The sequence below is a fragment of the Tympanuchus pallidicinctus genome, unplaced genomic scaffold (assembly GCF_026119805.1).
Source record: "Tympanuchus pallidicinctus isolate F22 unplaced genomic scaffold, pur_lepc_1.0 scaffold5, whole genome shotgun sequence".
In the NCBI taxonomy this organism is placed as follows: Eukaryota; Metazoa; Chordata; class Aves; order Galliformes; family Phasianidae; genus Tympanuchus; species Tympanuchus pallidicinctus.
In genome coordinates this window covers 9,609,338-9,670,837 of record NW_026294769.1, presented here as the reverse complement: position 1 = coordinate 9,670,837, position 61,500 = coordinate 9,609,338, and the positions used below count along the sequence as shown (strand labels likewise).

At 41.6% G+C, this 61,500-nt stretch overlaps 1 protein-coding gene across 2 annotated transcripts; it reads right to left on the bottom strand.

The window, feature by feature from the left end:
- Positions 1-3,863: 3,863 nt before the first annotated feature.
- VWC2 (von Willebrand factor C domain containing 2) lies at positions 3,864-57,528 on the bottom strand. Of its 2 annotated transcripts, XM_052703549.1 has the most exons (4): positions 57,418-57,528; positions 56,065-56,846; positions 49,002-49,131; positions 3,864-4,843 (listed from the first exon to the last, which is right to left on the bottom strand). In XM_052703549.1, the coding sequence occupies exons 2-4, from the start codon at positions 56,776-56,778 to the stop codon at positions 4,692-4,694; spliced, it is 996 nt and encodes a 331-aa protein (XP_052559509.1). In that variant the 5' UTR covers positions 56,779-56,846; positions 57,418-57,528; the 3' UTR covers positions 3,864-4,691. The 2 variants fall into 2 exon arrangements, with proteins under 2 accessions (XP_052559509.1, XP_052559508.1); XM_052703548.1 differs by lacking the exon at positions 57,418-57,528 and having other exon boundaries at positions 56,065-56,911.
- Positions 57,529-61,500: the final 3,972 nt, after the last annotated feature.

Sequence of the window (61,500 nt, the reverse complement as noted above, 5' to 3'; positions counted from 1 at the left end):
AATTGTTTTCCAAAGTGAGGGAACCTTTCATCATATCTTTTAATTTGTACTGAGGAGCTTAAGAGCTTAATAAAATTTCTTTTCAGCATGGCTTTCAATTTTCAGTGTTGTCCAGAAGGACCAGCTAGAGCACACTACTCAGGGATTTGAACATCTTCATGGACAGAGACTCTGCAACCTGTCAGGGCAATCTCTTCCAATAATCAGTCTCCTTTTACACTAAGATTTTTTGTTATCATTTCCAAATGTAATTTCGTAGATTTCAGTTTATGTCTGAATACATTTCCCATTTACTTTCCTTAAGATATGCTTTGAAAATATCCCTGTAAAACACCTTTAGGACACCGTAGATCTGTTTTTCCTTTTATTAACATTCCTGCTGTAACACTCAATTTCTCTGTCTCATATCTCACATCTTTCCTTCTTATCCCATTTTCCCTTTAAAATCTTGCATAAGTATTTAGGTGAATAGCCGCCCTTCCCTCTTGAGTTTTAAATGAGTATCAATATTACTGTTGCACACTAACTGCAATTTTATAATTATCCAAACCCATCTAGAATATTATCTCTTCAGGCACCTACTTAAACAGGTTTGAAGCCAAATTAATGTACAGTACACTCCTACAGAAATGGACAAAGCCAAACCAAGAATTAATTTGGCATTACTTCAATTGGGAAATAAGCAGAAGCAATAGAAGCAGAAGCAGAAATCTCATACTCATGTCAATGCATCTACATATAAACATCTGAGAAGAATATAGATTTTTCAAGGAACAGACTTCAAATACAAAATTATTAATGAGCTATCACTGTATCCCAAAATATGGCTTTCGTAGACACAACTACCTACAAAGTTGAAAAACTCCTCATGTAGGATACATATATAGGTGACTCTGAAAGTAATGCACCCTATTTATTTCCACTGAGGTAACAACAGATAAAAAGAGCACAGTAAAACTATTTGATGGAGCTAATGCTCAGCTGCAAAACAGTTTTTCAACAGTCACCACCATTAGCTAAGCATTTTCGCCAGTGATGAGGCCTGAATGCCTCACCAGTGGAGGTGACCCACTGCTTCACAACTGCTATCATGGCATTGTTGGTTGCCCATGTGGTTCATCTTTCATCAGCCTGAACGGATAGAAGTCAGAAGGTGCAAAGTTCAGACTATATTTGGTGTGGTAGGACAGTTCAGCCAAGATAGGCAATGTGCTCCATGTGCTTCAAACTGGTATGGGGCCTGGCATTATCATCTTGCAAGAGAGAAGTTGTCATCTTCTCTGGCCTGACTGGAAGTGTAAGCCTTCAGTTTAGTCAGTATCACAATGTAGTAGTCTGTGTTGATGCTTCCACTGGGTTCCAGAAAATCCAGAAGGATCATCCTTTTCTTATCACAAAGTAGAATGCACATCACTGTACCTGCTGAGGGCTGCATCTTGAACTTATTTTTCTATGGGGAAGTCACATGGTTGTCACACCGTGGACTGGCATTTTGATTCAAGCTCATGGTGGTGACCCCATCTCATCACCTGCGGTGCGATGCAGGACACTGTCACCTTCAGCCTTGTACTGGTTCAGTTGGTCCTTATAAACTTGCAGATGGTGTTCATTCTCTTCCTCTGTGAGCATTCATTTGTGAGATTCCAGTGTTGCCACCATCACTTCCAGCGTATTGAAGATGATACTCAGTTTAGTGCAGAGTTACCTGGTCATAATCTACTGGTCGGTGAGGATGAGCTGATTGAGATGTTCTTCATTTTGCAGTGACTGTCCAGAATGTGGCTTGTCTTTTATGTCACTGTCACCACTGCTGAAATACACCATTCACCACCTCACTGTGCTTGCAGTGTTTGATCTCTGAAAACATTCAGCAAGCATTAACAAATGTCAGTGGGCACCATCAGTTCTGTATGGAGGAATTCAATGACACCCCTTCGCTTCATCCACACTTCCAGCCAAAGAGATATTCCACACCATACAACACCACACTTAGCAATAAAACAGAGCCAGAGCAATATTTAGGTACATTACTTGTTTTTTGTTCAAGAACTGGCTAGGAATCAATCTGCCTATGAGAGGTGGTGAGTGATTGCCTTTTCATCATCACTTGTTTTTTCACTTTTTTTTTTTCCTCCTCCCGTTTTCATTCTCTCACTTTTGCTCTTCCTTTTCTCTTCTGTGTCTCACTGGGAACAGAATGGCGTGAGGTGGGTGGGTAAATGAGCTGCTGTATGGTGCTGCCTTGCCTCCTGGGATAACAACAAATACCTGTACTCCCTGGTTCCACAGCTGGGTGAGGCTGCTGACATCTGCCCATCCTCAGGAATAGCCAAAAAGCTCTCATCGTAATAACACTAGAGGACAAAGCTGGACACGGCCAGTGACCTTGGCATGAAGAAGGTCCAAAGATTATCCACTTCTATCTCACTATGTTAAAAAAATAAAGAAATTGCATCTTAGCAGACTTGAAGATTATATCTCAAACAGAAAGATTATATCTCAAAATATAGTCTTCAAGAAATAATTCATAGAGCTGTCTGTCAAGATGAATTTGTTCAGGACAATCTATATCAAATGGGAACGGACCAACCTATTGCTAAACTAAAGATTACACGAATATGTTGGTGCCAGGACTGAAAGATGAAAAATATCATTTGGAAAAAAAAGAAAAGCAATAAAAAATAGCTATAAAAGTTACACTAGGAAGACACAGTAAAATAGCCTTTAACCTTGTCATCAGTACTTCAAGAAAGAAAACTTCCCAGACGAACATAAATTCAAGCCCAAAGAAAGACGATAAAGCTTAACAAAAGCTTCAGTGAAGCGGAAGCTACAAACGAGAGACAAAACACATTCTCTCCTCTTCCAAGAAACAAAATAAATCTTCAGTCTGTATCATTCTTCACAGCCAGCAGCTGAGTTAGTGACAAGCCAGTTGTAATACTTCTAGCATCCCTGCTAGGAATTCAGGCAACTGGAGAACAGCGGTCTCCATGCAGTGTTTACATACATGCATATCCACTTCAGGGAAAGCTATTTACTGGATTTTTGAGTGATTTAAGCTATTCAAATCAATAATGTCTTCCCCTCTCACACTGCTCTGTGAGTAGGCCATGTCTGACTGTCACATGACTGTCTGTGCAAGAGATGGTTTCTTCATTTCTATCACTCCTCTTTTCCCATTCAAGACAAAATAAGTCCCAGAAATAGACAGACACAAACTCAAAGTACAGACTGGAAGAGAGAACTGCGATTGACTGAAGTCACAAGCAAAACTTCCGTGGCCTTCATCAGTACCAGAAAACCACACTTTATATGGATCCAAACCTGGAAACCAGGTTACTGCATGGCAATAAGTAGCAAGGAGTAAAAGGGAATCAAGCAATGTTATTCATTTTCTGATATTTATTCATCACTTTTTTTTTTTTTTTTTTAAGGAAAAGCTTAAAGTAAGCCCTTGTTTGTGTGTGTTCTCTTGAGCCACTGACTTAGCAGATATTCAAAGCAGATGCAATCCAGGAGTTGGAGATAAGCTAAATTAAAACCAACATGGATCTAAACAAAGGCTGTAAGCGTTGGAAGCAGGGAGATGTGATTCACTCCGTGTGTGTCCAGAGTCAGCTTCTGTGCTATAAATCCTTTGATGGATTCGAAGAGCTGGCTCAAAACATTTCTCGTCAACACACAGTTACACAACCTGTGCAGGCAGCCAGACAGATTGAGATGAATCAAAAAGCTGAACAAGCACCAGCAAGGCAGAAACAGCAAGGTCTAGGGGATGGTTCTCTCTTGCCCAAGGATGTGTGTGTGCAGCCACAGCCCATCCACACGTCTCCACATCTACTGCACGTTACATTGATGATGCCACTCACTGACTTACCCTATTTCCACCAGCTCAGCAGTGCTGTATTGTTGATGTCACAGAGGCATTTGCCCTGCTGTAATATCTTATGTCTGAACTTTGTATTATGAACTGATTTGGTCTAATTAAGGTTTTATAAAAACAGATAAGAGAGACCAGTTTTGTATTAGTGCTTCAAGTGATCTCAGCTGTGGACCAGCAGACCTATACCAGTGCAGCTAAGAAAAGGAGCTGACTCACTTTTATATTACAGCACTACTCTTAAGTGCATAAGTGAGCACATTCTCTGAAAGCATACTGGACTACATTTTTTTCCAACAGCAAGGATGTCAAAGTTTTATCATATAGTGACTCCTTCCTGGCCAATAAACTGAAAGTAAGCAAATAGAAAAAAAGTAGCAAACACAAGAACCCAAAGAAAACTCTACTATGATAAAACTAGAATAGAAGTGTAATGTTTAGTTATGTGCATGTACACAACAGGACAGGCAATGATACAGTACTTTAATCTGTACTGTCTATATAAAACATTTATTTTTAAGCTCTATGTTAGTATAGAAATACATAGAATATTTTATAGAGTGTATTTTAGTGTACTCACTGTGAAAATAACACATTTATTAAGACAAGTATTCTTATGTCCAAACTTTATTTAAATATATGCACTGCTTTGCCTTGCAGAATTACGTGACTGTGAAAAACAAAGTATCCATAGTCAATTTGCTCCTCACCAGAATCTTCTCATTGCGATTTCCCTGGGTCATCCACAGTGCTCACTGCTGTGAGATAGTTTATAAAAACCATGAGAGTTCTTGGACTGGTAGATTTCCTATATTTGTTTGCATTCATGTCTAGTGCACATAGCTTGTCGTTCAATTCTCCACGTGCCTTCTTCATAAGTGCAGTGACATATAGTGCATTCGTCAGTCTTCACCTCTCGGCCTGCAGGAATGACAGTGGTTTCTGCAAAGCAGTTTGGACCTAAAGAAAGGAAAGAGTTTGTTACGTGATACCCACAGCACACCATAATCCAACACAATTCAGTTTTAGTCTCGAGGACTGAAAATCTAACACAAAGTCAGTAACACTGGGCACAGTTAACAAACAGGATCGTTGTACGCATCACATAAAAGAGGCAAAGAGGAAAGGAGCCTTGCCTTCTAAACAGGATTCTGATTTTCTTCTGGTTTCAGCAAGGGCTGCCCTGCCCTCTGCAAGTGAAGTGAGATACATCCCTTGTGTGAACACAGCTATGACAGGCACAGACTGGTCAGAATGCCAAAAAAAGATTTAAGCAAGAGAAAAACCTGGTCATCGATGATGAAAAAATGCTACTAGGGAGCAGATTATAAATGTGATCAATTCTCCATTGGAAGCACACAGTGCATTTTGTGTAGTAGTCAAAGTATCAGATTAGTTTATTTTTCATTTCATGGGAAATCCCAGGACGTAGAAGTACCAGCCTCTTCTGAATAAAGTCTCTTTTCATGGTTCATGGACAGAATGAAGTATTCCATTTTATGTAAGTCAGCAAGTGTACAAACGTCCTTTTTGTTGTACATTGAAATGACTTCATTTCCAAGGAGGAGGCAGGAGAACGAGCCACCAGCACTAAGTTCACAGCACTAATCTGATCCTTTCAGAAGGTGACATCCTCACATCTCTCCACTGCAGAAGGCTGCGCATGCTGCATTATCTACAGCTCCGTTAAAAAGAAGTATCTATTTCTGCCTTGAATATCCACACACGTTTGTAAAGCAGCACTAAACCCTACCAATCACCTCCTGTTATTTATGTTCTCAGCACGACTGGGCCCGCTATTCACTGAGAGCACAGAACTGCTGGGGCACAGCCTGGTTACCCTGCAGCATTGCGTGCCACCACCCACCAGGTAGAATGTGCAGCGTGGAGCAGCGTGCTTCCATCCCTTCTGATACTGTGGTGCAGCTGAAATTCTGATGGAAAGCTCTGGCAGTCAACTGCCAGCCTGTCTGCCACGCCAGTAAATAAATCACAGGTGAAGTTTAATCTTCCACCCGCAGAACTCTGCTGTAGGAACTAAGCCACACACTTTTATTAAAGCATTTTCTCTGAAAACCGGAGGTCGGTGCTAGCTCCGCATTTTAAACCACAACTCAAATAGTTCACAGATCAAATGTAATAGTTGTATCTCTGGTTCAGACAGTGCATTCATGCACTGATATAGCAGCCAACAAGCAGTTGGCTGGCTTACATCCAGCTTCTTGTCCACCAGGACCCCCAAGTCTTTCTCCACACATCTCATGTAAAGTTATCTGCATTACTACCCTAGAGTGCTTTTGTGTTTGCCCATCCCTCAGCCTGTCCCTACAGCACACTAAGCAGGAGAGAGGACCCGACCAGTGCAGAAGGATGAGCTGCTGGATACCTCTGCACATGGGGCACTATCATGCTCACAGCTGAGATAAAGCAATTACTGACTATGCCATTCTCCATGGAATTTTGAGAGATTTCCACTGTAAGCTGCATAGCTCTATATCAGTCAAATACACTATTCTTCTGGGCATACTAAGCTTTCATCCCAAGATGGGTCCATCCTCACCTTAGTGAGATACCTGAGTGTTTTACATGCCAGCTCATAATAGCTTTTTGGTATAGAAAGCTGCATGACAAAGAGTTAAAATATTAAAAGTAGAATCCACTTTCCATGAAGAAATTCTCCATGAGACCTGCAAGACCACTTGAAATTCAACCACTATTTAAAAAGCATGAGAAAAACACGTGATGACAATCCCATGTACAAGATTTAATTCATTCTGGAAAAATCGATGCTACAGGCTATACTTGATTATAAAAACCAGACAGAGAACAAAGTAAAAGCTGTGCAACATATGTAATGTAATTCACTAGAATTCAGAGTGCAAATGCTTCCATTCACTATAGCAGTACTTCAGTGCTATGCGTGACTAATCTTACTTAAATCAGAAAGTTATTAAATGTAAAGAGAACAAGTTCATCCTAAACTGTTAAACTATTTAATATGGGGGAAATGCTTCTGTTGAGAAACCTACAGAATGGCGACATCTCAAGCCATCTGCTTCAGAAGGCTGCCAACAAAACCAAATGACACCAGCAAAGCATGTTGTCAAGCAAGTCTCATGCAACCATTATATGGAAAATCCTGATCCTGCATTTGCATCCCTCATTACTGTAACTGCAAATGTTACCTAAAACTGGCAGTAGTCAACTCACATCCCTGCCTTATCTTTTTCTTTGTGTGTGTACAACATCCTGGGTAATGCGACAGGTAAGGTCACCAATGAAGAGGCTGAACTGACTGTATTACAGCAACACCCCACAGTAAATGCCAGTACAATACGGTTTCAACACTGGAAACAGTTCCCCAGCTCTCCTTTCATTGTTTCTTCAGATCCTAAGACCTCTTCTCCCACCCCAGCCTCTTCTGTCCCTGTGTTATGGGGAATGCAGTGGAGTGTGGGGAGATGCCCATCATGGGTATTGTGCTAATGAACCAGTAACTGATACTATTCTTCCTCCTTGGAGGGGAAACTGAGAAATTAAGGATTTTAATGGGTAGTGGGACAAGAAGGTCGAGTGGGCATAGGAAGGGTGGTTTTAGACCAGAAAGTGCCATTTCCTCACTCTCCTTTAGGAGGAAAACAGAAAGTGGTGTCTCCTCCAAACTCAGAGTGGATACGCTGCCTGAAAGGCATGGCATTTGCTGGAACTTCTCCTTTACTTAAAATTGTGAAGTTCATATAGATTTAGTGGGATTTCCAGCTTCCTGTCACAAAGGGCAGGATATTTTGTGAGTCCTTAAATAGTTCTCCAAATTACCTCACTTCGCACATGAGAAGCATTTCAAAGTAAGAGGTGGGGGGCTGCTCTAATGCCAAAGTGTTGGTGGATTTTCTGGCTGGATGTTACTGGTGTACAGTAAGTTGCAGAGTGCAGCTCCTCTCTGTTGCCTACAAAGCAGGCTGCCTGCTTTCTGCCGACCTGCAAGGACACCACTGCAGTGACATCTTGTGTCTGTGCATCCTACAGCAGCAGTGTGTTCTTGGAGCCTATTTCATCTACTGCACAAACATCCTGGGCCACATCCCTAATTGAGTATGTTCATGTAGCTCTAAGGAAGGTTGTGGTGCTGCACATCTTTGCATTGAATTAAGATCTTACCGTATCACTCTTAAACCTGGCAGAAAATTCAATATGACCTATTGTACCAATTCCAAGCACAGTTTGAAATCTACCACGACATCATTTGTTTTCCTAAAGCATGTCCTGACGCTGTCAGACTCTGAGCCATACCATACTGGTATCTGTGGAGATTCCTTTTCCAGGGCTAAAGCACTGCTACTGCTGCTGTCTCAGCAATGCCTCAAAGCAGCAAACTGACTGCAACCCCTGCGTTGTCACACTGAGCACCAGATTGGAGTGCTTGAAATGTTCGAAACAGTGAATCACAGCTTCCAAAACTGCATTTGTGCTGGGATGTAATCAATCAGGAGAGCCTATCTGGTGGTTAATTTATAACCAGAGTCTCATTTCATACATATTTTTAAAATTTTATAACTGTTATCCAGGTAAATGCAACAACTGCACTCTTCTCCCCCACCCCCCCTCCCCCAAATTCCTTATGATGATACTTTGCAAAGCTTCCGGTGACTTATGTTTTATGCTTTGGTGTTGATAAATGCAACAATTCAATTAAAATGCAAATTCTATTATCTCAAAAGAGAACAGCTGATACCAATTATCAGCAGAGAATGCCCAAGCCACTCACCTACAGAAGCAACAGTATCTGTAACCTTGACAACCTTGCCAGAGACTCTCTGAAGCTTCTCCTCCTCCTCCCCTTCCACCAAACCGCAGCTGCTCTCTCTAGAGTTGTATCTATTTGCTCTGCAGCCCGCCCCTGATTTTGCATAGGCACATGTTCCTATTAGTTCATAGATACAAGTCATACAAAGTAACCCGGTAAATCATGTTCTAATCAACTGTTTTCGTCAGGTATTAGACCAAATTATGGACAAAGAAATCTGTTCAACTGCAAGTTAATTTGTTTGCCTGGAGAATAAGTCATGGCAAATTTTAGCCAATTAGAACTGCAGTGACAACCTCTGCAATATAATATTCTGATGTAAGACTGCTCTGGGCTTTGGTTTCATACAAACTGTCTAATAGCTGACCTTCCAGTAGCTCCTCACAGCAGTCAAACAGGTCACTTCTAAGGTATCTGATAGCATACCTGTCTACATTGACAGCTACACGACAGTCATCACTGTGGTATTACAGCACTTTCTAAATGACATAACTTCAGCATTTAGCATAGCTCCTCTCTTCCCTTCCCTTCCCATTTAACAAAGAGATTTCCAACAGTTAGTACATGAAAGACATATTCTATGCTTGTCCTGGAAGCTTAAGAAGCACACTGTACCTGCAACAGCCAAAAGGTGCAGAGGGAAGTGCATGGGAACAGAGCAAACATGCAGCAACAGTTCCTACCGTACTGTCCCAGTTTCAAGAACTCTGAATCAGAGGAACTGTAAATGGCTCCTGTGTGCCCCGTAGTCATTCATACAGTACATTCATACTTCTCTACAATTAGCCTCTCCAAAACCCTGGTGAACACATAAAAACTTCTAGTGCACTTGGTGGCAAGGAGATCCACAGCTCTTGTGTGCAGCATAAAGGAGGTTTTTTTTTGCCTTCTGCCTTCCACTTGCTACATAAATTTGGTTCCCCAAACAGCTCTAGAGGCAGAGGCAACAACAGCCATTCCCCATTTGCTGTGTCATTCCAGTAGCCCGCTACTGCATTCCCCACCTCCCCCATTACCACACCTGCAGACCGAGGAGGCCAGCTCTGTAATCGCAGCCCCTGCTGATTACTTCAAGTCCTTTGGGCTCTGTGGAGCAGCCATGCACACGATGAGCAAGCTGCAGAAACACCGCAAACACCACAGACTTGTGCTGTGCCACAGTGATTCTCTGCGGTGCTTCCTGTCTCCCTCTTGTGTCCTGACATTTGACTGTGTGTTGTGACTACTGATGGACTACTGATGGCATTTTCACGAAATTCTTGATTTTATATCAGATGGAATACCTACAGAAATAAATGTTTATCAGAATTATGGAAAGGCTTTGGTTGGAAAGGGCCTTAAAGCCCACCCAGCCCCAACTCGTGCCAAGGGCAGGGCTGCAACCCACCATCTCAGCAGTCCAGGGCCCCATCCAACCTGGCCTTGAGTGCCTCCGGGAATGGGGAACCCACAGCTTCTCTGGGTAGCCTGTCCAGCTCCAGCACCTCAGCACCCTCCGAGTAAAGGCATATAATCTAGATTTCCCCTCTTCTAGTTTAAAACCATTGCTCCTGTTGCCTTTTGTTGTTACAGAAAACTTTCCTTTTCCAGCAAATTACTTGGCAGTCTTCCACATACTTCTACAACATTTGATAACTCCAGGAACAAGACAGAGAAGTCTTCCCCTCGTGGTTCAGATCCTTCATCCTGGCTTGGTCATTCCTCAGGCTTCTATGTGATCTGCTGCAGGCACAGAGGGACTGGCGGCACACAGGCCTGGAAACAGGAGCAGACAAGCTTCCTTCCTCCACTCCTCGCTGCACAGCTGGGACCCAGTATGTCTCAGCACAAAGTTGACTTTTATTCAGCTGCATCCCAGCTGGAAGCCACACTTGGGGTCTAAGATCTGAGGAGCAAACCAAGGGTACAAGCTGACCATGCCTGCCTCCCAGCACAGCGCTGACACAGCCAGGTTTGAATGCAGGCTGTGCCTCCCTCATTCCTCTCTCATCTAATCGCGTTCTCTGAAGATGGTATCTGCACGTACTTTGTGCCCTTCCAATCTCTAATCTCTTCTAAGGGTCCGTATCTCTCTGACTTGATTTTGTTTCCCTCTCATGTGGATATATATAATACATTTATCTCCTACCGAATGCCAGCCTGTAAGATAAAGCACAAAAAGCAGCTGGCAAAAGCAGTCTGTGAGGAGTGCAGCAGAGTCTCATTCCCTCACAACAATAAGTTCATCACCCTGCTGCTGCTGACGCGCCAACAGCTCCCAGCCCAGTGCAACCTTTTGCTCCCCTCGGTACCTTTTGATGCTGCTGAGCCAAATCCAAAACAGAGTTTTCAATTACAGAAGAAGGATTTGGGTAGACCCAATTTTAAGAGCAATTTAGGACCCTGAGGAGCCATGAACTGTTTCCGTATCTTATCAATGCCTTAAGATACTGGCAGCCAGAGAACCATGGCAAATATCTTAATAGACTCAGTAAATGTGTATGTATGACAGGGAGAATAAAAATAAAGGTATTCATCCATTTGTGGTTTCACCTAGCTGCAGCAGGAAATAATGTGCTGTCTTTCATAAAAGCAGTGTTCTGTTCACGCTAGACAGAGCCTTTGTGCTTTTAAGAATAATAAACTCCCTTCCCTTTTTAGGGTCATGTTTTGTTATATGCACGGCAAACTGACAGATTGCAAGAAAATACGCCAAAGGCAAAACAATTAAAAACAGGGTTTTGCCATGTTCTTCAGAAGAGTGGGTGTAAACAGCATCTGCTGCCATGGGACAACAGAAGATGCTCAATGAAGTTCTTGTAACAAAATGGGCTGATCACATCCTCAATGGCATGGCTGTCACAGCAGGGATATCACAGCCAGGCACCTGCTATAATTTGCGCATTTGTATGTGTGCATGTGTTGCACATCTTAATACAAAAGATAAAAAAGCCACAATCTAATTCAGGCTTGGGTTTTTATACCCTGCTTATGAGACTCTCAAACCCTGATTACAATTATGTTCTATTTTCCTTTTAATTTGTCGTACATAACAGTTCTATTGATTAATGTTTTCGTCTGTTTCCCATCCTAAAAATATGACAAGTGTCCAAAAATTTGATGGACCAGCAAGTAATCTCAGCCCCTGTGACAACGCCTGACAGCACTGACCCTTCCCAAGTCCAATTCTCACCACCGTGCACTTTGTGGTAACATGATCACCTGTGAAACAACCATGCAAAACGCTGTGTATCACAACCAGGGCTGCACAATTACTCCTTCACAAACAGAAATGGCTTGCAAGAAGGGAACAGTGTGTAATCATGTCTACATGGATCTTTATGTGTATTTGGAGAAGAGAAATTTAGATATCGGCTTTTTGTGTACAGAACAAAAAGCAGCTCAGGCACATCGAACACTCCACAATCAAATACTGCACGAGGCAAACAGAAAGCCTCGGAGCATAAAAGGGTTCAATTAAATATGAGGCTTGAGTGCCACAAAAATAAACTGCATCAAACAACTTCCTTTATCCCTGAAAATATGGGAAGGACTCGAATACTCTACTTACAATGGTTTTCAGAAGTCTTACGGCTCATAAAAGAATATTGTGTTCCACCCAGAAACGGCACCAATTAGACATGAGCTGAGCATTGTGTCTATCTCTCAGCAAATTGTATCAACACTTTGAGACAGCAAGCAGCACATCAGTTTTGCACATAGCTTTCTTGCAGCTCCACCACCACCCAGGTGGCAGGAAAATGAGAGACAGGCTGTAATGCTTTGGGAAGAGTCACGTTAGAGACCTTTGACAAGGAAAGACTCACAGAAGGGCTGCCGGGAGCATGAAGTTAACAGGGTGAATCCTTCCCCCTTCAGCTGTTTTTTCACCCAGTGATTGCTGGGCCTAGTGAGGTTCAGTGCCTGATGAATGATCACACACCTCTTGGCCCCAACCTCTCTTAGCCTCACCAGGACACATCAGCCTGTTCTTCAGATTCAGAAAGCTGCATGAAATGCCTCTGCTGAGAGATCCTGAGCAAGTTATCCTAAAAAACTACTGGGCAAATTAGAACAAGCTTTGCACTTTCAAACGCATGCGCTAAGGGCCAGTAATTTAACGCATCAGAGCACTGCTAACATAGGAACTAAAAGCATTCTAATTTGAAAAACCACTGCTGCACTGGCTGCCATACAGTCCATCAGCCAGGCTGGTTAGGTCAACAAGAGGTGTGCAGTAACACACAGGGTTGGACAGATCTGGAAAAACGCACAAAGTGCAGCATGCTAATGCGTGTTCAAGAATTCTTACGGAAAAAAATGCCTTAAGACTTCAGCTACATTGAAAGCTAAAGTGGTACTCAAGTTATACTAACACAGCTTTGGCAGTCAAGTGGAATAAAAATCTGTGTTTTTCTAGTTACTTCAGACCATTGGAAAGTGAGAATAGGTACAGAAGGTTATCAGTGGCTACCGATTGCTACAAGTCGTTCAATCAAAACAACAACAAAACAGTACTGGCCAAGTGTCAGCCATTTTTTAACCTTATTTTAGAATGAATACACTGCACCATGTTAAATCAGGAATCGTTCTTCTTAATGAAAACTACTTATAAATAAACACTAGAGCCACTCAGTTCCAGGAAGACTGTTTCATCAGACAGTAATTAACTACTTTCCCAACTAAACAGTCCTCTTGCAAAATTAGGTGATAAGGGTTTGGTTTGGCAGTTTTGTTATTCTTGCTTTCCCAGGGGCTTGCCTACACATACAGATTCCTAGGCCCTCATCCAGTTTCCTTGGCAATGGCTTTCTCTGGTTGTACTTGTAGAGATAGAGCTAACAAGGCTCTCTAGTTCATCTACTGAAGTGACACAAACTAAACTAGAAGAGGCAGCTGTACTGGAGGATCACAGTTTGGTGTCGCAGATGCTACTTGCAGTGTAATCTTACACAGCAGTGCTGTGAAAAACATGGTTAAGAACAGACACAGAGATTTGGAGTTCAGACTCTTAAAGGGAGTAAAGTTTGTGCACTGACAGAAATAAATGGTTTGGAGTATCAGAAGTGTTAACTTCATACCAAGATGGTCGTCTTCTAGAAATTTCTAGAACATATGTACAGAGTTGTGCTCATTACCCATTTCCTCTGAGTTCAGTGACAAAAGGTGAGCGTTCAACAAAAGGTGGCTGCAGTGCACAGATATCATCCCTCAGTTGCAGTTCGTTGTATGATGAAGCACCATCTTAGTCTGTGGTGATCTCTGAAAAAAGGCTTCTGTGACCAGAGCAGGAGTTGCAAAACAGATTCCCTCCTCAAACAACAGTCATATTGAGTTCGTATAATGAATTCTAACAACATCCTTTGCATGCACTTTTGCCTTTATTCACTAAAATAATAAGCTGTATTTCCAAGACTGGAAAAACAAGTTTACTTCATTGGAGACAGAAAAGAAAATGAAAAGCCTCTTTGCTTATTAGTCCTAATGAATTACCACTATTCTGAGGTACGAAAATTTCCAAGGTGTACAGTTGTAATTGCTGGTCATTTTAAGTTGCTGCAACATTACATGAATATATGTGAAACCAACAGAGATGTAAAGTTTTCTCAAGATGAAATTCTTTATGAAATTTAAGATGCGCCTACCCAAGTTACTCCACAACTGAGAAAATCACAGTATTATGGATAAAAGACAGGTTATTCTATGCTTTCTATGCTACAAAATCAATAACACTACCCTTTCTTCCACTTGAATGATTTTTCCCTGGTGGTTATGAAACACAGAACTAAGACAGCCTACTTTGGAAAGACTGCATTTTGTACTTGTTCTAGAAGAGAAAAAACGAGGGGCAGAACAAAAGCAGTGCTGTGAAAGAACAACCTTCTTCTCAGTGGTGCCCCTCCACAGCTCTGTACCCATGGGGCCTTGATGATGCCTGTGGAAACTCTGGCCTGAGTCCCTTCTTCAGGGAGCAAAGCACAAATTTAAGGCTCAGTTCTTGACAAGGTTTTAAGATTTTGCCTACAGAGAGCTACTTAGAAATGCAACCAACAGCTAAATAAATCTAAATATATTAAGTTGCAACTTAATCCACCATTGTATTGTAGAAGACGATTCCCTCATGTTTCCATTTCAATCACAATTCATTAATCAATAACTATTCAAAAGAGATGCTTTAGAGTAAGAAGAGAGGGAAACCAGAAGACAGTTGATTCACTGTGAGGCAAAACAGTCAGAAGTAGCATTGGAAAAAAAACAAATTAGTGAGAACACAAGCTGTAAGGAAAAAGGCAGTTTTTAAAAGATCATCTATGCTTACATGGAAAGACGGGTGATTTGAAGCAAGAGACATGAATTATGAAAAATTCAGGAACTGGTTTTGTTAATACTGAAATTGTCTCTGGGAGTTACACAAATCCTTTCATCCTAGATGAGTACTGCAGCACAGATATTGCATATCATTTAAAGGTGCAGACATAGAAGGTTATGCACTAGCTAAAATAAATTTTCTACATAATATTGCTCTACTTCTTCATTTTTGGTGTCAGAGTTCAGTGCTGATTTTTACATGTGCATAATTAAGACTGTCATTTGACACTGTAGCACTCTTCAGCTGTCTTAGTACACACTTTTCTTCTCCATTACACAGGCCTGAAACTGGAAGGAAAGCAGCAAAGGAGTGAATCCTCTTAGAGTAGCCACGTCCGTGTACAGGAATGTATTTATGTAGTTATGGGTTAGGGTCTTGTGAAAGAAACTTAATATGAGGATAAGCCATTCCCACTGCAAATTTTTAAGAGATAACAATGGATCTATTTTATGTATTTAGCCACCAACTCTAACATCACCGGGAGGGCTGTTTTGGCTAGAATGAGGCAACAGTTGAGAGGAGTCAGATAGTAGGATACAGACATAACTTCAAAAGAAATCAAGGCTCATGCAGCAGTTGCAAGACTACAGTCTAAGCAACAGAAATTCATACATGAAAGTGATGAAGTGGGAAGCAACATGATATTTTCTGTCACTGGCTGAACATTTTACATATCCTATCACTAAGCCATAAGCAGACACTACCAACATTACATAATCTACTGTTCATAGAAGCAGTCACTTCAAGCTCCAGAAAAGATGCTCTTGAAAAAGTAGCAAATCAGGCCTTATTGAAGTAACAGACCAGAAAACTGCGTTGGCTAAAAACAAACTGCCCACCAGACAGCAGGCCCCAAAGCTGGTCAAGCTGGCAGAGGGTTAAGCTGGTCTGCTTCCAAGACTTCTCTTACTTTTTTTCCCCAGCACATCAGACTTCTGGAGCAATTATTGAAGCACAAAAGCCAGTCTTTGTGTTTACAGTAATAGAATTATTGTAAACTTATTCTTAAACATTTCCACACGTTATGTGTTTCTTCTTGTAAAATTATCTCCAAAGGCAAGTATTAGGGAAGAAAAAATTCTGGAGGAAAAACAGCTGGCACTTTTATGTTTATCTGAAAGCCATGTTTGTTTTCTTCTAGGCAAAACTGGAGCCTTAGGAACTCATAAATGATTCCCAAGACACTTTGAACTGATTTTCACAAAACTCAGATTATTGCACCAGAAAAAGAGTAGTAAATAAAATGAAAGTGGCAAAACTAGAAATTACACTTTATTTTCCTACTGAAGTTACTACTCCTAAATACCCTATAAGCAGCAATTAAAAGCTCAATTTATGATTACAATGATAGTCACTCCATTTGTCTTTAGGGCATTCTTCCACTCTGTGGTAATAAAAATGATCCTTCCTCACCTATAGTACACACAACATTTGCAGGAGGATGGCCAGGAAAAATGTTGTGGATAGTAAGTTATTAGTTTACAGAACCCCCCTGGAAGACAAAACTAAATTAAAAGCTGGAGCTCTTCATTACAGAGTGGATCAAATTTAAAGTATGTGAGATTACGAGATGTAGAAGGGAAATGTTTCCCAGAAAAGAAGCAGTGTCCTGTCGAAAGGGGAATAAATATCAATCCAAGGGAAATAAACCAGCAGCTTCTCTGAGTCATTTCCTTTTGCACTGTGATTTATTCCTGTCTTGTGCACGGACTGACCTTGCAAATATTCCTTTTGCACTTGATACCAGAAACTTTAGTAGCACAGTATGTGCTTAAAAGTCTACACACACTAATGAATTAGTAATTTCTTCTCTAATCCTTTGTTCCAACTACGTGTGCAGTTTATGCATGTACCACTGAAATTGGTGTATTTAAGTGTATAAAAGGACGGTTTGGTGAGGAATCTTCACAGAGTATAAAGCTTGGGGTATGTTCTTGAGAGAGAAAGGAGAAGTGGTCAGAAGAGGAGGAGTTATAAGAGGAATCTCATTTCCACCAGGAAATGAATAAGAACCACTGCGGTCCTTTTCAGCCCAGGCTATTCTATGATTCTATGATCTGTTCACTTTCTTAAGCACAAGAATAAAAATTATTTTTCATACATTTCTCCTCTTGTATTTTGAAAAAGGAAAAATAACCTATATTCTTTAGAAGAAAGTAAGTTTCCCTTAAAATTGCAGTACAGAGGCACTAGCCAATTTCTAACAAGCATTCAATATATGCTCACTGTCTAAAATCCATGTGGAAATAATGTTTCTTTATTATTATTTCACAGACTAACAAGGGATCATTTTATTTCTAAGCAGCAATCACAAGAAAAAAGGGAATAATTTTTAAGGAAAGCCTTGACCATAGTGCTGTGAACAAGATCACTTAAAATAAGTTAAGGCACTTTGGGATGGAATTAGATGTAATTTGTAAGATATCAGGCAAATTGCATGGAGTAAAGAACCAAAGAGTCTTCCCTCGAGTTTGAGTGTGGGTTGATTTCTACTTTATTAGGAACACTGCTTTGGGTGCCCACACTAAGAGCAGGGCAAAATAATCCAGTTGCAAAGATAAGATTCTCTGAGGGAATCATATGCAAACAGAAGCAACTCATCTTCAGAACGCCTGTCATAAACTGTACACTTAAATGCATCTTCAGCTAATTCTGCAAACACCGTAACTGCCAAACAATACTGGGATAAAGTCAAAATACCCGACCATAGTTGAATAATCAGATTGACAAATTTGGATTCCAAGCTTTAAGCCTTCCGGGCATGTTGTCATTTTCCCTGGGCACAAAGTCTTAGGAAATAAAGCAACTCTACACCTGTAATTATGAGATTCATATTTTAGCTAATTATGCTGTATTTATTCATACTAAATAAAACTATGTTGACAAGTAATGATTGAACATAGATACTGATAAGTCACAAAGGCTAACTCTTAAAATGTCAGATATAGTGGAAGGTAGCAAGAGAAACTTTGCTTTCCATCTCTTTAGTACTTCCTCTTCTCAGCCTTTCCATCTTTTTAAAGCACAGCTTTTAAAAGCTGCAGTCACTTATTTTTCCCCAATAACTAATCTATAACAAGTTCTTCCTGCAGAAGACGTTGCTTCTAAAAGAACATTTCTAACAAAGGATTCTGGTTAAAAGCAAGGTTCCACTTCAAGGCAGCTAAAAAGTAAGAAAAAATGTCTAAAGGAAAGGGCTAGCCTGCCTACCCATCTTTGACAGCATTCAATTCCTATTACAGACAGACATCCTAAGCCTCGTTTTTTTATTTGTTTTCTATTAATCAGAAGATTTTAAGAGAAGCTCCCGGCCTCACCCCTAGGTGTTTATTTTCTCTTTTGAGATGTTCCTGTGCCCTGTGTTTGGTTTTCAAGTGTTAGCTACAGAAAAGGATAGCCAAATTGAAAGAAGGCATTTAGCCACCTAGATCTAGTAGAATAGTGTGCACTTTGGCCATGTGGCAAGAGAAGGAATGAGGAGTGGTGGAAAAGAAAAATTTGGAAAAGAAGAAATGTGAAAAAATAGAAAGAGTAAAGAAGTCAAACAATCCTCCTCGTCCTTCAAAAGAAATATGGAGTCCTTCTTTCCTATCATTTTGAAACACAAAGAAATTTTCCATGTCCTAGTGGTATTTATATTTTCCAGAAAGCCACCTCCTTTAATGATTAAAAAAATACCTGGGACACTATTTGGGAAATCTGGGAGCAAAAGCGCACACATCCATTAAGAATGCATCCCAAATGCAGCTGGCACAGCAAAGCAAGTATTGGTTTTGCCTTTGGAGCCCCCGTTACTCATTCTAGGGAAGAGAGAAGGTTGACCTCCCCTCGGGGTCTTACCCAAGGCCCTTTTGGGATGCATTGGCCACCAATGTTTGCAGCTCAGTCTGAAGGATCAACCAGGAGCAAGGGCTGCAGTGTTCCTAAGCTGAAACCTGCATGTCTGTATGGTCCCAAACTAGGCCCAAGGCACTGGAAACACTTCAAAAGAGTTTATCTAATATAAATCAAACACACTGAGGAACACCCTTTCTTCCTCCAGGTATCAGAGAGTGCATGAGCACCTCACATCAAAGCAAGCTTTCTCAAGCCCACCTCAATGTCAGGGTTGTTTGCATCACAGTCCTCAGTGCCACCATGCTTTCGTTAATTGCTGGCTAAACAAATCCCCTGATCACCATGTGCACACAAGAAACACAATCTGGTATTCAATTTTTCTGTCTTCTAATATGCATGTTTTGTAAAATAAAACGAACATGATTGAACAGCTCTAAGCTATCATTGCATTTGGCCTCCTCTCTCCACCTCTTCTGACTCGCTCTGATCCTCTTCCTTGTCAGATCACCTCTCTCACCCTCAGCCCCTCCTGATTTCTGACACAGCTGTCGGAGCCCATCTGTTGTACAGCAACAGAGCCTTGAGATACTTGTGAAGTGAAAGACCTGATCAGCAAGCTGGGACATACTTCACCTGTTTTTCCCTTTCTTATATCCGAAACTGCCACAAACTGCAAAGGTATTACAGAACTGTTGCAAAACTGTCTAAAGGAGATAAGGATTGCTCTCTTGTGCAGAAAAATACTTCAGAACATACTAATTAGTAAGTTATGGATAGGAAGAACCCCACATATTTTCCGGATTTCTGGCTTGGAAAAGTTTACTCACCTAGTGAAGAATTTAGAGTTTTTTACTTAAAAAAAAAAAAAAAAAAAAAAAGCAAGTTTTCAAGGCTATTACCATTTCAGATATTTAAAGACAGAAGGTTTATGTAGCCAAATATTCGCTTTTAATGTACAAAGTAACGATGCACAAGCAGAAGACCTAGGTACGTGAGCAAAATCAATTCCTTCCCCTTGCTGTGAGTTTGTATGAGAGACCAGGGACATCAGCTTTATGCCTTGAGTCTGTAAAATGGGAACAATCACTGTGGACTGGATGGGGAGTAGAATCTCTCAGAGGTGAAACAAGAGCACATAGCAGCAGGGAGCTCTGCAGCTTCCCGCAGCAGGTGGCCAGCAGAATGGACACCCTGTGCTGAGCAGCTCTATCTTTTAGCAGAACCAAATAAACCTGATAAGCCTGCTTTGTTTTCTGAAAGTGGGGCAGTTGTACCAGGACTAATTTTTGGGGGATAAGGCCTTGAGATGACACTGCACTATCAGTTTTTTCTTCAAGCAAATACCAACTGCTGCTGCAAAGCTGCAGTCCAGAGGAGCTGCCATCTGACCACTTTTGTCACAAAACCTCAACTCTGCAGGGGATTATTAAATCTATTAGATACCCCACCACAAGTTTACATCTGTGAGGGGAGGCAGATTCACTAACCCATAAAAGACAGGAAAAAAAAGTGCAAGTGGTGCTAATTGCAGAACCTAAAATTATTTCACCCAAGCATTAATTCTTTCAGAAAAGGATCATTTTCATTAATTTGCAATAAAGCAAGTTCATTGTTAGAGCAGTATTTCCATTTTCTTCTGGCCAAAACCACATAAGTGAATGAATGAAGCCACTGGCAGCCTTGCATTTCAGACCACCAAAAGCCAATATGAACACAAAACTGGGATTATTAAATATTCAAAGCCCTGTACCACCCAAAGCTCTACAGGCAACTGTTGTTTGACACAAAGAAGAAAATGCAACTGCCCCATCTTTAATGGCATAAATAATCAAAATGACTGTTATTAAACATCATTCTATACTCAATATTCTTGTTGCAATTTCACTAACAGGACTTTGTAGCATTTGAACAACTTAGTATGCTTGTGAGTATAAGACTAGAAAAGGTATTTTAAAACATCAGCATCAAACATGACCTGATATGCTGAGGAAATTTTTTCTAGGTATGGTTTATACATGTTGAAAATATACAAGAATATACTGAAGAACCAATGCCTCTCTGCATTGCCTCAGCTCGCTTTGTATGCCTCTCAAATAAGTCTGGATTTTAATGTCTGCTGTCATACAAGACCTTTTGAAACTCTTACACAGCATGGCTTTATACTGTAAATCCCAAGGGTCTGAGAGATGGGGAAACCATCATATTATGCTGAATCTGTATTCCCCAGTGGTCTAAGCTTCCAGAGATCCCTCCAAGGGCGTGTTATTTTCTGTGTAGGATTTTACTTTTCTGCTATAACAGTAGGAAGACTGAAACCTTTTGCTCTGTGATCCATTAATGATAGCTGTAGCTTACATACTGCTGTGCAGTGCGTTGTGCCCAAAGGATACAGTTCTTTGATCATCCAGGCCACAGCATGGATCCCATGCAAATAGGAATGCATATTGCTGCTCAACACAGATACAATGATTTCTATTTGTATTTGAAACTTGCATTTTCAAATCAGTTCTGCATATATCGGCCATGAACATATCTATTGTAAAACAGCTAAGAAGCATAGGGTCATTCAATTTACACAACACTACTTCTACATAGGCTTTGCATAGCTGAGAATACACTGGACTCACATTCAAATGTGCCACTCAGAAGAAAGAACATCATCACACACGAAGCCCAGGTCAATAGAAAGATCAGTCCTGATTAATACATGTATCTTCTCTGGCTGTTTCTGTGCTACATCTAAATACAGGGGATTCCTAAAATCTCATTTGTTCAAAGTGACAAAGAAACTGTATCAAAGTAGAGGGTTGTATGAACATGCTTAGCAGCCTTCACTGCATGTGAAAAAATGAGTTAGATCCACGGCTGTTATACACCAGATTACCTCTGCTGACTTCCAAATATCACAGAAAGGCCAGGGTTGGAAGGGAGCTCAAGGATCATGAATCTCCAACCCCCCTGCCACATGCAGGGGCCACCAACCTCCCACATTTAATACTAGACCAGGCAGCCCAGGGCCACATCCAAGCTGGCCTCGAACACTCCAGGGAGGGGCTTCCCCAACCTCTCTGGGCAGCCTGTTCCAGCACCTCACCACTCTCTTTGTAAAGAGAGATTCAAAAATAGGAACTTGAACAACATGTATTATTTCAGCCCTGCTGAAAATGTGGACTAATTCTATACTGCTACACAGATAAATATATGAACGTATATATAGGCTAGAATTTAAGTGTTTCCTTTTTGAAGGCAGGCCTAAACTTTTAGCATACAAACAGCAACTTTGTAAATGGAAAAGAAGTGAAGACTTCAGTCTGATAGGGACAAATCTGCCAGCTGGAAAGGTGCCTACTTGTACAAGAAATAAGTATTTCTCATCAATCACAGGCACACAAAAGGGCACAGTGGGAAATGTGTGATGCAGAGACACTTGTTTTGTGTTAGGAGATAATTTGGAAGAACAATCGGATCAGGCTTTGAAATGGATCAGCATGAAACATGTGATGACCAGGTCGGTGGTTGAAAAGACTTCTGAAAACACTTTGAAAACATTGCTGGAACGTCTTCTGAAGCAGACTGAAACATAAGTCTCCAGCAAAAACAGCTGAAAGCTCCTCAGGGACTTACATGCACCAGAAGCATCCTGCAGTCCACCCCAGTGACTACTGCTTCTGAAAGAAAGAGCAAGGCTTGAGATCACAGTAAGTGCCTTTCCAAGCACAGCTGGAGGGATCTGAACTACATGTGGAAATGTGCACAGCCCCCACAAAGGTGCCCCAGGGGAAAGGGGGAGGCAGTGACAGAGAGTACACACAGAGCAGCTTTTGCATCTCCACCATCTTTAACTCTGCCCAGAAGAAACGCAAGGGACAAGCACTGGGTGCCAGGAGCCTGCAAAGCCCTGAGAGCTAAGCCCTCAGACACTACGGTCCGTCTTAAGAAACTAGGGCAGTTCTATCCACAGCAGATGCAGATATAAGTTGCAGAGAGTTCTTCTAGAGTCTATAGCGGACAAACTTCTATCATGTATGTATGTTGCCTGGGATGTTTGTCTCACTAGCACCTATTTCAAGCTGGTAAACCTCTACAGCCCTAGCTTAATTATCAGAACAACTTACAGTAAGAAACAAACTTTTCCTTTCTTTCTGAAGCTCTTACAAAATCATTCCCTCCTTCTCATCAGAGTTTTATACTGTGTATAGAAACTACATTAAACAGTACTAGATTCTACAAAGATGGGTAGAAGCTTAGGGTAAAAAGTAGTCACTCAGGACCTCATATCTGGACATGCTGGACTAGATGGGCATTTGAATTTCAGTTCCTGCTAGCTCAGGAGATGATGCAAGTAGGCACAGATGCCAAGCAGTTCTAGCAGTTGACAAATACATAAGAATGGGCTGCTAGAAGGATGAAGAGACAAATACTGGAGGATCACAGAATCACAGAATTGTAGGGGTTGGAAGGGACCTCCAGTTCAGTTCTACTGATCTGGATGTGTAATTAAATATATTGGACAAGGACATTTTAAAAGCACCTAAACGACTGTTCTTGGCTTTATGAATTTCGCCTATCCCGCTCAAGACATGGAAGTTGTCCATTTGTCCAATTGCTTTCAGAAGAACACAAAAGGCAGAGAGTCTGCACTCCAGGTATTTATGCATCTTTTCAGTGTGAAACGTCAGCTTCTAAGGCTCTATGCTGGATGGTGCTCTCACAACAGACGCGTACACAAAACCACACACTGAAGTTCTTCACAGTGGAAAAATGCTGTTCTGAATGCTAGCATACCTACATCTCATGTTCTTTTGTTTGCCACAAGAGTACCTTTCAAGATGGTCACTGAGATGAAAGCTGAATGTCACTGTCAGTTTTGTTGGAACTTGGGTTACTGCAGGTGCACAGGTGTTGGAAAATCCTCTCGTCATTAAAAAACAAACCAAACAAACAAAAAAAAAAAGCAAAAAAACAAATGACACCTTTCTGAAATGGATCACGTTACCATTTTTCCAAACAAATATGATGGACCAAGCAATGCAAACCACAGAAGAGGCAAATTTCAGCTACTGTCACAGGACATATTGTCATGGAATATTCTACAAGTTGCCATGTCTTCATGCACACAGCTATTCTAGCTCCTGGCAAAACTTTGAATTGTTGTACAGTATCAATGAATAAGGATGCTGATATTACCTCCTGAATTTACAGTTTTTTAAATGACAAACCACTTGTACAAGACTGCTGAGAGGTGTGTTGCAACTGAGCAATCTCAAAAGATGGGGCGTAAGTTGCGCAGATATTTTATGATCCAAAATGATCACTCAGCTATTGGATCAGGAGTTCCAACAGAAAACAAATGTTCAGAGCTCCACAGAAAGTGCTCTACAAAGATCTCAAGAAACTAATTTAGATCAATTTATAATGCTTCAAACATAAACAACTGGACATAAGCGAGTCTCTGACACTCGTCTTGGACCTTTTCTTACACTGCTGGTAATGAATGAGACAAAAAAAAAAAAAAAAAAGCTATTTTCTTTAATTTTATTTAGAAGAGCAGTGCAGTACAAGGCCTACTAAGAACTTTCCAAGACCATATATTGAAGTTACTGATAATATAAATCTGATTCAAATAATCAGTGCTGTTAACATTAAATTTACAGAATACATCCAGTTATCAGCTCTACATGAAAGTGCAGAACTTCTCTGAACTTGCAACATGTTAAAAGGAGTCATTTTTTTAAATGACTTAAGACACAGGATGGAGCAAAAGCATTCATATAGAGCATATAGCTGCAGGTTACGGAGAAAAGAAACAGAAGAAAAACAACCTCATCAGCATTTACTGAAAGCTCACGAACACGTGGGTCAATGAAAACAATCCCAACCAATCTAGCAGTAGAGAGACTCTAAGGAATAATTTTTTCAAGCCTCTGGTTAATTTCTTTGCTTCTGGCAAAGTACTGATAATCCAACTTCTCAAATCACCTTTCCATCACAAGCAAATGACTTTGCTTGTTCTTCCATCTTCACAAAGCAGATTGAAGCCGACAATACCAGTGCTAAATGCCTACACACATGGCATTCTGCGGGGGCTCAGTAATGACAGAACTTATCCAGTGCAAAAAAAAAATTCAGAACATGCAACACAATTTAAATACAGATTAACAATTTGTTAATGTATGGGCTGAAAGTTTGCATAGCACTGAGGTCTTTTTGATGTGACACCTGATAAATGCACTTGTAGGCAAAGAAAGCTGGGAGCTCAAAATATTTGGATAGATGTTTGTTGATGAATATATTCCTTTTTATGTGTGTGAATGCACACAGTGCTTGTACTGCTCTCTCTCAGAAACGTCAGGAATTCATATGCCACCTCCACATCCCTAAAATCACATAACTTACCAATTAACACTTCCCGTTGCTGAACTAACATGTGCCAAAGCAAAAACTGACTCTTTACCACACAAAAATTGCCTCACCCAACACAGAGGAAAAGAAAAGTGTCAGCTGGAAATACCCACAGCAAGCTTTTGCTGCCAGGATCAGTAAATTATGGATGGATAGCTATATATAATATATATATATATACACATAATATATAATAAAAGGAAGACGAAAAATTCAGTGGATTCCAAAGAAGGCTCCATGGCATTTCAAATTCATTATCCATAAAGATGGTGCTCTATAAATTAGAGATAAAACATATGTATGCAGCTAAAATATTACAGTATACTAGGAAACAGAACAAACAGAACATTGTCAGTGAAAGTAATTTCTTTTACATAATTGCCAAGATCACGGTGTTGTGTATAGTGCTTCTTTAGGAGGAATGGAGAAAATTCCTAACACACATATGCAACAGACATACATGCACACTAGCTGTCCATTAATGAGGTGGAGAAGAGGAACACCAAACTCCCTGGAAAGGTTGCTTCAGGCCACCAGCTCTTCACAGTTCACTGCAGTCAATACTGCAGGAGAGCCCAGCTCTGCCGCAGGCACCTTTCCTCAGTGCAAGCTTAGTGCTTAGTCTGGTAGTGAATGGTATTGGTTCATCTTGGATGAAAACCCACAGAAAGGAAAAGCAGAAGAAAATCTTTACTCTGCAAGATGAAATTTAAGGTTGTAGGCCTTATTATGGCTTGGTTTTGGTTTGCTTGTTTTGTTTGTTCAGAAAAGCCCAAGAAAACAGGAGTTTCAGGACCTTCACAGAATAACTTAAATGTGTGCAGAAGCGCAGACTACATTTTCTCCTGCTTGGGAATGTTGGCTACCTCCACACAGACTATGTCATGCTGGAAGAAAACCAACTACATCTGAGTGAATAACAGGAGGACAATTTAGACAAACCTGTTTTTACCTCTTTAGCCCCTTCTGTAAAGCATCTGCCAACAAGAGAAAAAAAATGGCCTTCTGACAGCTGTTTCAAGGAGCAGCAAATCCTTCAGAGTCATGACAGCATCTCATATGTTTGGCTCAAATTTCCTTGTGCTGTTCTGGCAGGCAGCTGGGATGAGAGGGGAGTCTGCTTACAGCAACCAATGGAGTTGTCTGTTCCTCAGATCTCAAGAAAAGAAATAAACTGGTTCAGAGCACTGTTAGCATTGGGTGTGTGCTTATGGACAGCCACTACAGAAGAGATGATGTCTTAAGTGACATAGACCCAGCATCACTACCATTCTCCAAAAACTACTAGTCGACTCTATGGTCATCTTACACTAATTATGAAGCGTACAGTTTAATTCCCTTATCTCCTTTTAAGGCAAACATCACAAAAAAATGTACTCTAATAATCAAATTGAAGAAAATAAAGAGTAATGCAACTGTGATCACAGTCTCTGTAGTGAAACACCAGTTTGTGGTTACTCACGTCTGAAAGACTGAGAATTATTTACTAATGTTTAAACCACTTCAACTATGATTTTCACACAGCAATACCACTCAAAGACAGCTTCAAATAAAGAAATAATTATTCACAGGCTTCCAATTTTAAGTAATGCTTCCTGTTGCAATAATAAAGTATGATTAAAGTGTGGCTGGCCAATGGAGTTTCACAGTTCTTATTTCTTACAGCAGCTTTTACCAAGTTTTAAAGTTGAAATCATTAATTCAAACCCTTAAAAAGTCGACATGGTATGTTTACTACCAAGTATTAAAAATAATTGGGTCATTATCATTAAAGCTCCTTAACTGACTCCAACTTGAAAGTGCTTGGAATGGTTGAAATACAATGTTTAAGATGAACATGTTTTTAATCCCATTTTTAATTTTATGTGATCTAAACAACCAAAACATCAAAGACTGCACACTTTTTAACAGATTTTTCACTTTAATCACATCCAAATTTCCTTTTCATTTTCCCTTTTGTCCCTCTCCATTCAGTGTTCCTATTTAAGTTATATTAAACACGCAGCAAAGAAAGATGTGAAATCCTAAACCTGCTCCTGAAGGCACAACCCCTGCAGAGGTAGCCCCCTTTCATTCACTCAGGCCACTCCATTACCTTTTCCAATAATCATTAGCTTCATAGCACAGACAAATGACTCAACATATTCTCTAATTATCAGTAATCTAAAGATGACTTCCATTCACAGAGAAAGTGACAAACAACTCTAGTGTGACGGTTCTCCTAGCTTCATATGCTGTGAGTGGAAAAAAACATCACTCATATTACAAAGGATGCTGAATATGAATACAGAGGCCAACAGACAGAGCAGTGATGTTCTCTGCTCAAACAGTATGTTGCTGTTGAGCTTTTGGAGGACAAGAACTGCAAGGAAGCCTCCCGCCCACTTAGTCAGTGTCCTCTAGTAGTGCTACGGTGGTAGGATAGGAATGGCACGTCCAAAGACGGCAGTGGAGAGGTGTTTACTTCAGATTCATGCTCACAGAGCTGGCAATTAAGATTTTAAGTGCTTTAGTAATTAATAGTTGATGGTTGGGCTTGATGATCTTAAAGCTCTTTTCCAACCTAAGTGATTCTGACTCCATCATCAGTTTGGTCCTGCTGACTTCCACCTGATGCTAGCAAAATTTCAGTTGACTGAAGTACCAGTTGGCTTGATACCACACCTGACCATCATACTGTGACGTGCTAATATATATCCATTAAATCACCAGGAGTTTTACAGATGACACGCTTCCTCAAGTGCGTGAAGCCTCCCAGCACTGCATCCGTGTCCCGCTCAGCACAGCTAGCCAGACTGGGTCAGCCCTAGCTCAGCAATGGATTCCTTATTTCCTGCACCTGGCAAGCGGGCACCACGGGTGAGACTGGCTTCCTTCCCTGAAACACAGCCATGCTAATTTTCACTGTGGCCTGCTTTTTATCAGCTCAGCAGCACCAGCAATCAAGCCAGGAAAAATGCTAGGTGCTGAATGTGCTCACCTTGGGCACTGTCCATTATTCTGCTTCCCAAAATCCTTACAACCCCTTCTTCGCTTTCTTTTAGTTCTCAAATATGTGGTTTCTACCTCCTGGGTGAGCAGAAGACTGGAAAGTGTAGAAAACTGCAAGCCAAAGATAGGGAACTGAGAGGTTTGAACATCTTGGAGAAGACTGCGCAGCACCAGAGGGAACCTGAAGCCTTGATCAAAGTTTGCAGGAACTTCTCCATTAAACCCAGTTGTTAGCAGATAAGACAACAGCTCAGTACTGGCTTAAACCTATAGGTTTTGAAAGAGACCTTCTGAATATTGGAAATGTTCAGCACTACGGAATATTGCGTTACGGAGCACTTTCGTACTGCAAGTTGCTATCTGCACAGACTTATTTCATCCTCTTCCTTCTCTCACTCTTTTTACATTTGCATAATTATTTACTTAAGATATGAGCAGCTGTCTGATATTTTACTTCACAGTTAATTTTCTATGCTACCGTATGGTTCAAAATAGGCACAAAACAAAATAACACAGCTTTGTCTTTTCTGGAAAGGGAGTGTAATACACAATGCCATGAGTTACCTCACTTTTTTCCCCATAGTGAAATGCAACTGCTGATATTGAGTATCAAGAGGAGACTGTGTCCTAGATCAGGATCCAGCTGGAGTGCTGTTGTACTGTCTTGCTGGTTTTGTCTACATTTTTTCTTTGCTTTCCTTTTTCTCCAGAGATAACTTCACAAGACAGCCCATCCTTATTTCAATGCGTTAGGACTGCATAATCACAGACTGTGAAACAGAACTAAATCAGACTTGATAATTCGAGACTCTAGCATTGTATCTACATGTCTATATACAGGCAAGGAACTCTTTCCTTTCTTGCAGTTGTGCAGCAAATTCTGTAAGACCATGACAGTGGCAATTTGATTTCTCCAGTAATTTGTAATTTCTTAAAGAAGAAGTCCACAATAAATAATTATAATTGTACACACAACTCAACACCTGCTCTATGTTGAAAACACTAAAAATAGGCAATGACCCAAGTCTAACCCAGCTACAGTTCAAACCAGTGAGTCAGATAATTAACAATTAAGGTTATATAAAAAGAGAAAACAACCCAAGAGACACTTCAGCTTCATTTGGATGTAAATCCTCATAAAACAATAACTTTTATACCCTTTTTTTTCATCTCTTAAAAAAAAAAATCAACAGACAGCAATACTGATGGCACTAATATATCCTGTGTATATGTATTATTAATAAATATGTGAGACTAAGTGCCTGGTTTACTTAAACGTTTACACCTTCTTTATTGTTCTAATGTAAACAATTAAAGAAATTCAAGCCAAGGTCACATAAGCAAACTTATTAAACTAAAGTAACCATTTTAATGAATAACAATTACATTTAAACGTGTCCTGAAGATTCCTTGCTTCATTAACTGGTCAAGCCTCTAGATTAATGTTTGATGATATCCTTTATTTTCTTCAGTACTTTCAAACTTCACGTTGGTGCAAGATCACTAATACACTGTCCTGAATTGCACCATTCATTAATAATAAACCCAATTGGGAATTTTCCTTCTGTGCTTGACGTGTTTGTCAGTGGTAGCCAAATCCCCTAGTTTTGTGGCTGTAAGAGGTGACACGTCAGGGTGAGAAAACCACAGTATGTACAAGAGATGCAAAGGATAGTTGAGAAATTCAAGATTTGGGGACTGATACTGAGAACTTCATTCACAAAAATAGCAACACACATCTAACGACAAATAGATATTTTGACTGTAAACTTGTAAGATTCGGGCTTTACTTCTTACTCTTCTTTTACTAAATCATTACTACCTAACCTACTCCCAGGCTTTCAGTGTCTTTACTGCTAACTGACAAGAGAAACAAACTTTTGTGACCATATGGTTTGAAGGAAGCACTGAGGAGTCATGATACATCACCTGATCTAGGCAACTCATTCCGAAGCCCTCACACATAAACATAACCCAAATGCAGCTGGGAGAGAATTCTTTTACCCAAACACTGAGTCCATTACCACTGTCCAAACTTCACATTTTCACTTTGCAATCCTCAAAATTTCTTTAAAATGAAAGAGGAAGAAAAAGTAAATAAGTCCCCAAGCCTCATACTTTTTTTTTCCCCAGCTGACATCAACTTTCTTCAAACAAACTGAGCACCATAGCTTTTCCTCAAATAACAGAGCACAGAGAGAAGACTGACATATGTGGGCGGCCCTATGGCTATTCTCTGAATTTGTCATGCGCAGGATGCTTGACTTAGACACAAAAAGCCCATGAGTGCATAAAACACACTGCAGAATTTGAGTATGATACATGAAGTTTTACTGCACAGGTAGGACTGCATTTTAGAGCCTTCTCTTCTCCTTCCTTCACTCTTCCAAAAAGGAAGAATATCCATGTGGCTTCTGTACTTACAAAAGACAAATTGGTATCTTTACAGACTTCAGGACTGAACAGATTATGCCAACGTGGAAAAACATCATCGTGTCTGCACACCCTGCAAAAACAACTTAAATTTGAGTGTTTCACTTCTAAGTTCCTTAAATCCCTCTGCTGCTCACAATTAGTTTCAAATTCATGAAAAATCTATTATGACTAAAGGCAAAAACTAATTGAAAATATATTTGTAGCAATGAATTTTCATCTAATAGCTCTATTTCTGGAATACTCAAGTGGACCTGGATTACAGATTACTGATTACAGATCTGTACCATCAAATTCTTTTTTTTTTTTTTAAATAAACACGTAGCTGTGCTAAGGCCCCACTCTGTTTCATACATTTTAGATAAATTTTTCCAGCCAAAGCAACAGATCCATGCTGTGATGGAAGTCACCATCAGATGCGCATAAAATCTCAATAAGTACATCAATAAAATGGCCACTTAGCCTATCTGAGGAAGATACTTTTAAGACACTGACAGATGATTTTGTTGATGATGATTGAAACAGTGAGCTGGATGTGTGCTCATACAGTGGAGCATGCAGCAGGCAATTTGTTCTGCTCTCCCCTGTAGGGTTATAGCCAGTCAAGAAGGCACAGGGGCTCTGCACGATACATAGCCACCACTGCTCTGCTTTCCACACCTCACAGTCTCTAACTCCTGTCATGTGCCTGGGTACATTCTCTCCCCTTACACACAGAAAATATATCAGACTACAAGTGAGAATATCTCTTTCCTACCTCAGTATTGCCACACAACATTTTTCTTCAGTGTGTCATGACCTGTTTCTCCCTCTGTTGATTCCTTCTCCACTCTTTCTTCCTTTTCATTCTTCTCTTTTTTTTCCCCACATTCCTGTAACTTCCACTTGTTTATTTTTTTTTCCCCTCTCTAAATCATTAATTCCTAAACCTAGGCTTTTTATTGAATAATTTCATATTTCAATGATTATATTAGAAATGTACTCCCATGGTCATTCCAGATCAGAAGAAATATTTTCACAGTGTCTACAAGTTTGTTGACACCGTACATAGACAATGACAAGGACTAGACAAGGACTAGCACCCTCTGGAAAACTCTCTGCAACTGCTGTTTTATTCTTTCATGAAATTAGTCTAGACAGAAAGGGGGGGAAAAACAAGCTTTTCCTTTGAGATCCCTCTTCTTCATTACAGTATTAAAAATATAAACCAGAATGTAGCCAGGCAGAAGCCTGGGATACAGTAATATTTGATTTTATAGTTATAGCACATGCAATCTTAACTATTGTTTACCACAGCCTCTGGTAACAGATCATAGCAGTGGAAAAACAGCCAGTAACAGAAATCAAGCTACAAACCTGATACCTGCAGACCTATCTCAGACCTGCCAGCGGTCTCAAAGATCACAGAGAAAATACAAAGACTGCACACCTGTTTCTGGTTAAACAAAAAAAAACCTGGATTTTTATCAGTTTGATGGTCACCTTTTACATAGCACTGTTTTGTCAAGAGCCACTAAAGAAAGAGCTTAGCAGCAGGTAAAGTACTTGTGGCTTTGACCAAACTCAGAGATTTATCTACAATATTTTACAGTAAGAATTATATTCTTTTCAAGAGCTGAAATAGGATTACAAAGCATGGAAATTGAAATCTTAAAATATATATCTGTATTGTTGCATATGACTGAGCAGCTTCATTAATAATGATGTCCCAGAACATTTCTGTTTTGCATATGAAGTCGGTGGAAGTTTAAATGTATCGCATGTAATCCATATTAATTTTGGCAGACATTTTGAATGGATACTCTAAGAAAAATGGAAGAAGTCAGTGATTTGCATGCTGTTATCTAACTTGAAAGTTAACACGTTTCCTTTTTCATCCACATCCTGTACGTTCATGACCATGGACACCGTACTTCCTCTAACCGTTTCCCTCTCCTCTTCCATGTGTTACAAAGGCACTGTGAGCCTGCACTACCTTTGAGATTGTGAGCTGACCTCATACTGTAATCATGAAGCTCCACATGAAGACCTCAAATAGACAAGGCCAGCTGCACAATGCTACACGATACAAGCCTTGCTGAAAACACCTAGTATTTTTGTGCTATCAGAAGAATGTAAAAAACTTGAAAACTTCAACATACTGCTTGTCCTCTGAGACAATACAGTAAGTACAAAAGCAGTGATGAAAATGAGAATCAAGACAGTAGAGCAGCAGCAGCAGAAGCTTTCTCCGTACAGCTGGAGGTGTAATCTCAAGTCTGTTTCGTGACCCAGATCCTGGGCTACCTTAGCAATGTAGCTGTCAGCAGACACCTTTCAGTTCAGCCAAAAAGTCAGAGCTAAATAAATATCATGCTAACTACGTTTGTGCACATGAGCTGCAGGAAACTTGTGTGCCTTAAGCGCAGTAGCCAGATGGGATAATTAGACTCAGACAGATCATTGACCTTCCTAATAAAAACACCCCAGAAATGGAAGTTGACTGAATAAATCTGTGTCATGTTAAGATACTGCCAAATAATCCACGGAAATCCATCTATACTGACTCACAGCATCTCAGCAGGTACACCTTGCAAGAGCTTCAACACATGGTTTTGGGTTCTTTTCAGTATTTCTTGAATTTTCTCTATGGAAAATAGCAGTGGGAGTTCACTGCTGCAAACTACTCAGCTGTCTTTCTATGAAAATGTTGAAAGCACATATACATGCATTTATGCTAAGCTATTCTCTCTTTAATTATCACTGCGGCTGGTTTGTCACAGTAAAACAATTTTGGGAAAGTAAAGGCTTTGAGACAGCACAAAATGCAAATGTCATCATTTCACCTTTTATAAATGGAAGGCATGACATCCATTTAAATCATGCTATTTTATCTTTAATCATAAAGGCAAATATAATCTATTAATCTTCTGTTTGAAAATAAGTTCATTATTTCACAATTACAAAGGCCACATGAGACACCACAGACTCTCTGAAATCAAGTGGAGCTTTCCTTCCTTTCTGCGCTGTCTATTTTTCCTTCCTCAGTGTGTATCTCAATGTTCAGACACACACTGACGAAGAATCACGTTCACAGGAGACTACTCCGTTATTTTCCAGGCATTTTCTTGTCATATAATTCATTTCCTAGCCAATATATCCTAAAACAGAAAGGATTAGACAGAGTTCCAATTATTGCTAAGCACAATCTGTTATGAACAAAGCACGTATCACAAACCCAAAGACAAGCAACTCTGGAAGAAGTTCACAGGCAGAAGATAACAGCAACTCCTCAAGAGTCCCATCCCTCTCAAGAAGATTAGAGCTGGCTCACTGAGCTGCAGAGACTGGTTGTCTCTGTTCCTCCTGTACCCCTGAGGCCTGGCATTCTTGGGGAACCAATAATTTAGATTATTTTCACACAGAGGGTGGTGACGCACTGGAACAGGTTGCCCAAGGAGGTTGTGGATGCCCCATCCCTGGAGGCATTCAAGGCCAGGCTGGATGTGGCTCTGGGCAGCTTGGTCTGGTGGTTGGTGACCCTGCACGTAGCAGGGGGTTGAAACTAGATGATCACTGTGGTCCTTTTTAACCCAGGCCATTCTATGATTCTATGATTATCCAGAAGCTTTCTAAGTGCACATTACATATCCCAATACACACAGCTCCACTTGGCCGTTCACCAGGCATTCCTGCATGAACAGATCCATCTTGTTATTTGAGATTTGTGTCTATACAAGTGACTTCCACAAGGAAGACTGCACATCAAAAACCAGTCCTTATTTTAACAAAATACACATTTTCAAAAAATCAAAATAAAACCCCCTAAACATTCTGGTAATTTCAACTCATACCAAGCTCTGACTTTGAAATACCATTATTTTTTGGTTGGGATATTCCAAAGTGATAGAAGTGACCGGTGCCAAAGTTACAGTCAGGGCTTTGGTAAGGCAGTTTTATGTCTTCTACTCCACACAGCATGCACTATACATATAGATATCACCCAACTACCAACAAGTAAGCAGCAACATATCTCAACAGTAGCATAACAGTATCTGTCTTGCTCTCTTTTCAATCCCCTGGCTGAATGTGATTTTAACTGCTATTCAGTTGGATTCCTGCTAATGAATTAACATACAGATTTAGAATACACAGAGCTATATAATTATTAAGCAGGCAAACAAGGAGAGAGAGAGAAAAAGATGATAACAGATCAAATCATCTTGTGATTTACGTAGAGGTAAATTAGCAATCACTGTATTAAAACTAGAAGGAGTACAAGGATGTATGAAATGTCTCAATCAAACTACTTAAACTCTGTTTTATCTACTTAACACAATTCCCACGCTCTCATTAGTGCACTAGTTCTTTTCTCAACAGCAGTATCCATCAATACCAGAATGCTGGAAGACACTAAACACTGTAATAGACATCACAGTAGACAGTCCAGTGATGTCACACTCCACAAACAAAGAATTCACGGGATTAAAGTATCTATGATATTCCTAACTGATGCTAAACTTCTTGAAAAGCACATTCACAGAGAAGTTTCCCCACTGCCTCTATGCCACCTATGCAGAGCTGTCACGTTCTCATCCCTTCCTGGCCACAGCCACCCAAAGTCTGCCTGAGTTTATAGACCACCTGCTACACTGTAAAAAGAGATTTGACCTTAAAATTACTTTAACACTGACCTCTAGTGTCAAGAGATGGAAATTTAATTTTTTATGAAGTTGGACAGAATTGAATCTTTCATCTGCAGAGACTCAGTAGATCAGGCTGATGGCTGGATGATCTTGAAGGCCTTTTGCAATCTAGATGACTGGATGATTCTACAGTTCCACTTCCACTTACACCAACATGCAGTTAAAGATATATCTCCAATTCAGGTACATGAGCTACAAACAAGGACAAACTATGGGTGATGTACCATATCCTGTAGTAACTTCACAATTAAATCCAGATCTCTGCTTTCACTTATAAAACAGACAAAAAGGAAGCTACAAATTGAAGATTTCATGCATTGTAACAATGTAACAAATGAATTGCAACATAAGCTAAGCATACACCATGATGTGACAACTGCCCACATCTTCACACAGCCAAACAAAATTCTCTTTCTCATTTCAGGGATCGTAATACTGAGGCAACATCTCTACTGCAAAACGACAGTACAATGGCCCATGAACTCACAGGGGCAGGTATTTTGCCCATGCACCTATTTCATTTCTGTACTACACTTTCTAAGCTTACCAATGAGGAAGTTAAGAGAGACAGCATCAAAAGCCTTGCAGAAATCAAGGTAGACGACATCCACTGCTCTCCCCGTATCTATCCAGCCAGCCATGACCTCACAGAAGGATACTGGGTTGGTTGAGCATGATTTCTCCTTGGTGAATCCATGTTGACTACTTCTGATAACCTCCTTCTTTTGGAGATGTTTGGAGATGACAACTAGAGTACAGTGTTCTACTACATTCCTGTAGAAAAAGGTGAGACTGTCTGGCCTGTAGTTTCCCAGCTCCTCCTTCTTGCTCTTTCTGAATACTGGAGTGATATGGGTTTTCCTCCTGTCCTCAGTCACCTCTCCTCCATGATCTTTCAAAGATGACAGAGAGAGCCTTGGCAATCCCTTCTGCCAGATCCCTCAGCACTTCTGCATGCATCCCATTGGCAACTGTAGATTTGTGTGCATCGATTTTGCCTAGAGGCTCTCTAGATCAGATCCTCCTCAACCAAGGGGAAATCTTCCTTTCCTCAAGCTCTGTCTCTTACCTCCAGGATCTGGGATTCCTACAGGGCAGTCTTAGCAGTAAAGACAGAAGCAAATAATGTGTTCAGTAACTGCCTTCTCAGTGTCCTCCATTTACCAGAGTAAAAGAAAACCTTGAGGAAGCCAGAGCTCTAGTACACAATGTAACTCGCTGTCTTTGTACTCTGAGAGGCAAAGTATGGGGGCAATGACCTTTACATGGAGGTGTTCCAAGAGGTAGCTTGAAGTGGCAAGTACTCTCACTAAGCATGGTGTCTTATAGGCCACTGTAGCACACATACTAATAATACATATATGTATGCATACGCATGCACATATAAAGCATGTACTTAAGTCAGAAGGCTGAACCACAAAGGGTGAGAAGAACATCGGTATATAATCCCAGCCTGGGGTAAACATGAGCAAGTTTTAAGCCGTCTGAATCTACAAGTTCATTTTCTGTAACTTCGTAATTCTATAAATGCAATCTATAAATTCTGGATTACACATCCTTCATTTACATTAACATCACTTGCATCAAGGGAGATTTTCACTTTCTGCCACCTACCCATCCAGAATATTTATCTCTAGTAGCAGGACTCAAAATGGGAGTCCAGATTCACTTTACTGCTCAGTATCCCCGAAACTTGTTTCAAGAATGGCAGAGTTTTCCAGAGGGCTCCTCCAAACAGCTGATATCATGGAAATCTTTATGGAAGTTCCTTCTGGAGCATGGGTTTAGACTGCACAGACAGCAGGAGAGTACAACAGCCCTGTGAAGAATTAGGCAACACAGCAGACCAGAGCTCAAACTGAGTTAGTTACACGTGTATGCACATATGAATCAATGCAAGCACATATATTTCAAAATAATTGACATGGCTCTCCAGCTACTTTCAATGCAAATAATCTGCTGTGAGAATGAACTTAACTAAAAAGACTACAGATTCAACCCTTCACTGATGTGAAATGAAGAAATCTTCTCACACTGACAAATGTTATCCCATAATGAAAACTGTACAACAGGTAAAAGCTTTCTGCTGATGAACTGCCAGCAAGAAAACAGGTTATTTTCCAATATCACAGGCACATATGTGGTGCACTTCAAGAAGGTGTGCTTGTCAGCAAGTCAGACAGCACACAAAGACCCCACTTCCTCCATTGCTCATATGTTAGCAATCTCCTGTGTGCTAGTAGCTCACCTGATCCCAACAGAACACAACAGTGATGCCAGGAGGGAAACATCCCTTATTTAAACACAGTGAAATAAACACCGAGCCTTCAGATTTAATGTTTAGGCTACACATCAGGTAATGGGATTTTCTTATGTATTCCAGCTGCATGTGGGAGTGCTTAGGGATGCACATGGATAATTAGATACAAACACCTATGGGACAAGAGAGAGAGAGTGATACACTAAATAACAGATGCAGAATGGTCTCTGAAAGTTGTCATAATCATTACCTCTCTTGGACCTCAGCATCAGGGAACTGGTCTTAAAAACAATCATTTGCTCACATTAGTTGGCTGCCAAGCCTCCATCTAATTCATTCATTAGCAATATATCAGGTTAGCAAACTGCCATGGCAGGAAAATAATTAGCTTTCCATTGCAGGGTGGCACATTTCTCTATTGCATTGAATAACAAATAACTCCATAAACTGCTATCTTTTTTTCTTTTTAATTTTTATTTTGAGGCCTATTTTTGTTTAATTAACCCTTCCAAAGACTGCTTTAAACACACACAAACTGCAATGACAGAGAGCTCTTCGACCAACCACTGCTGTCTTAGCATGAATGGCTATTATACAAGCAATTTATGGGTGACCTAGCTTTAGGTCATTTAAACACAGCTTCATAGAATAGCTGAAAGCAGAACATGCCAAAAGGCATCCTCATTAGTTCTTCTCTCCATCATCTGCATGTACTGAGTAACTTGAAAGCATAATTTCAGATGGTGCTATTGTGTCCCAGCGCACATCAAAATGATTGCGCATCAGTTGTGCGGGAGATGGACTGCTACCGTTCTGAAGATTTCTTAATTAGGTTTGTTATTTGCCTTAGCCAGAACAGAAGCGTATTCCTAAAGTCAAAGTAGCCTAGCCTTTTTTCTGCAAAGTGCTTTGAAAAGAGGTGGGTCAAAAAGGAAATTCTAAGATGTGGGAACCAGGAAGAAACAGTAACACTGAATATTGCTCACACAGTAAAGAATTCCTATAACCAGACTCCTTCCAGACTACAGCATATAACTCCAGGGATTTCACTATAACTGGATTAAGGCTGTATATGGAACTGCTGAATCACAGCCTGAACCCCTGACTGACCACCAGAGCCAAGCAATGAGTCAGCCACGGGAGCACAGATGAAGGTAATTCACCTGTGCTACTGGAAGGAGCAGAGCCTGGCTGCACCTCTCCTAGATCCCATTTAAGTACTGACTATAACTGGGGAAAAGTTCTCTTTCTGGAGATCACTCCTTGTGGAGAATATTACAAGCCTACACCACTGGTAAACATTTTCCATTTATTATCTTCCTGTTGCAATAACTTTACTTAGCCTAACTTTCCTGGATATTTCTTAATTATAACATCTGCATATTCATTGATTACACAGGCTGGTATTTTATTCCTCTTATCAAAGATCTCATCATTTTAATGCTGGGAAATGATGTATCTGCACTGTCTTGTGCAGCGTGTTGCATGGTTTAATTATACGGTGCACTCAAAGGCCTTAATATGTATTATTACTTCTGATTTTCTTCCTTCACACTTGATTTTTGCCTTATGGATACGGGGAAGATGTTTGTTGGTATTACCCCTTTCCCTCAGTACAACATTTAACCCTGCAATATCTGATTCAAGTGCTAAGAACACCAGAGCCCTAGCTTAATATCTTAGGGGAAATTTCAGTGGGCTTCAAAGCTTTCTTGCCGCTCCTCTCTGTAACTCTATAGCCTCTTCTTGCTAAGAGCTCAGCAAACACATAGCATTATACAAATCAGGTGGGAGGAACCAGTCTTCGTATAACAGCATACTTCTAGTAAATGCAAGCCTTTCTTAATGAAGCCTGACAGATGTTTACAGAAAGCATTTCGCATTGATATTTAACTAAAACCCTTTGGCAGAAATTCTAGTAAGAGGTCATCAAAATACCCAAGCAATTTCTCTCACTACCTGACATATGGGTATGGTCAATTACATTTACCATTGTGTTGTCTCGTTACTCAGCTTCATAAAGTATCATTAACATTCACGACTCCCTCTTTCTGTTCTAACTTTAATTGGACTCATTAACTGCGTATCTCCCCCTAAATTGTCCTGAGATTTCCAATCTGATTTGAAAATGTTCCAGAGGACTTCAGAGCGTAGAGTTTGGATAAGTATTATCAAAAAGGAATGAAAATGCTTTTGGAGCAAAGGAAGTAACAACTTTTATTTTTTCTGAGAAAAGCAATTAACACCACAGTCCTGCAGAACCACCTTTGAGAAAAGACATGACACGTTGTAAGTAAATATTTCGTACAAAAGAGGTCCCAAAGCAATTGTTTGGATATAGATGTTTTTTATGTGAGTCTAATGACCAAATAGGATTTTGAATCCTGCTACAATGTATTGCTTGTTCTTTTTCCTGCCACTACTGTATCTGATCAATTCCACTGAAAAATGAAAGAAAGAAATGACATGTTACATGAGCCTCAAGTAAAAAGATGCTTCCCTGGTACTGTATTAGCTAAACAGGGTGACTTGTGGAGGGCCTTCTTGCAGGTACTGCAAAGTAGTGTCATAAACAGCCACTGTGCAACAGCAGTGTGTTCCAATGCCATAAGAAACAAGCAGGGGTCAAGAGGAGAAGAATAATCTTCATCCCAAAGACTGGTTTTCATGCATAGAATTTTACACAGGCCAGAATTACTTCCATCCAAGGGCTCCAGCACAGAAAAAAGGCTCAAAACTTTGTGCAGAAGGGCATTAAGAAGAAAATGAAGTTTCTTGGTAGAAAATCATTCTTCTATTTAAAACATTTTCCTGAGTGAAAAAAAGCAATCAAGAAGTTTGGTTGCCTGTCATCTTTGGAATGCTAATCATTGTGGTAACTGTGCTGGTAAAGGAATTATTTAAAAACTGTTATTTACTGTTTATATTTTTAATTACATCTACATAGCTGAATGTGCTCAAGGAAGCAAAACTGCATGGATAATTGGAACTGCAAGGAAACAATCTAAGGGTTCACAAAGTGAAAGCTGCTTCTAACTTAATACCCAAGGTTTTAAATTAGGAAAGCATTCAAATATCCAGTTGATAAAGATGGGTGGCCTGCTGGGCAAAGGTAATTGTCAGGGACTTAATTCAGGACTCTCACAGCACACAACACAGGGGAGTTCCCCACTGCAGTGGTCTGAAACAGTAAGACACCATTTACAGCCATGAGACTAAAATTAGTGAGTACTGCAATTTTACAAATATTAACAAAAATATCAGAAGCTTTTCAGCCTTGTGGGTGAGAACCTGTTACAACTCTTCATTCAGAGTCCTGTCCCAAACATGTAAAGAGCCATACAAGTCAGCCCCGGTCAACATAATGTCAAGAAAGGGGAAAAAAAAAAGTTCCTGTTCTCCATCAGATCTGTGCCTCACTCACAACTGAAGTTTAAACGGGACTGGAAACAAACTTCTGAGATGGCTGTCATGCTCCTTTAAAACTGAAGACATCCCAAAGGAGGAGGAGCTGCGAGAAGTTTGGACAGCCCTCATATTAGCAATGCTGCCCTGTGTGGAAAGGCCACCTTGGGGGCACAGCGCCAATGAGAGAATAGCAAAGCATTAACAAATGAAGTCTGGAAACCTCAGTCAAACAAAATCAGCTTCCATTAGGCAATAAGTCATCCAAATCAATTCCCATCTTTCTTAATCCTTACACCCTAACTACCTGTGGAAAAATAAGCACAGAAAATTACACTGTGATGAGAGGTAAAACGAGATTTTGAATGTATCGCTTACCCGAGGGCTGCACTGCCAACGTACTAACAAACTGCAACACCTCACTACAAGACTACAGCACCCCTCGAAGCCAAGCACTCTTCGATGCCTAATTTAACTTAATGAAATAGCAATGAAAAAAATATAAAGACAATACACAAAGTACGTATCTTTCTTCAGTGCTCCTTTTAACTGTGTTGCGAAACACCCAGCAGCCATGTACTCCTAATACTGTGTTGTCATAGTGCCTAGCTTCTAGTTGCAAGGGGAACTATCTGTGGAGAGTACCGCTGAAAGCTGACATGGACAGGTGCTGTGGTCCAGCTAATGTCAGAAAATACACAAATTTACTGCAGCTCTATATTGAGTAAGATGGAGTTTCTAAACCTAAGAGATCAAGGTCTAATCAAACACTACAGTATCCATTAATAGAGAATTTTATTCCAAGGATATACAGTGAAATGCACGTGAGTATTTCAGACTTTCGGTTTACGCATGCCCTCCAAAACTTCACCACAATTCCAGTTAGCAATGTATACAAAATTATAATAGACATCCAAGAGCAAAACCTGGGAGCAATATTAACACTGGAAATACATTCCCTAATGAATCAGCATAAAGACCAAGACCAAATGCAGGAAGAACTTCCCTTCTCTAAGCACTAATTTTCAGAAATTTCTCTGAACAGCAAAGAAAGAGCACTGGATGCAGTGTGTGGGGCACAGTGCAAACTCCAGGATATCTTAATTTTAACATCTCTCAATTCCATATGCACGTGCAAATTAAACTGTAACACGAACTCAAACAATTCTTATATGAAAAGCTGTTTTTAAAAAAAACAAAAGTAGCCGATAAGTTCATTTTGAGGGAAAACGGGATACTCATTTCACTGAAAAACAAGAAATCCCCCAGTGTGCCTCCACGTGAAAGAGAAGCTGTCAGACACAACAGATCAAGCGACAGGGCGCTGTTTACCGCAGTACCTCGGTGGATATTACCATGAAGGCACTGTTCTGTTTGAAACATATCCAGGATGGTAGGTACGTAACAGAATCATGAAGAGCAGTATGAAGTATGTATTTTTTTTTTTAAATACATGTAAGCTGTTGTATAATCAATGGATATTAAGATGTTACAATCACAAAAATAAACAAGAGAGTTAGGCAAAGTAGATTATGATAACAAAAAAGAATAAATGGAAGGCTTACGCTTAGTTGGGCTCACTACAAAACACCAGAAGGAGGGATCTCCAGACAAGATCCTTCCCCACTGGCAGCCAGCTCTTAAATAGGTCTAGGAGCACAGGTGAATTGCCTTCACCTGTGCTCCTCTGGCTGACTCATGGCTCACCTCAGGTGATCAATCAGAGGTTCAGGCCATGACTCAGTAGTTCCCATACAGTTGTCATAAAAGTTATTCCCCCACAGCCCCAAGAATTTCAGGTGCTTTTTTTGTGATTATTTTTTTGTTTGTTTGCTTGTTCCTTGTATTGACAAAAGGAGCATTCTCATCTTTCTGCTCCTGGAGCTGAAGCTAAAATACCTCTGAAGGAGCTGTGACACAGTGAAGCAGGGTCCTGACTGCACAAGGAGGAATGCGCAGCTCATTCCCCTAGGACTCTCCCTTCCACTCAGCCCTATTGCACACTTCCTCACCAACTTGCTTAACCCACAGTAAAGAGGCAGTCCCTGCCAGCAGCTGTCATGGATGACTGACAGGACAGAATACAGCAGTAATACAGCAGCTGTACAGCCTGCAGTATCAACTGAAGAGAGAAAAACTGGCTGCTGAAGAAAAGCTGCTCAAGCTCACCGCAGCAGTCTGTAATGAGAAAATATTGCAGAATGAGTTCTGGAAAGCCTACAGGATACACTGCCTTAATGTTTCAATAGGCTATGCTGCATCCTACTGCCTTAGTATATAAGTACTACTTTAAACATTAGTATAACTTCTGATTTCCCTCACATGTCTGAGCAAAATGACAGTATGCTACATACTCAAGCACAGTTATTGTTGCCTGTCAACAGCAGAACTCCCATCTGAAAGCTTTTTGACTTCTTAGTGATAAAAACAACAACAAAGAAGAGTATATACATGGTACTTTTATGCAATACATATAGAGATTTCTATGCAATAAATAATGTCCCATTAACAGATTAAGGCTCGGTATAACTGGATAATTTTGCCATGTCTCCAGACAGATCCTTCTCATCCTCTATAACTGTCTATCGTTAAATAAACCAAATGCTTTGCAGACCAGTGTAACATACATATTGAAGAAATACACTTTGGGGCAGTAACAGCATCTGCAACTATAATTTTTTTTTTATAATTGCTAGCTCAATGTGGAAATAAGAAAGTCAACAATGGATCTCATTGCATGTACATGCATAGAATCATAGAATCATCAAGGATAGAAAAGACCACTAAGATCATCCAGTCCAGCCATTAACCCATGACCACCATGCCCACTAACCCAGATCCTTCAGTGCTCATCTACTACATCTTTCTTGAAAGCCTCCAGGGACAGTGATGCCCCCACCTCCCTGGGCAGCCTGTTCCACCACCTCGTCACTTTGCAGTGGTAATCCACGCACATTACAGGTCTGATCCAAAAGAAAAAAAGAATGACCCAACAGCAAAATCCTGGGATTTCTGCACTGAAACCACGTGCGGCTTGTGTAGCCATCAACCTTCCAAAGTAAAGAGGAAAAAAGTTAGAAGCAGAGAGAGATATTAGACAGTGTTAAAGGAATCTCTTGAAACAAGATGACTTAGACTGATCTTCCTCGTAATTTCATTAACAGAAGATACAGAAGCAATAAAAATTTCTATTACTAAATTACTGACTTCACCTACTAGATTTGAAGCCACTCTAAACACTCCAAGCAACCATAAAGGAACAAGTCTGATATTTCTTTATTTTCCATAAACAGCTGCCAAATTTTCTGCTACAGTTTTTCACCTACCTGCATATTCACTAGGCAACTTTAATCACATGCAGCTGTTCATGAAACTTTAATGGTGTTTTTCCCACTGAAACATTAATATTTTCTGGTTAACAGTCCCATATTATAAATCATTTTGTGAAACACAGCCAATTAAAGTACAAAGTTTCTGCAGAAGTTTTTGCTAAGTGACTGAAGATCACAGAAACACAAAATAAAAACTATCCACTCCACATAAAGGCCAAAACTGAACTCAGCAGAAGGGAGCAAAACATTGGTGCGTACAGCACAGAAATAAAAGGGATTAGGGTGTAAGGATTTCTCATTTAATAGGTTATTTTTTAATGGAAATTCCTTTTTTAATAAAATGATGTATTGTTTCAATCTTAGCAACTGGATTTTACAGTTACTTTGTAATCCTATAATTACATCCAGAAGATCAGCATGACCACCTGACCTCTCTTAAGGGGACTAAGAATCACTCTCAGACTTTTAAACTTCTGCATCTTCTCTGCTTTATATAATTTACTTGCCAAGACATCACTGAAAAGAGTCTTTAAAAGAAAAATAAATAAAAGAGAGAAGAATCAAAGGTACTATTTGTTTAAGTTTCAGCAGTTCAACTCTTGATGTTTACAATAGTCCTGCCTTGGCACCTACCAGGACAGCATTACAACACTTTCTTTGCTACCGAGACCAAGCCATATACAGTTGAGGGGGATATAATATTTTATTTAAGCATATTGTAGAAGGATATTAAATTTTACAGGTCAGATTCTCCATGGTGCTTGTATAAGGCTGGGGCTGCAGGAAGAACAAACACCCCACTGCCATGATAGACTGTCCCTGTGTCTGCCTGGACAAAGTTCCCTTGGCCTTGCTATGGTGGAATGGGTCTCCAGGCCACAGCTCACACATTTTCCACCATTTTTAAATAGATCTAGGTCCCAAACTGAGACAAAGCCATGTTGTACCTCTGAGAGTGCTTCACACAAACTGAGCTTCCCACATGTCATTCAGAAGCCTACCTAAGCCTCTGCAACATCACCAAGCACAAACAGGTAAGTGCTAAGGAGGCACCTGGACTAGCTTCTTTCTGTTTGGGGTCATCTTTCAACCATATAACGAAACAAAAAACTGCTGGGGACCTTGGAACAAAATGGTTTGAGGTTTTTGTTTGTTTGTTTGTGGTTTTTTTTTGTTTTTTGGTTTTTTTTTTAGCAACTCCTTTTCAGGCTCTGCCTGGACCCTTGGTGTTGCATAGCCCTTCCGTAGCTCCCACACAGCAGGCTAAATTCAGCTGTGCACAGCTACCGGGGCTCAAACAGAGAGCAGAAGTGGAGCAGACAAGCAAGGTAATTCAATTTAGGAAGATAATTCACTTTTGGTATTAGCCATTCCCCCACCACCCAAATAAATCACTGGCAACAAATACCCAGCCTTTTTCTAATGAAGAGAGAGTGCTATGCTTATTATCTTCATTCTTCACTCCTGATGAGCTGTTGAAATGTTTGTGCCTGATTCTGAGCATATTGGTATTGATGTAAAAAAGGGTCTGCCTTTACAGAAGCAATCGCACTGCCAGCACCACAAAGGAGGAAGAAGAACAGGGTAGGGCACTTGTTACTCAGTACAGCTCTCTGAAATGCAATTTAAGTTTGTGTTGGTTTTTTTTTCCTATTGCTGCAGTTGGTTACCTGAAGCTCAACCTCCACATGAAGAAAGCCTCTCTTCCATTCCCCTCTGTCCGTACTTTGCATACTTACAGGGTATATAGATGTGATAAACACAAAGTGTCTCCCTTCTTATAGTGCCTCAAGATATAAAAAGGAGGCAAATTCCCCCTAACCAAAGATTTTATCAGTGAAGCGTACCTTTCATCCCTCCCATAAGCTACTTTTCTGAACAGACACTTCTTTGAAGTACAAACTGTCCCTGTCACAAAGAAGAAAGTGACATCTTCAACTTTGAAGGTATCTGGGCTCTTTCTTGACAGACAGAATGTGATAGAGAAGATTATGAGATTCTGTATGTAAGGCGGTTTTTGGCTCTGCAAGTTTTCCATTCATTTCTTTGGTTGAAAATAAACATGAAACTGCACAACAGCCTATCCCTCCTTCATTGAAGAGTTGCCAGCACTTCTGTGGAATCAGGTTAAAGAAGTCAAAGAAGTCACTCTCTCCTTCCTACAGGAGAGAACGTACATTGTCCCATATCTGCCAGGTGACTGAATTCACTCATTTCTAATCATGACTAGCTTCCCCTGAATTTCCTCCACAAATCATATTCAGGCATTTGTGTGAGTTCCTATTAGTGATGGATGTAACTGTCTAGCTCCAAACCTGTTGGTTCACCACCAGGTCAGGAAGACTGGGAAAGCATTGTATGGTATAAAGTGCCAGGAATGGGAGGCATATCTGAATAGGATTTTGTTCATTTATAGTGCACAAATTTTATTCAATACACAGAACCCAAACTTCACCTTCTACCTCTTCTTGTTCCATCTACAGTAGGATGCTGAGTATGAAAGCGGTCATCTCACTTGCACACTCTCCATGCCTCTCTAGAAAGGCAGGTTCCACCTTTCCCACCACACGGGGCTACGTGGCTGAGCAAGATATACATCTCTTGAGTTCCTTTGGGTTACTAACATGACGTTGTTGATGTCATCTCTGCTGCAATCAGCCCTGCAGCACAATGCTGTGATTGTTTCCCCTGACTCACATTCACAGCGCATTTGTTCCAATAGGCTTGAAAATGACGGATGAGGCAGCTAGGTTTTCCTGCTCAGTAGGTTTTTGCTCCAATCTAATTAAAGACATTCAGTAACTCACTAGAGTTCCTTGCAAACTACACGCATTCCATGCTTTACAATAAACTCTGAAAGCAAACTGCCTGATATTTTCTAAATCAGCTCCTTAAATTGAAAGGATTCCTCAGGAATTTCTTTACAATAATATACCAAAGCTGTGTGTTGAACCAGAAAAGTCAAGCTTCTTTTGAAACATCTTGTTTTTGCTGTTATTATTAATGGCTTTATTTTCTTGTCTAAAAGCTAACAAGGAAAACCACTCTTGGTTCTCTGACATGCACAGAAGTGACAGGACAGCTCACTGGAAACAGTCAGCTCTGGTCACCTTGGTTTGAAACTGGGTCAGTGATGCCAGCTTCTGGGTACACAGAAGGAATATGCAATTAATTTGGGGATTCAGAAGCTGAGGGCATGAACATTCTCTGCTTGCAGGCAGAACTCAAGTAATCCAGCTTTTGTGCTTAAAGAGTAGGCAGTCGTGGTAACTAAGCCATGTTTACATATGGTTTTTGAAAAGGGCCTCCTTTCTGGGAAATGCATCAGGGGATCTTTGGAACCAGTTAAGCCAAACCCCACATTGTCACACCAGCTTAATTCAAATGCAAATGGTAGATGGCCACCACCACAAGTGTGAGAGAACACGTACTGGCAGAAAAATACTTGGAGCTCTGAACAGTGCAAGCACCTCTGGAGACAGTCAGAGGGAAAGACCATGCAGACTTAACGCGCTGTGCTTTCAACTCTGCCCCTGGCACTGAGAACAGACCTTAACCCTGCCAACACTCTCTTAGTCCTTGGTGCCTCATGAAATACCTGTCCTCATCTCCAAAAGCAGAGTACACTTAAGCTGTACCGATGGGAACAAATTCCTTCAGGGTTGTAACAACCAATTAAGGGATGGGAAGCAATTACTTCTATGTCCATACAAATGAAATTCCTGCAATGCAATTAACTATCCCTTATCATCTACGGTTGAATTTCTGAAAAGCACATGCTGCACACTGTCTCCTTCCCTAGGTTTTTCACAAATTTAATCAGTTTGTTTTAGCTAATGCAGTGGAACCAAGCTATTCTAGAGAAATAATATATGACTGCAAATTACCTGAATATTTTCAAATATTTTTTTTCATTTAAAATATAATTTAATGTGAGATTTTGCAGTACTCATTTCTATTAATATATTATCATTTCTTCTTTATAAGTGATGAGCCAGTGTGTCATGTAATTTTTTCTTCTAAATAGACCAAGACTTTGATCTAATGCAAGCCCTTGCTGGGAGTAAAGAGGCTTTCTGTCTAATTTAGTTACAAAAAATATTCAATTAAATTTGGGAGTTTAATTCATTTAGTTATGAAAATTAAATGAGCTCAATAAAGTACATTTGATTTGCCTCAGGAAAAAAAAAAAAGGGGGGAGGGGGGGGAGAAGAATCTGTGAAAGGGGAAATAAGGAGGGGAAAAAAAAGTAACTTTTCTTCTCAAACTGAAAGGTGAATAACATGAAGAGCCTGCATGCATTTTAGTGTGGCTATATATAAACCATATCTACAATAAGTTTATTTACAGTTTCTATCCAGAGACCACATTAATAAATGGCATTAACACTCTAAATTAAGTACTCCTGGGTAACAAAAATACTGATAGGTCATATTTGAGTCCACCTCAGTCAGTGGGAGACTGGACTCTTCACACCGGGAAGGCACCAGTCCTACACAATCTTTCTCCATCTCTCTTTGGAGAAAGAGGAAGCAATGGAAATTATTCTGCAAAAAGGGAACTGAGCCACTTGGATCCCTCTGAAAGAAACCCCCTTTTAGTTCTGCAGCAGCCACTTACCATTTTTGCAGATAGGACAGCACTGATCAGGCTCATAGACAGGATCCACGCACTCGGTCTGGGGACACGCTGACACAGTGCACAGCACTTCACCATTGGCTTCACAGCGGCACTTCTCACATGGAGAAACCTGAAACACAAATCCACTCATCTTTTAATCCTTTCACTTCTTCTTTCCTTTATCTCTTATTCCTCTTCCTTTAAAACATATACTTTTTATGGTCTGAATAAAGCAGAGGTCAAGGCTGGGCTCCTGCAAAATTACAGGACTGCAGCAAAATGATTTGCAAGCTCTGCTGTGAACCTGTGCCAAATGGAATTGCTAAAGGGATCTCAGGAACAACAACTTCTTAGATTTTAACACAACTAAAGTAAAAATATTCCTACATTTTTAGTGAAATTCCTGCATAATAGGTTCCTAATTCAGTTGAAATTTTGCTTAATTTTATTAGATGTTCAAAAAATAATTTAGCAAAAAAATACCGCATTAAAATTAAAGGAGAATTTTTGCTAAATTAAACATGAAACTCCTTTTAATGGAAATCTTCATTGCATTTTTACCAGGTTTGAAACCTCTTGGTGGCAGGAAGTTGCATTTCACTGAATGCAACTTCACTGAAAATGATCATTCTCATTGTGAAGTAGGGAAAAACATCCTGTGAACTCAGATATTTCCCAGATGTTAACTACTCTTTTGTAATATGTGAAACTTTCTGAAAAGAAAATGCAACTCAAAGAAAGAAGTGAAGCCAAAAAATAAAGAAATAGGGTCATCCTTTTTTACCTACTGAAACGTAACTGGTTTTGAAGAATTCTGCAGAATAGAAGCTCCAGGAGATAGCTACTTAAATGACCTACTTCAATTAAATTAATTTCTAACAAAATGGAATCAAGGATCCCTTTAGGAAAGATATGGACTTTAAAAAGTCTGTGTTTGTTAGATGTATAATTCCAGTTGTTCTCTTTCCCACAAGGTGCTGCACATGGTATCTCTAATGTCCGTGTACTCCTAGAAGAGCTGGAGGTAGAGGGAAGGAAGGACACCAAAGAAAAAGAAATTGTACATTAAATTGCATCACTATTCTCAAAAAAGCCCCACACTGCTATCTATGCTCAAAGCGCAGGATGACAATCTGGCTGCATGTTAATAACAGTGATCCTCTAAATCCATCATCTGTTCACATTCCAGGTTTACTTAAGGTCAACACTTTGACGAGGCTGGTTTTGCTTGGAGTCTTTCCCATTCCAGATTCCAGCTGATGCAGAACAACCATCTTCTGCATTTCTCCAACATGAGCAGAGTAACCTCAAAACTAAAAAATATAGTTTTTGTTATGGAGAATCATGTGAGATCTCTAACTTGCAGATCTTCTGGTATCTTCTCCCTCTTTCTGAAGCGTATTTCTATCATATTTCTTTTTTCCTGAACTCCATTCTTGGCTTGCTTGTCCTGTTCACATCTTTCTCACTTCCTGAGTTCAAATACATTGATGCTTGCACAGCATCATCTCTAACTAAATGCTCATCCATGCTTTGCTACTTCTCTTCCCACCTGCCAGGACTGTCATTTCTTTATGCACTTGTGTATTTTTTAACACCATCCCCTCTACTTAGAATGCCTAAATAGGGTCTCTTGCTGTGTTGCTTTCTGCTTTTATTACTATTATTTATTTCAGACTTCCTTTGCTAGCTACTTGTTTCCCGATTTCCCTTTGCTTTGCACTCCACTCAGGACAAAAATATGCATCATGCATTTATAAAATGCTACATGGAGGCTGACAGCCCACTGCTGCAGACTTTTATTGCGGGCTTTCAAACGGAAACTTCGTCTTGTAATTGTTCAAAGACTGCCATGTTCACTTGCAGAGTTGGAATGTCAGCAGATGAGGAGATTTCTGATCTAGTGCTCAGAGTCAGCTATTTCAGACAGTCACTTGAATTTCATGTGAAAGTTTGAATGTAAGCAAAAATGAGCCCCTGCAAGTCATTAGTAAATAGTCTTCCCTCTGGACTTAGGTGCAGAAAGAAATGCTTACTAAATTATGAGAAAAAGAAATTTAGAAATCCTATTTGACCAGTGCTACTAGAACTCAGTTCCAAGGATATGGCTCAACAAGGCAAATCTATAGCTTTCAATAGGCTTCAACATTTTTTTAGACATGCATAAGTCTAAAACTTCTACAGCAACAAACCAGTAAGTAAAAAATTGATAATACTGCAAAACGACAAACAAAACTGATCGAATCTTTGTCTAGTAATGATAATTTGGAATGATGCCCTTTCCTCTTGTACAGTGCATTCAGTTAAGGACCACATTGTTCATGAATCAGTACACTATTGCTCATGTTACACTGCAGTCAGGAACACTCTTCCTGTTTGGTAATGATGGATTGTTTCAGGAGAACGCATACAGAATCCCAGAACAATTTGGGCTGGAAGGGACCTTAAAGCTCACCCAGCCCCACTCCCCTGCCATGGGCAGGGCTGCCACCCACCAGCTCAGGCTGCCCAGGTCCCCATCCAACCTGGTCTTGGGTGACTTTAGAGATGGAGCACCCACAGCTTCTCTGGGCAGCTGTGCCATTGCCTCACTACCCTCATCTGGAAGAATTTGTCCCAATATCTAATCATAGAATCATCAGGGTTGGAAAAGACCTCCAAGATCATGAAGCCCAATCTAAACCCACTGTTTTGTAGTTGAAAGCTGTTGCCCTTTCTTTTTAGCCACTATGGGGTCTGGTAAAAAGTCTTTCTCCATCTTTACAAGTAAGCACCGCCAACTGTTAGGCCCATTACTGGGTGGGATAAACACTCCTCTGATGTCTCTGTCTCAGTCAACTGTACAAACAGCAGTTTGACTCCCTGCCACTCCTTAGTCCAAAGGTTCCATCTTCTACTTACCCAGGAACATAGATTCCATAGGAACATGCCCATGGGAACATAGCCATGGGAAAAGTGTGGCAAAACCATCAGCTTTGGTGTTCTCCTACTCCAGGTATGTGTCAGAACCAGAGATCAGATTCCAATGCTCACAAATCCTGTTTTGTTTGACACTGCTGCTTTCCCTCCCACTTTTACAACGCTAATTTTTATACCTCAGAGTGTTTACCAAAGTCAGTAGGACCACGCATACAAGCTTAGCCCACTTTGGTGAGGAAGGGGACTGGCATCAAGGAGGTTCTGCATATGTTTGTGCTCACAAACCTCTTTTCAAGCATGTAAGTGAACCACAGTAGCTGCTAAAACAGTGTTAGTGTCCACCTTTATCTATTCATCCTTGGACTAAATGGTACAGCACTGTTTTTTATATATTATCATGATGTAACAGGAACTATAGAAAAACAATTTCTTATCTTAATGGCAGCTGAATACTTAGAAACATAATCATCATTAGAGAGAGAGACAATAAGACAGTGTATTACAACAGAAGTTAAATAAATCAGAATGAAAAGAAATTTTTGGTCCTTCATTTCCTCTCCTCTGTTCCTGTAACATAAGAACATTCCCTGCAGCACAGTCACTAATGACAGCCAATGCAATGAGCAGCCTACTTGTTCATCTGGGAAACCACCAGTCTTGCAGAACTCACACTTAGCACATTTGACATAACCAGGCTGGACTGGAGATGACATGACCTAGCAGTCTCTCTCTGAAGACTAACAATGCCATGACTCTCTGGTCTGCAGATGAAGTTGTTAACTACACAGCAGCAGTAGATCTGTCTATGCAAAAACTGGGGAAAGACAACAAGAAGCACAGAAGGCTGAAGTATTCACCAGGCAGCTGTAAAACCTGTAGAAAATGGAGTACAGATGGCAAAAATAAAAACTTCTTTAGAACTGTTTACAGGGAAGTTTATGAGCAGACGTGTAAACATTTTGCTATCAAGTTGCAGATGCAGGAAAAAAATACAAACACATGATTGCGTAAACAGGTAGACTTCCCACTAGCAGAGCATGAAGAAAACTGAACATTAGTGAGAGTAGTAGGTTTATCAAGCAACTTACAACTTAAACTGTTGCAATTAAGAAGTGAGAAGTCATTGACACTCATTAAAGTTCTGATACAGAGTAAGCTGAGCTTTATCTTTTCCCTTCCCACATGCCAAATAAAATATTATAGATTACATGCAATCCACATTTGCTCTTTGAGAAAATCTAAGCTTTAAAAAAAAAAATCATAATCCCAAAGTGATTTGCTATTCTGGTGGAATTTGAATAACTATTTTCTTTCACACAACTTAGGAGAACTTGAACAGAATTAGGTTGACAAGAATTAAATGTACTGTTGCATTCACCTACAACAATGTACCAGCCTTGCTTTTATTTCTCTATCACTTCACAGTGTCACAGATGTTTCAAAATTTGTTTGGGTTTGTTGACTTCCGGATTTCCAAAGTATTCACCTCCCAACAATAAAAACAAAAACAAAAACCACATTTTTTGGTGGCACAGACATTCAAAACAAAACCCATAACCCATAAAGCAACAACTTCCAACAATGTATATCTTCCCCATTGAATAATGCACTTCTGAAGATTATTTATGGTCCCTGAAAGGCTATTACTTTATATGTCAGCCTGCATTTCCAAATGTTACTGTAAGACTGAAAAACATCTCATGGAGTATGTGCTCAGCAATCTCTAGCTCCAGTGCTGAATTTTACCCTAGTTGCGTTTCACCAGCAGTGCTGAGGCTTTTGCTCCAGTTTCACTTGTACGGATCCTGCAACGATGCCTCTGCCATACAGCATCACAATAACCCCAGGAGAGCAGAGCAGTGTTGATGAAAACAGCTTCAGGAAACCTCATCCTTGTGATTTTGTATTGATATTCCTATCCTTTTTGAAAAGCAGAAAAACATAGGTGTACACATACACACACGCACACAGAGCCTGTGGGTTTTCCTGTCAACCAAGAAGAAAAGCATCAAATCTTCCTTCCCTGGCAAACTCAGCTTCTGAGTTAGTACCGGCTCTTTTCAAGGAGATGTTTTGCTGTGTTGAATTATATACAAATTTTATATAAGCAGACTCCTAAACCTGCATGTATATATATACACATCTGCATGTAAGTATTTGTGTAGGTAACTTCCCTTAAAAGTTAAGTCACGTTTTTCTTCCTTCAATAATGTCTGATGAGTGGCAATAAACAGAAAACAAAGGTGAAGACAGAATAAAATCAGACTTCTATCCATTTATAATTCCTTCCCTGACCTTCATCAAGAGGTGGCATATAAGAAAGCTCTGTAAGACAGCCAGCTTTAAACTTGTAGAAAAAGCCTTTGTGTGTGATGATTTGCATTTGCAGTTGTTTCCACCAAGCAGCAATCTGACCACATCTGTGCTCTCCTTTGCCAGGCATCGCAGCTAATTGCGGCTGCATGGGCTGATGATTGTGTTTACAGTTTTGTGCCTGTATTATTGGAACCAGTGTGGGAGCCTGACAAAAAAGCAATGTCCTGACATGTCAAAACGAAGCAGTTGCAAACCCCCTGCTGTGCTGTGCTGGTAACTTTCCTTGCACACCTGGAACAGGCACCCATTCTCCCTCCTTTCTAAAGCCGACAAATACAAAGCAGTAAGGGACATACTATTTCATTGCAGGAGGGCATCAGTTCAACTATATAAAGGCTGAACAGGGTTAAAAAGAATTTGGAAGCCAAAGCCTACACTAACATTTTTGTAAATGTCACTCTTTGTGTTCCCTTTTTACCAAAGCTGCCATCCATGCTCAAGTATAACAGAAGTCCTAAGGCTATACTCTCCCAGCATACACTGAACAAGGTACTTCAGATTTGCTTTATAGCCAGTAACAGGACACCACTATATACAGAGAAAAGCAACTTGTTAGAAGTTGGCCTAACAGTGAGGAGAAGCCTTTTAAACCTCCATATGGAGACCTGCACAGAGCAAGTGCAAAAGCATCACTGCTCTGTCTGCCGTTCAGAATTAACTTCACTGAAAAAGAAGGAATCTTACAACCTATCTCTGAAGTGTCACCGACCTGCCACTACTACAGTGGTCTTCCTCTTAAAGGGAAACCACTGCCCCAGAGCTGAATGCCATCTTTGAGAGGATGCACAATGTCTTCTGCCATGCTTTGAAAACAACAAATACTCTGCATGTGAAATGTGAAGACATAAATAGAAATAAGCTTCTAAGAGCACACAGACACCACAGAGAGCAGAGGGGGAAACTTATTTACATCTTTCACAAATGTAATTTATCTTCCTCTACCTATGAAAGGCTCAAGCTGACAGGGCTCCAAAGAGCCCTCAGCCCACTCAAGCCAAAGCCGTGTATTGCCACAAAGGTGCTGAACCAGATCCTCACCTGCAGCCATTCCCAAGCAAGTCCTTACAGCCTGCCTGCAGAGCTCAGCCACTATAACATGTGAAAAGGGCAAGATAAGCAACCAGAAAACTTCAAAACTTTTCAGTGCACTGCAGTAAACAATATACATTTTCAATAATAATGACCTTGGACAGCAGTGTTTAAAAGGCTCTGCTCTGAAAAGCTCTCTCTAAACACAGCTTTTCAAGCCCTTTGTTTCAATGTAACCTTAAACCAGACAGTAACCCCTGCTCTCATTAAAAGGCAGGCCCATCCTTGTTCTCTGAAAGCATTGCACAACCTTTTCCGCTCAGATTAGACAGTTAAAAAAAGGTAACATCACTGCCTGACTGCCGGGAATGGGAGTCAACCCGCAACCCCTGCCTGGTCCCTGCACGGCACAAGTGTCACAGGGAACGGTAAAACAAGAGAACAAACGCAGTGCTGGAAATCCTCTTCAAATCCACCTCGCTGCCAAGCAGCATCCTTTCAAGTAGCATTTTTTACTGTAAATACCAAAGGAATTAATAGAGACCAGCCCCATCATTTAAAATTATTACAGTATCGCAGCACAAGAAAGGTCATGTTTGAGGGGAATATTTCACAGCACCACAGAAGCAGTGCTAAGGCAGAAATGAAAAGGGGAGGGGAGACCCAGAGCACCCTCCAAACTCCCCGTGCGGCTCCAAGCGGCCGAGGCCCTGCAAAAGCCCTTCTGCTCAGCCCTTACCATGAACTCCTCGAGGCTCTGGTAGGTCTTCCCCCGAAACTCGCAGTAGTTCTTCCTCTCCTTGCACTGCGGGCAGCACTGCGTGGTGTCCACATGCACGCACCGAGGGTGGAGCCTGGGGCACTCGGGCTGCATGCACAGCGGGCCCTCCTCCGTGCACAGGCAGGGGCAGGCTGAGGGGCCTGGAGCGAACTTCTCCCCGATGGCGTAGACGAAGCCGCTCTCATCCACACAGCCCTTCCCGCGGTAGTCCGGGTAGGCATACTCCTCCAGGGGCTCCGGGGTAGCGCTGGCCACTGCCGCCGGCAGCGACGAGGCCTCGGCTAGACGAGGCGCCTCGGCTGCCATGTCCCGCTGCTCCTGGACCGGCACGCTGGCGGACTTCCCGCCCGTTCCCTGGCTGCTCCAAGCCTGCTTCTGCTTGGTCCACGACTCCTTGTTGGAGTAGTTCCTGCTGCCTTTGCTCTTCCAGTCCCTGCTGCCCTCCTCCCTCCCGCTGCGGCCGATCTCGCCCACTTTCCCCGCACCGGCCTGGCTGTCCCTCGCCGACGCGTGGTCCCTCTTCTCCTGGCTGGCCTTGATCTCCTGCTTGTCCTGTGCCCTGGCCAGCTTCTGCAGGGGGATGGTGGAGCTACAGAGGGCAACCATGAGGCAGCAGGTTACCAGGAGAGAGCTGGAGAGAGCTCCAATTGCCATTGCAGTAGAGCTGGGCATCACCTACTGCATCCCACAGGGGACACTGCGCTCACATCGGAGGGAAGTGCGCGGCGGATCCGCAGCCCCTAGGAAGAGAGCGGTTAGAACACTTCAGCCCGGGCACCTCTCCCCCACCCCGACGCAACGACACCTCGAGCACCGTGCGAACCGCACGCACCGGGCAGAGCACAGCCTGCTGCCGCGGCCATCCCTCCTCCTCCTCTTCTTCCTCCTCCTCCTCCTCCTCCCCCCGCTCCGGAGCGGACCTCCTCCCGAGCCTCGCACGCCGACCCCCGTCCCGGGATCAGGGTCTCCCGCGGCTGCAGTCTTCGGGCCGGGGCTGAGTGACAGCGCTGCCCGGCGTGGAGCAGCGCGGAGCCGGCTGCGTCCCGCTCATCTGCATGCACGGTATTTTTCATGAACCTTTCACTCAGCCTGAAGTGCTGGTTGGTTTTTAAATGCATACCATCGCATCGAAGCGCCCCGAGCCAAACTACATCCCTCCCGAACTCCCCAAACAGACACGCAGCATCTCTTCCTTCCCGTGTTTTAAAGGCACGGCGGAGCCCGGAGGAGTTCCCACGGCACCGACAGCGCTCCCGGCTCCGTCCCCAGCACACCGCGCATCACACCCCGAACACACACACATATACGTACGCTGCTCCGGCCGCGGCGAGCCGAGACGCTCCAGCTCCCGGCGCAACCCCACCTCCGAGGTACGGCTCCTCAAAGCCATTTAAAAGCCGCCGCACCGCCCGCCTCCCCGGCCCTTACCGGCGGCCCGGCCCGGCGGGGGCGGCGGCACCGCAGGGCACCGCGCCCGCTCCTCCCGCAGCCCCGAACTTCCCGGTGGGGCTCAGCCCGGCGCCCCCCTACCTGCGCGGAGCCGGGCTCAGCCCCGCCGGCGGCTCGGGGCTGCCACGGCGGGGCTGCGGGCTGCCCACCCACCCCGCCCGCCGTCCCCCCGCCAAATCCAACGCACAGCCGCCCAGCCGGCCCCACCGCTCCCGGGGGCGGGCTCCTCCGCGGCCCCCGCTCCCTCACATGGCGAAGGGAACCGGGGTACGACGACCCGCTCCGGGCCCCGCAGCGGAAGGGAGGAGCGCGGGTGGCGGTGCGGGAACTTCGCCGGGATGAGGGCGTCGGACGCGGTGCGAAGCGGGAGGGGACCGGGGGTGGCGGAGGGGCCGGCGGGGTCAGCCTGGCCAAGGCTGTCTGCATCGATCGGCTCCGCTTTGGTTAGCGCCCTCCTTAGCCCCACTTAGCAGCGATCCGGGGTGTGGTACGCGAGTTGGAAAACCTATTTGCGCTTTCGGATGGCTGACAGGTTTTTCTATGCTGAAATACCATGTCGGTTTTTTCTGTTACACAGAAAGTGGGCAGAGCGGGTCACTTTAGCAGTGATGGCTGAAGCGCAGGTAGTCAGAGTGGTGGGACAGAAGCGCAGAAGAAAAGCCCAAGTGAGATCTTTGCATGTGGTGTTTTCCATCTGCAACTGAGCAGGGGCTGGGAGCCCAGTAAGGTTACTTACACGTTTGCTTTTTTGTTTAATGCTAACCTGCATTAGATGCTATCCCAGGATAATCTGCAGTGAGTTTTGCCTTGCAGATGTCCCAGTGCAGTCCCAGCTGCACTAGCCTGAGTGCTGCAATGGATCTCCAGCAGCTTGCTGTGCTCCGCAAGCTGGGCTGCATTACCCAAAGCACTTCACAGTTCTAGGCTAGGTGAAGTTTTCAGAAGTGTTGTCATTAAAATGGTAGCATTGCAGTATGGGTGCTCAGGAGAGCAATGGAGATTGGCTGGATATTAATGTTTCAGTGCTAAGTACCTTCCTGAGTGCCCGTTACTTCTGAAAGCTCAGGCACTTATACTTCTCCAGGGCAGGATGCAGGTGCAGCTTGTCTGCTGGGTTCTCACAATGAACGTCCATGAGCCTGGCTTGGCTTACAGAATGATTTGTTAACACCATCTTACATCTCTCATAATGAGCCAAATAAGGGTTTCATTTTCTGAAACTTTAAAATTCAAGGTTAACATTTGGAAGAAAAGCAGCCAAATGGTTACACAAGTAAAATGAAGCACCAGATGCCATACAGATTCTAGGCTACATCTCATAGAGCTAAGCTAGGCCTTTCTCATTATTTGACTTGAAGTACTTCTTGATGATTCATACAAGCTGGAGGAAGATCTCCTTGAGAGCAGCCCTGTGGAGAAGGACTTGGGAGGTCCTGGTGGACAAGAAGCTGGACAGGAGCCAGCAGTGTGCGCTTGCAGCCCAGAAGGCCAGCTGTGTTCTGGGATGCATTAAAAAAAGGGGTGACCAGCAGAGAGAGGAAGGTGATTGTCTCCCTCTGCTCGGCTTTTGTGAGGCTCCACTGCACCTAGGCCTGGGACCCCCAGTGCAGGAAGGATGTGGAGCTCTTGGAGCAGGTCCAGAGGAGGGCCACTAAGAAGATCAGAGGGCTGGAGCACCTCTCCTATGAGGAAAGATTGAGGGAACTGGGCTTGTTTAGCTTGCAGAAGAGAAGGCTCCGGGGAGACCTCATTGTGGCCTTCCTGTACTTGAAGGGAGCATATAAACAGGAGGGGGAATGACTGTTTACGAGGCTGGACAGTGACAGGACAAGAGGGAATGGTTTTAAACTGAGACAGGAGAGGTTTAGGTTAGATATTAGGAGGAAGTTTTTCACTCGGTGGGTGGTGATGCACTGGAACAGGTTGCCCAAGGAAGTTGTGGATGCCCCATCCCTGGAAGCATTCATGGCCAGGCTGGATGTGGCCGTGGACAGCCTGGTGTGGTGGTTGGAGACCCTGCAGGGATTGAAACTAGATGAACATTGTGGTCCTTTTCAACCCAGGCCATTTTATGATTCCATGATTCTATGATTCTGTGATTAAAAGTTATCCTCTAATTACCTCTGAATAAAGAATTGAATCTTTGCTTTTTCTAAAACGTTAATTCTGTGCAGTTAAACCCTGAGGTGGGTTGAGTAACCAGTAACCACTATACAATACCACTGATTATAGGGGAACAGCTTGAACTTTGCATTTAAAGTGTATCAGCTTTACATTTACAAGTGCTTCCAAGCAGCAATTAGTTCTGGATACAGCAAGGCAGAAGGCAGTGGAGGTCTCAGGAAGGTGAGGCAGAGAGAAGCAAGTTTATGGCTCTTACATGTTCACAGGTGAAGCTCTGGTACAAAGGCTGAGAGAACCTTCAGCCCTCAGGACTGTATTAGACACCTGTGCTTCTCCCAGGTCTATCTACACGTCACATGAATCAGACTGGGCTGGAGGGTCAAGATAGTGCTATATAAAAAGAAAGGTGAAGTCTCAGAGCTTTCTGATCTGAGCCTTCATGACAAAGTGGGAGGTAAATAGCCTCATTCTTTATCTGAAGGATTTCTCATTGGACTTAAGCCTCTGTGCATTCAGATTCATACGTATATCAAGTGATGGATGGTACCTGACAGTAGGACGCTTCCTGACTACTTCATTAGTGTCACAGAGTAAAATTGCAAAATATTATAATCCAAATGGTTTGCTATCAGATACGGAAGAAATGTTGGGTGTTTTCAATGTGTATCCTGAGCTAAAAGAGAGAAACATGACAATCTTATTTCAAGGCCACTTTCTCAAATGTAAATTTGAAACTCTTCGTGTAAAATAGAAAGCTGGAAACTGAAGCCCTTCTGTTTATTCAAGAATGGATCTGGCATAAGAAGCACATGTCCAGGTTTCCCCATTCTGCTCTCCCACTAGCAAGGACCAACTGCATCTCTGTGAGAACTGAATTCTACATCTCCCTTCAAGATACTTTCCCTTCTGCTGTGTCGTGTTTATCTGGGAACTTTGCACTAGGCACGCTTCTTTTTAAAAGCCAGTGCTAATTTAGCTTAATTCAGCTAGGAACCAGTTGGTGTTAAACCAAAGGCTTCAGCAGCTGAAAGGGTTGGCAGAGAATGACTCAAGTCAAACTAGTGTGATGGCCATCTCCATTAGACCAGGCTTGAGAGAGTGACATTCGTGCTGGAGATTGCTGACTGTTAGGAAACAAACCCCAAAATGAAAATAGTACTTGAAGTGCAGCCACACCAGTACTGAGCATAGAGGGACAGTTACCTCCCTGGTCTTGCTGACTGTATTATTTCTGATATGAGCCAGGATGCTGCTGGCCTTGTTGGCCACCTGGGCACACTGCTAGCTCATAGTTACTGACCAGCACCCGCAGCTCCAAGTCTGTAGTGTTGCCTGGCATTGTTGTGACCAAAGTGCAGGACCTGGCACTTGATCTTGTTGAAACTGGCCTCAGCCCAGCTATCTAGCCTATCTAGATCCCTCTGCAGGGTCTACCTACCCTCAAGCTGATTGACACGTTCTCCCAACTTGATACCATCCGCAAACATATTGAGGATTTTCCCCAGTGTCTTCTGTCTTCAGTGAGAAGATAGGAGAGAAAAGAAGAAGCACCTCTGTGAACCTGGGAAGTTTCTGTATTCACGAAACCCCGTGCAAAATTCAGGTGGGCTTTGGTGTTGTGGTTACTTGTGAATACAAGGTGTGCTCGGGGTGAGTGATGCAGCAGGAGGTGTATGCTCTGTGTGCACCACTTCTGAGTTTATGGGGCAGAAAACATACCTGAAGAGCAACTCTTTCAGCTCTGTGTACCACCAGATCTGCTAGCTGCAAACAGATGATCATTCCTTTTTATTTTACTTTGTTTCATTATTCCCCCTGAAA

Bases quoted from the DNA above. Each gene is read 5' to 3' on its own strand.
- VWC2 (XM_052703549.1), bottom strand. From the start codon at position 56,778: ATGCCCAGCTCTACTGCAATGGCAATTGGAGCTCTCTCCAGCTCTCTC. The intron at 49,132-56,064 runs GTAAGGGCTGAG...TTTGTGTTTCAG, and splicing joins AGAGCCTCGAGGAGTTCATG to GTTTCTCCATGTGAGAAGTG. The intron at 4,844-49,001 runs GTAAGTGGCTGC...TCCTTTCTTTAG, and splicing joins CTGTCCTATCTGCAAAAATG to GTCCAAACTGCTTTGCAGAA.